Here is a 72,089-nt window from a genome sequence, read left to right on the forward strand (position 1 = left end):
TTACCGACTTGAATTACCACAATAACTCGCGGCTGTACATAACACTTTCCACGTCTCAAATTTAAAAAAATGTTTTGCTAAAGAAGATCTCACTATTCCGTTAGACAAAATCCAAATCAACGAAAAACTTCAATTCGTCGAAGAACTCATCGAAATAATGGATCGTGAGGTTAAAAGACTTAAGCAAAACAAGATACCAATTGTTAAAGTTCGATGGAATGCTCGTAGAGGACCCGAGTTCACCTGGGAACAAGAAGATCAGATGAAGAATAAATACCCGCACTTATTTCCAGAAGATACGTCAACACCTCCAACTGCTTAAAATTTCGGGACAAAATTTATTTAACGGGTAGGTACTGTAGTGACCCGAACTTTTCCATGTTTATATATATTAAATGAAATTTTTATTTACATGATTAAGTGTTTCTAACATGTTAAGCAATCAAACTTATTAAGACTTGATTAAGTGAAATAGATTTCATATAGACAATTGACCACCCAAGTTGACCGGTGATTCACGAACGTTAAAACTTGTAAAAACTATATGATGTTATATATATGGATATATATATAGTTAACATGGTATTATGAAAAGTAAACATATCATTAAGTATATTAACAATGAACTACATATGTAAAAATAAGACTACTAACTTAAGGATTTCGAAACGAGGCATATATGTAACGATTATCGTTGTAACAACATTTAATTGTATATATATCATATTAAGATATATTAATACATCATAATATCATGATAATATAATAATTTAACATCTCATTTGATATAATAAACAATAGGTTAACAACACTTAACAGGATCGTTAACCTAAAGGCTTCAAAACAACATTTACATGTAACGACTAACGATGATTTAATGACTCAGTTAAAATGTATATACATGTAGTGTTTTAATATGTATTCATACACTTTTGAAAGACTTCAAGACACTTATCAAAATACTTCTACTTAACAAAAATGCTTACAATTACATCCTCGTTCAGTTTCATCAACAATTCTACTCGTATTCACCCGTATTCGTACTCGTACAATACACAACTTTTAGATGTATGTACTATTGGTATATACACTCCAATTATCAGCTCTTAGCAGCCCATGTGAGTCACCTAACACATATAGAAACCATCATTTGGTAACTAGCATGAAATATCTCATAAAATTACAAAAATATTAGTAATCATTCATGACTTATTTACATGTAAACAAAATTACACATCCTTTATATCTAATCCATATACTAACGACCAAAAACACCTACAAACACTTTCATTCTTCAATTTTCTTCATCTAATTGATCTCTCTCAAGGTCTATCTTCAAGTTCTAAGTGTTCTTCATAAATTCTATAAGTTCTAGTTTCATAAAATCAAGAATACTTCCAAGTTTGGTAGCTTACTTCCAATCTTGTAAAGTGATCATCCAACCTCAAGAAATCTTTCTTATTTACAGTAAGATATCATTATAATACAAGGTAATACTCATATTCAAACTTTGATTCAATTTCTATAACTATAACAATCTTATTTCGAGTGAAAATCTTACTTGAACTTGTTTTCGTGTCATGATTCTGCTTCAAGAACTTTCAAGCCATCGAAGGATCCTTTGAAGCTAGATCTATTTTTCTCATTTCCAGTAGGTTTATCCACAAAACCTGAGGTAGTAATGATGTTCATAACATCATTTGATTCATATATATAAAACTACCTTATTCGAAGGTTTAAACTTGAAATCACTAGAACATAGTTTAGTTAATTCTAAACTTGTTCGCAAACAAAAATTAATCCTTATAAATTAACTTTTAAAATCAACTAAATACATGTTCTATATCTATATGATATGCTAACTTAATGATTTAAAACCGAAAAACACAAAAAACACCGTAAAACCGGATATACGCCGTCGTAGTAACACCGCGGGCTGTTTTGGGTTTGATAATTAAAGACTATGATAAACTTTGATTTAAAAGTTGTTCTTCTGGGAAAATGATTTTTCTTATGAACATGAAACTGTATCCAAAAATCATGGTTAAACTCAAAGTGGAAGTATGTTTTTCAAAATAGTCATCAAGACGTCGTTCTTTCGACTGAAATGACTACCTATTACAAAAACGACTTATAACTTATATTTCCAACTATAAACCTATACATTTTCTGTTTAGATTCATAAAATAAAGTTCAATATGAAACCATAGCAATTTGATTCACTCAAAACGGATTTAAAACGAAGAAGTTATGGGTAAAACAAGATTGGATATTTTTTTTGATTGTTGCAGCTACGGGAAATATTGTAACAAATCTATATTAATCATATCCTAGCTAACTTATATTGTATTATACATGTATTCTAATATATTATATAATCTTGGGATACCATAAACACGTATGCAAATGTTTTGACATATCATATCGACCCATCTATATATATTATTTGGAACAACCATAGACACTCTATATGCAGTAATGTTGGAGTTAGCTATAGAGGGTTGAGGTTGATTCCAAAAATATATATATTTTGAGTTGTGATCTAGCCTGAGACGTGTATACACTGGGTCGTAATGGTCAAGATAATATATATCAATTTATTTCTGTACATCTAACTATGGACAACTAGTTGTAGGTTACTAACGAGGACAGCTGACTTAATAAACTTAAAATATTAAAACGTATTAAAAATGTTGTAAATATATTTTGAACATACTTTATATATGTACATATTAGTTATAGGTTCGTGAATCGACCAGTGGCCAAGTCTTACTTCCCGACGAAGTAAAAATCTGTGAAAGTGAGTTATAGTCCCACTTTTAAAATCTAATATTTTGGGATGAGAATACATGAAATTTTATAAACGTTTTACGAAATAGACACAAGTAAATGAAACTACATTATATGGGTGAATGATCGAAGCCGAATATGCCCCTTTTTAGCTTGGTAGCCTAAGAATTTGGGAACAGACCCCCAAATTGACGCGAATTCTAAAGATAGATCTATCGGGCCCAACAAGCCCCATTCTGGAATTTGGAATGCTTTAGTACTTCGATTTTATCATGTCCGATGGGTGTCCCAGAATGATGGGGATATTCTATATGCATCTTGTTAATGTCGGTTACCAGGTGTTCACCATATGAATGATTTTTATCTCTATGTATGGGATGTATATTGAAATATGAAATCTTGTGGTATATTACTATGATTTGATAATATATAGGTTAAACCTATAACTCACCAATATTTTTGTTGACGTTTTAAGCATGTTTATTCTCAGGTGATTATTAAGAGCTTCCGCTGTTGCATACTAAAATAAGGACAAGATTTGGAGTCCATGCTTGTATGATATTATGTAAAAACTGCATTCAAGAAACTTATTTTTGATGTAATATATTCTTATTGTAAACCATTATGTAATGGTCGTGTGTAAACGGTATATTTTAGATAATCATTATTTGATAATCTACGTAATGCTTTTTAAACCTTTATCGATAAAATAAAGGTTATGGTTGTTTTAAAAATGAATGCAGTCTTTGAAAAACGTCTCATATAGAGGTTAAAATCACGCAACGAAATCAATTAATATGGAACTTTTATAATCAATATGAACGGGACATTTCATATTCATCATTATCATTATCAAACCTTTGTATCATTATCATCGTTAGCGAGCTATAAACATCATTATTTATCCTAGTCTCTCTATAATCACCCTTATTAAACATCCTAATCATCATAATAATTATGATCACGTTTAATTACCTTTATACAAATTTATCAACATCATCAAATCATCAATTTATCATCATCATCTTAATCTTTTTTATCATGGATCACCATGATCATCATCATGCTTCACGTAACATTACAAAGCATCATCATCATTCATGTTTTAAGCAGCAACTTATCAACATGAATGGCCTAAATTAAATCCTAGTACTCTGCGGCCCAACAACATATTTTTATTGGATTCAAGGTTACAGCCCAACAACAAAAGGAACTCGGCCCAATAGATAACTCACGGCCCAATGTAACAATTTAATGGTTCGGTTGTAATTGAAACAGGAATGGATACTTTAATTGGTTGAAGTCAAAGTACCAACATTAACTAAATTATTTTAATCATCATCACTAACTTCTAAACCCCACCATTATAAATTATCATCATCAAACATTTTCTTGTACCTTGACCTCAACCTCTTCTTCCATTGTTCAATTTACATAGTAGCAGCACTTTGATTAAACATAATATCAGCACTGTTGACTAAACATAGAAGTATAATCGCAGTTGCTGTAGCAAGTTAGAAGTAAGGAAAGCGTTTTAAAAGTTGATGTTGTGTTGGTTATAGGCTGTAAAGTAGTGGGTAGTGGTTGTTTTGAGTTGAAAACGAAACGAAAAACGAACGGTAATGGTAATGATCTTGGATACGAATAGGAGAGAGAGAGAGAGAGAGAGAGAGAGAGAGACGGATGGAGGGTAGCCGGAGGTTGTTTTGGTGTCTTTGTTGTTGGATTGCAACAGCAGAAAACTAGAAATATATATAGATGATGATAGTAGTGGTGGTTCAATATAATGAGACAGAAAATAAAGTGGGAATCGAAGGTGATTGTAGTTGATTGAGCAAGGTGGTATTAAGGATGATAACCTGTGGTTGTAGCAAAGATGGTTAAGGGTGGTTCTAGGATTTCGGGCTCACGGTTGTAGTTGGTGGTTCATACTTTGGTCGCCTGAACAAGAGAAGAGTAAAGAAGGAGATGGCTGTGGGTTGTTCATGGTGAAAGAGAAGGTGATTTTGGTTGGTGGTTAAGATGAGTGTGCAACGGCGGAGAAGAAGTGTGGTGATCGAAAATGGTCATGGTTGGTTTTAGAGATTAGATAATAAAAGAAGATGATAGATATCGTTCATCATACTTTTGCCTGATTATGCACATATATATAAGAGATTGATTCTGTGTGTAGTGCATATTTTATATAGATAATATCATATAGTCAAAAGAGAAAACATTATCAAATAGTAATACATATATTAAATAATGAAAAATAACGTGCACAATTTACTTAAAGTTTTCATATATGATAATATCTGCCGACAGTTTTCACGGACTGCAAAATCGTACTCCGTTGATGATTCAGTGGCGGATAAAAGTGTTCAGAAAAATCTCATATTTTTAAATTAACTATATTTATTTATTTAGGTCATTATGGTATAAAATTCGATCATTAACTATTAAATAAAAATTACATTAATTATTCACTCTCAACCCCAAGTAAAATATAAAAAATTTTAAAATTCGACAAATAGTTTCTAAATACATTTTTAATAAGCCTATAGTTTGTAAAACTCATTTTCGGATAACTGTTTAATTTAAAATCACATAAGTTCCTTCTTAACTTGTTTACTATCAAACGAATAACAATTTAGCGTTACCGTCGTTTACTAAATAACTTCGAAATCACAAAATATGTAGTTATTATATTTTATTTATATATATAGATATATTTTTAAATAAAAATTATTATAATATCCTATTTTTATTTTTATTAATATTAATAACAACAACATATAATACTTTAAATTATAATTAATATTTATATATATACACACATATCTATTTACAATCAATTGTTCGTGAATCGTCGAAAGCAGTCGAAGGTCAAATGATTTCATAACATAGTTTAAAGATTTTGAAATTCAATTTAGTAGACTTTGCTTATCATGTCGAAACCATGTAGAGATTAAGTTTAAATTTGGTCGGAAATTTCCGGGTCGTCACAGTACCTACCCGTTAAAGAAATTTCGTCCCCGAAATTTGATAGAGATTGTCATGGTTGACAATAAGTATGTTTTCATGACGAATATGAGTTGATAAATAGAGTTTTATCATCCTTGAGTAATATGAATGAAACAATTCGATTACTCGAAACGTACGAGTGAAGCTATCACAAAAGAGTGAAATGTGGAAATATAAATTTGCCATAACTTTTGACGTAGTCAAGATTGAATTCCGAAATTCAAGGGATTTAAAGAAAATCTTCGAAATCTAAAAGATTTGATTCTTCGTCAATTAGGATCTCTATAATTAAATTCGACGATCTGCCTCGATTACTCTGTATGATATTTCCATTATAAATTAAACTTTTTTCGTTCTATTATTTTCACCATTCCTATACTCTCTTTGTTAGTTCATACATCCAAAAGATTATGAAAGTGCTTAATCCCGTTCTAATCCTTGATATTTTCCTAATTATCATTTCTGTCATCCTTCTTTTCAATCTTCCATCAGAAAAATCTGTTTACTTCTACCATTACCTTGGGGTGATACTATTCTTAATTCTACCGTGTCTTTATATTGCTATTCGTATTAATATCCACAGTTTGTAACCTCCGTGTTGTTATTGGGCTTTCTATTTTCTCTTATATTTTGGAGCTCTTTGCCTTTTTATTATCTTCTCGACCTTTAGTAAAGCGAGTAATGGTCCAGAATTCGTAAGTATGGAGTTTCGAATGAAGATCATGTTCTAAACAGGAAAGAACGTATTAGCACGATTTGATTTATCAAATTACCAGAATCACTGAGGATATAACTATCAAGAATAAAATTTCTTGATATGTTCAGAAGTTAAGCAGAATGAAAGAGTTATGTAACATGGCACATGATGACGTTATGATCTGTGAATCGTCATGTCCCATTAGAAACTCATCATGACTTACTGTAATATAATCACGTTGATCAAGTTTCATTATATTATACTAATTCATGCATCAATTTCTTTACATTTCTCCAGAATTAATTCATAAATTAAACTTAAATTTTACAGAAGTTTCCAATATAATGAAACACAGGAAGCACGAAGAGGTATATAATTTCGGACGAGAATATTTATGAAAATATCTTCAGAAATATCGAAGATATTTATGATGATATTTTGGAATTTCCAAGTTTGAAGGTTGATGAAGAAGAATTTTTCGCAAGATTTTAACATGACTTCAGAGCAAGATATTCTCTAAAGATTTCAACGGATCCAGAATTACTTGGATTCTTTGAATATAGGGTATGGTCCTTGTATTAGTCCTTGGTCTCCTTCGTAGTTAGCTCAATTCGTTTTCCAGTTCCAACTTTTCTGAGCTTTTCCAACATACTATTCTTTATCATCAAACTTTTGACGATTAAGGTCGTTTATGGTTGCCTACAGTTTCTGTTGCTTCATTCAGCTTTTTCAAAGTTCAATGTATTAATTCGTAGGCTGGGCGCTTTTCAGAATTTTAGAATGCAAGATCATAATTCAAGAAATAAATGTCATATGTATACATATAATTGTTGATATAGAAACGCTGTGAGATTCAAAATACTGATTGTTGATTCCCGGTAATTGGCATGGCAATTCTCGTTACAATATGCGGATGAGTATATGAACAGGTTTTTAATGAATATAATGATTTTTTGAAAAGTCAAAGATCAATGAAGTCGTTGGTAAGTCTACTGCTAATGTGGCGGAATATAAAAGGTTTCCAGGTAATGATGATGAAGAGGTATTTGTTATAATAAGGCTTATTCTAATGAAACATTGAAGTTGATTTGCTGGAGCTGTGACAAGATTGGCTAATTTGAAAAGAAACAAAAAAAATTGCAACGTTATTTTCGGTAATAACAATGCCAAAGGAGCTAGCACAGATATGTGTTAACGTTTACTCAGGTTCCGAGTGTTTTTCAGGTGCATAACTATATGCGTCAATCTTTTCTTCCGTAGATGAAATGCGGTTGATTCATCCTCTCGATTGAGGTGTTTTCAAGATTCATGAAAGGTTTGAACGCAGATTATAATCGTCAAGATACAAATGAGGTTTAAGATTAAATCAAGTGGTAAACTTGAAGAAAGGTTTTGTTTCATATGTTATAATCAATATTTTAATTCATTTTAATTGTCCAATGTCATTAGTCCTTAGTTAGGAGTCCACAATTAGTAGTTCAACAATTCATATATAGTTTAATATATAATATTCGAATTAACTAATACATGTCGTGACCTGTTATATACATGTCTCAGACTCGATCACAACTCAAAGTATATATATTATTGTAGAATTAACCTCAACCCTGTATAGCTAACTCGATCATTACTGCATATAGTGTGACGACCCGAGAATTTTCGGCTAAATTTAAACTTAATCTTTATATGATTTCGATACGATAAGCAAAGTATGTAATGTTGAGTCTAGAAAATTTTGAAACGATGTTCATATATTCAATTGACCTTCGACTGTTCTCGACGATTCACGAATAATTAATTGTAAATAGATATGTGTGTATGTATATATAAATAATAATTCAAAATATAATTTGAAGTATTATATGTTGTTGTTATTAAAAATTAATAAAATAAAAATAGGATATTATAATAATTATTATTTAAAATATATCTCTATATATAAATAATGTATATTAAAAATAAATATTAAATAATTGTAATACTCATTTGATGTTTCGATTAATATTAAGCAAGTTAAATTCAAACTTATATGATTTTAAAATAAACGGTGATCCAAAAATGAGTTCTATAAATTTTAAGCTTATTGAAAATGTATTTAGGAACTAATTGTTGAATTTTAAAACTTTTTATATTTTACTTGGGGTTGGGAGTGAATAATTAATGTAATTTTTATTCAATATTTAATGAATGAATTTTATACCATATTTACCAAAATAAATAAATATAGTTAATTTAAAAATATGGGATTTTTCTAAAGACTTTTATCCGCCTCTGATTATCAACGCACCACAAAATGATATCCTAAATTTCATGTCGACTACTAACTTCCAAATGGCAGGCTGTTGGACTATTTGAATTTGAAACTAGCACGTTCTTTCTTCCTTCTATTATGATATATGAATATGAATATATTATATTATATATAAATATAAATATATTATATGCTATATATCTCTATCTAAATTTATACACAAGATCACTTATAGATCATATGCAATTATAAACCATTATATCTATTTCTATCTCCAGCCATTACATGAAGCCACCATCTATCGCCACCACTCCACCTCTTCACCACCACAACCAAGAACCGCCACCATAACCGACCAAACCTACTTCACACTACCACCGGATACCACCCTACACCACTATGACAACCTCCACAACCCACCATTAAACCACCTCACCCACGATCATCACCATCATCGATCACCTTCACTACCAGATAATCACCATCATTACCATTTCTTTCTTTCCCTTCCTGCTGCGGTAGTAACAACCGTTGACACTTCATCACCTACGTGAACCACAACCACCAACTCTCACCATCTCCACCTCTCTTCTCTCTCTCATCTTTTAATACGCAATTGTTGTTGCATTTTCTTCCTTCTTCTTTGTATGATATCTCTACTATCTCCATAAACAACCATCACCGTTCACAACCACCGTGACATTTGTTTTTTTTTCTTTCTCGCGACAATCACAAATAATCACCAAACTATCGCTATTTTGGATCGTGTCTTTGTTACGGTCTACAACCATTCACACCATTCTACAAACACCCATGAATACGCCATCACCATCTGCAAGTTTTTTTTTCTGTTACGACTCAGCCTTAAAAACCATCACCACCTCGTTGTATAGTGAAATTTTATATTTTCTTCTATCCGTCGTTGACCACCACCAATAACCATCGTGAACCGTCGAGTTATTTTGCTTCTGTTCATACCTGTTTATAGCCTTTTACTGCTGCTGCAAATCCTTTTATGTTTTACAAATGAAATACGAAGAAGACGATGAGTTCCTAGGGTATTCGATGAGTTCCCATTTCCGGTTCGATTGTCATGGGTAACGGTATAAGATGACCATGATTAAACAAAGATGTGCGGATGATATGTGAAGAAGAATTGAGCTATTTAATTTCTCCTGCAACCCTCACACGTTTAGTTTTCATTAGGTATAAAATTATTATTTTATTTGGAATTTTTATATATATCTATATCATTATTACGATATTTATATTTAAGATAAATAAAAATAGAATAGTTATAAAGTTGTGTTTAAAATATATATAACAGAAACGCAAGACAGCCTACTTGGTTATGAAGAGTGTTGTTAAACGAGGGGTCATGAGTTTGAATCTAGGCTGCTACAATTTATTTTTTTCAACACATAGCTGCACAGGTTAGGGCCAGGTGTGATTGAGCCTGTTGGGCCACGAATTGGTTTCCATTGGGCCGTGAGCTTAGTATTGCAATTGGGCCGTAATATTTGAGTTGTGAATTTGATTATTTGTTGGGCCGAAATGAGAAAAGGAGGTTAAGTAAATTTTGGGTATGATATATTTATGAAAGAAATAGATGGATCAATGGACTAGAGTGTTGGTGTTTGAGCAAAGTGTCTCAGGTTCGAGCCCGAGCAGTGTCGTTTTATTTTTTTAGGAGCTTGTTTCTTCAAAGGTTGTATTCTAAAATTTATTATTATTATTATTATTATTATTATTATTATTATTATTATTATTATTATTATTATTATTATTATTATTATTATTATTATAAAAATAATAAATTTTATTAATATTATTATTATTACTATCATTTTTATAGTTATTATTACCATTATTATTATTATTATTATTACTATTATTAACATTAATATATTTATTAACAAGTATTAGTATTAAGTATTATTAGTATTAAGAATTTTTATCAAAGTTAATATTTTTATTGTAAAAATAATACAACCTTTTTATTTTATTATTATTACTATCAATATTAAAAATTTTATATATTTTATTATTATTATTATTATTATCAATTTTATTATCAATATTGACATTATTATTAGTATTATCACTCTTATTATTATCATTATAAGTATTATTATTTTTAGAATCATAATTATTATTATCATCATTATTAAGTATAATTACTAATATTATTATTATAAAATAATACAACCTTATATTTATTATTAATAATATTATTTTATCAAATGATTTTTAGTTTCATAACACTATAGTTAAAACATATAATATATCTATATTAACGTTTTATAATAAATACTAATTATTTAGTTAAAGTACATAAAATAGAAATAATTAAATTACTTATTGATAAAATATATAATTTAACAATTATATTACTAATTATATGTAAATTTAGTTGTTCGGATACAAGTATATGTGTTAATATATAAAAATGATATAGGTTCGTGAATCCGAGGCCAACCCTGCATTGTTCAATGTCGTCATATGTATTTTTACTACAAAATACAGTATAGTGAGTTTCATTTGCTCCCTTTTTAAATACTTTTGCAATATATATTTTTGGGACTGAGAATACATGCGCTGCTTTTATAACTGTTTTCCGAAATAGACACAAGTAATTGAAACTACATTATATGGTTGAATGATCGAAATCGTATATTCCCCTTTTTAGTCTGGTAATCTAAGAATTAGGGAACAGACACCCTAATTGACGCGAATCCTAAAGATAGATCTATTGGGCTCAACAAGCCCCATCCAAAGTACCGGATACTTTAGTACTTCGAAATTTATCATGTCCGAAGGGAGTCCCGGAATGATGGGGATATTCTATATGCATCTTGTGAATGTCGATTACCAGGTGTTCAATCCATATGAATGATTTTTGTCTCTATGCATGGGACGTATATTTATGAGAACTGGAAATGAAATTCTTGTGGTCTATTAAAATGATGGAAATGAATGATTATGATAAACTAATGAACTCACCAACCTTTTGGTTCACACTTGAAAGCATGTTTATTCTCAGGTATGAAAGAAATCTTCCGCTTTGCATTTGCTCATATTAGAGATATTACTTGGAGTCATTCATGACATATTACAAAAGACGTTGCATTAGAGTCGTCGAGTTCATCAAGATTATTACTAAGTCAATTATAGTGGGATATATTATGAAATGGTATGCATGCCGTCAACTTTCGATGTAATAAAAGTTTGTCTTTTAAAAACAAATGCAATGTTTGTAAAATGTATCATATAGAGGTCAAGTACCTCGCGATGTAACCAAATGTAATGTATTCGTCTAGATGGATTAGGACGGGACTTTACATATAGAGTGTCTATGGTTATTCCAAATAATATATATAGATGCGTCGATATGATATGTCAAAACCTTGTATACGTGTTCCGATATTTAAAGTGCGTAAAATAAATAACAGAAATTTAATGACGATAAATGAAATTAAGAGAATTAAAATTGCGATAATTAAATTGCGATAAATAAATTGCGATAAATAAATGTAATAAGGGATTAACAGTTAGCGTGGATTCTTATCAAAATTCTTCTCATAGTTAAATTGTTTGTTTCTAACAAATTTTTTTTTTTTGGTCCAATGTTTTCTTCATTATGCCACTTGTTAGATTCTGATAGGTCAAAATCCAAATATGAAATTGAATGAAAATGGTTATTCTGCGGTGAACGGATACCTATATCTGTGGGTGTAAGTAGGATAGTAAATGACTGTTGAATTAGATTCGAAGAATGTACAGTGTAACTTATTAATGTGAAGTCTAAATATTTCTCGGGTATTACCTACCCGTTAAAATATTTTCACCACTAATCGTTTGTACAAAAGAATTTTTAATTACAATCTTTATGAAAATATACTTACATATATATTCTCTTCAGATGTAATCATGGATTTAATGAGTCAATATGATATTAAACTCATTTGATTTACCGTTAGAACAAGAATATATAATCTCTAAAACATTAGAGATTACATAATTGCCATGAAGAACGAAGATAAATGATGTAGAACGATTCGTAGAACGATGATTATGCTCGAGGTACATAATGAGATGTTGAGGCGTGGGATGTTACTGAAGCTGGTAAGTTTTGCACCATATTCTCCAAATTGATTACTCAAGCGTGAAGCTCGTTGACTTCTTCCATTACTCCAGTATGATTTTCGGTCAGAACGAGCGGATGAATAAGGTTTAGAATTGTGGATATAATATAATCGTGATGAGATACTCTGGATATGAGAGAGAAAATTGTGTCTCGAACAGGTTCGCCGATAAGCGCTTCAGGTTCATCGTCAAGAGGTGAATTCGGTTGGTGGAAGGGATCGCCTTCTTCGCGTCTCCATTGATTAAGTTGACTACAAACCCATCAGATGAATTGGTGATGATTGATTGGTTGATCCATTCCGGTCACACTGCTTTCAGAGCTCGAGTGTGTTTCCATATCGAAATAGCTGTCGGAATCCGAGGAACTTGAATTAGTGACTAGTTCCATTTCGTTCGATTGAATGAAAGATTTTTCGATAAGAAATGATTTTCGAATATTAGATGATATTCTAATTATATAGAATATATATATATATATATATATATATATATATATATATATATATATATATATATATATATATATATATATATATATATATAGTACTAAAGATTTCGTAGACTACAGAGGAATTTACGGCATATGTCAGGCAGTCTACAGTAACAGATACGCTAAAATATGGATTAGCAGATACGCTAAGATATAAATTTTGTCTATACACTATTTATACAATCAATGCAATAAGATGTGTCTAGACTAAGAATGATAAGCAGATAATTTTCGACTAGAAATGATAAGCAAAACTTTTGACATGCAGACACGGTCGAAGTCCAGACTCATTAATGCTTCCTAACAACTACTAGTTAGACACACTAATGCAAGACCTGGTTCGCTAAGACCACCGCTCTGATACCAACTTTAATACAGTTGGGACAATCGACGTCCCACCCAGTGCCTTAACTATCCGGCGACCACTGAGTGTACCTCAGATACTGATTTTAGGGCCTGCCTCTCGGCTACTGCCAACCTTCGTAAGGGATCGCAAGGAGTAAGAGCCAATGCTTCGCCACAGGTCACACTGTGAGAACCTCCTTTATAACTAACCCGACACACATGGACGCGGTTATACCAGCTCTGATACCACCTTTAATGACCCGTTCATATCGATTATAAATGATTCATAATAGTTGATTACATCGCGAGGTTCTGACCTCTATATGATACATTTTACAAACATTGCATTCATTTTTAAAAGACAAACTTTCTTTACATCGAGAGTTGACAGGCATGCATACCATTTCATAATATATCCAAACTATCAATGACTTAATAATAATCTTGTTGAACTCAACGACTCGAATGCAACATCTTTTGAAATATATCATGAATGACTCCAAGTAATATCTCTAAAATGAGCAAATGCACAGCGGAAGATTTCTTTAATACCTGAGAATAAACATGCTTTCAAGTGCCAACCAAAAGGTTGGTGAGTTCATAGGTTTATCATAAGCAATAAAATTCATCATTTTGATATACCACAAGATTTAAATAAAGTACACATATCTCGTGTACAAAACCATTTTCATAAATCTTAGTAACCGTAAACATATCTCGTGTACAAAATATCATACACATAACCTGTGTATAAAATCATTCTCTCGATACATAACATTCACTTTGCATTCATTGCTTGGCTTGGTAACTGACCTTAACATATAATGCGCATCAATAATATCCTCAAAACAGAACATCTCGTCTGTATAATATATAAACTTCAAAGTACTAAACACCACGCCTACTAGCTCTTCCGTCTAGTGAACATCCTGGGTGGGGGTGTTAAACCCGGTAGGTACCTTTAGGATTCGCGTGAATTAGGGCCATACCCGATTCTAATTATTAGGTTACCAAGCAATAATAATCAGGGGAAATATTTATAACAATTAGTAGCAATTATAACGTCCAACCAATTCAATAATAATCCACAGAACTTCTGTCTGCATAATAATTCATTCGAGGAATGTTTTGCTCGTGTCTATCTTGTCAAACATTTATAAAAGCATTTCATGTATTCGCAGTTCAAAATATATTTCAAAAGCATTTAATAAAGCAGTTATAAAAACAATACATGTATTCTCAGTCCCATAAATGTAAAGAGTAAAAGGGAATCAAATGAAATCACAATCCAATATTTTGTAGTAAAAATATTCATACGACGAAACTGAACAATGCAAGGTTGGCCTCGGATTCATGAACCTATATCATTTATATGTATATTAACACGTATAATGGTAATCGAACAAATTTAAGTATTATTATTAATTGTTATTTTATTAACTTGTACGTTTCATTAATAACTAAATTAACTATATTTATTTTTATATAGATTAAATAGATCACTAATATTTATTACAAACATATTAATATAGTGATGTTTTATGTAAATAATATATTTTTATATAGAAAATCTTTATTTGATATATTAATAATACTAATAATAATAATGATAAAAATAATAATATTAGTATTAGAAATAATAAAAATGATAATAAAAATAATAATGATAAAAATAATGATAATTCTAATAATAATAATGATAGTTCTAATAATAATAATGATAGTTCTAATAATAAAAATGATAATTTTTATATATATATAAAAAAATTAGTTTCAATAATAATACTACTTACATTAAAAATGACAATAATAATAATAATAATAAAAATAAGTAATAAGTAAACTACCTCAAAGAAGTATTCCTAAAAAAAAATGCCCAACTCCGGGTTTGAACCCGCGACATCTCGCTACACAACACATTACTAAACCCTCGAGCTGTCTGTTACTATCTGTTAACTAGGACTTTAAATCCTTTTAACCCAATTATTCCTACTGCCATCTTCTTCATATTCTTAACCATCTCCTAATTCATATTCATCATTATCATTATCAAACCTTTGTATCATTATCATCGTTAGCGAGCTATAAACATCATTATTTATCCTAGTCTCTCTATAATCACCCTTATTAAACATCCTAATCATCATAATAATTATGATCACGTTCTATTACCTTTATACAATTTTATCAACATCATCAAATCATCAATTTATCATCATCATCTTAATCTTTTTTATCATGGATCACCATGATCATCATCATGCTTCACGTAACATTACAAAGCATCATCATCATTCATGTTTTAAGCAGCAACTTATCAACATGAATGTCCTAAATTAAATCCTAGTACTCTGCGGCCCAACAACATATTTTTATTGGATTCAAGGTTACGGCCCAACAACAAAAGGAACTCGACCCAATAGATAACTCACGGCCCAATTTAACAATTTAATGGTTCGGTTGTAATTGAAACGGGAATGCATACTTTAATTGGTTGAAGTCAAAATACCAACATTAACTAAATTATTTTAATCATCATCAGTAACTTCTAAACCCCACCATTATAAATTATCATCATCAAATATTTTCTTGTATCTTGACCTCAACCTCTTCTTCCATAGTTCAATTTACATAGTAGCAGCACTTTGATTAAACATAATATCAGCACTGTCGACTAAACATAGAAGTATAATTGCAGTTGCTGTAGCAAGTTAGAAGTAAGGAAGGCGCTTTAAAAGTTGATGTTGTGTTGGTTATAGGTTGTAAAGTAGTGGGTGGTGGTTGTTTTGAGTTGAAAACGAAACGAAAAACGAACGGCAATGGTAATGATCTTGGATACGAATAGGAGAGAGAGAGAGAGACGGATGGAGGGTAGCCGGAGGTTGTTTTGGTGTCTTGGTTGTTGGATTGCAACAACAGAAAACTAGAAATATATATAGATGATGATAGTAGTGGTGGTTCAATATAATGAGACAGAAAATGAAGTGGGAATCGAAGGTGATTGTAGTTGATCAAGCAAGGTGGTATTAAGGATGATAACCGGTGGTTGTAGCAAGGACAGTTAAGGGTGGTTCTAGGATGTCGGGCTCACGGTTGTAGTTGGTGGTTCATACTTTGGTCGCCTGAATAAGAGAAGAGTAAAGAAGGAGATGGCTGTGGGTTGTTCATGGTGAAAGAGAAGGTGATTTTGGTTGGTGGTTAAGATGAGTGTGCAACGGCAGAGAAGAAGTGTGGTGATCGAAAATGTTCATGGTTGGTTTTAGAGATTAGATAATAAAAGAAGATGATAGATATCGTTCATCATTCTTTTGCCTGATTATGCACATATATAGAAGAGATTGATTCTGTGTGTAGTGCATATTTTATATAGATAATATCATATAGTCAAAAGAGAAAACAGTATCAAATAGTAATACATATATTAAATAATGAAAAACAACGTGCACAATTTACTTAAAGTTTTCATATATGATAATATCTGCCGACAGTTTTCACGGACTGTTAAATTGAACTCCGTTGATGATTCAGTGGCAGATAAAAGTGTTCAGAAAAATCTCATATTTTTAAATTAACTATATTTATTTATTTTGGTCATTATGGTATAAAATTTGATCATTAACTATTAAATAAAAATTACATTAATTATTCACTCCCAACCCCAAGTAAAATATAAAAAATTTTAAAATTCAACAAATAGTTTCTAAATACATTTTTAATAAGCCTATAGTTTGTAAAACTCATTTTCGGATCACCGTTTAATTTAAAATCACATAAGTTCCTTCTTAACTTGTTTACTATCAAACGAATAACAATTTAGCGTTACCGTCATTTACTAAACAACTTCGAAATCACAAAATATGTATTTATTATATTTTATTTATATATATAGATATATTTTTAAATAAAAATTATTATAATATCTTATTTTTATTTTTATTAATATTAATAACAACAACATATAATACTTCAAATTATAATAATTATTTATATATATATATATATATATACACATATCTATTTACAATCAATTGTTCGTGAATCGTCGGAAGCAGTCGAAGGTCAAATGATTTCATAACATAGTTCAAAGATTTTGAAATTCAATTTAGTAGACTTTGCTTATCATGTCGAAACCATGTAGAGATTAAGTTTAAATTTGGTCGGAAATTTCCGGGTCGTCACAACATCCAGCTTTAAATGTGAAACTAGGATCCGTGGATTCTTGGAAGATACATGTTATCTGCTAGTAATGTAGGTGGCAATGTTGACTCGGTCTGGTTCAAGATGAGAGAACGGATTGTTTCTCCTTGCTTCTTCCTTAACAACGTCTCGTAGCTCTTTGATAATCAGATCGATGTGGTGATCAACGGTTGCATAAATTACTAGCCTCTCTGGTGTGCTTTCGAAATTATCTCTTTCCAAGAGAGCGAAAAAGCTGTGAATATCCTCGATCATTTGCAAATTGGAGTGATAAGTCGGGCGTCCGGTGGAAAGATCCATATGCTTCTGGATGAGAGTCAGTAGTGCTCATTGGTTTCGTGAGAACAGAAGTGCAGATCTGGCTAAGGCATTATAAACCTTAGAGTAAATGATCTTCTGATCTCGACAGAATCTTGTCTCGAGAATAGTGCGAACCACTGAATTGTGCTCTCGTTGCCTTTCTTCATGATATATATGATCGTGAAGAGAATTGATGAAGTCTTGAATGCGTTCTTCTAGGATTTCAACATCATTGTCTTCTCATCGGAGATAGAGGTGGTGTTCTTCTCGGATAGCCATAATTCATTCTGTTAAGCGTAGCGAAAAATCAATGGTTAATTTTCGGATGGCTTCGAGAATGTCTTCAAATTCATCAGTATCGTTGATGAAGGTGATCATGTCTGCGTGTGTGGATATAACCGGAATTCGATCTAAAGAAGATTCCGGCTCCCTTTGATCTGGTTCGGTTGGAGAGTGTGAGTTATTCAGAATGTCGTCATATTGCTCTACCTCATCATCATCGGTGTATTGTTCTTCTGAGGATGCGTCTGATGAATGGGTTTCTTCAGTATTCTGATTCTCCACTTTGATACTTGCAGGATCAATTTCTATATCCTTTACCTCAGCCTTATCGGTCTTCTTCATGAAGCAAATGATTAAACTGTGATCTGCCGTCTCAAGCCTCATTACTTCTTCATGATGCTCAATGCTTGGAGCGGGTATTGTCGCAGTTTCTTTTACGTCTTCCATTTCTTCTTCCTCTTCAGATTCCTCCTCTTCCTCTATTTCTTCGCTGGGATTCTCTTCTTCCATTTCTGGGTCGTCTACAGACTGTGAGTCGACACCCATTTCGAAATCATCGGCTGGTGGTGAAAACTCGTCATCGGAAGTGATCCGTCTAATGGAAATAGAAAACATCTCTGCCTGTCCAGAAAGATCGGTTGGTTGGTCAATTTTGAAGGTAACGCTCTCCCCATGTGATCGTAAGATCAAGGTTTGATTGTACACATCAATGACAGTCCTAGCCGTATTCATGAAAGGTCTTCCTAACACCACTGGTGTGTGTTGGTATTCCTTAATGTCCATCACTACGAAATCCGTAGGATACAAGAATTTGTCGACTTTCACCAAGACATTCTCAACTATGCCCTTAGGATATCGAATTGTGTGATCGGTAAGTTAGATTGTCATTTTGGTTGGTGACAAGTCTCCTAACTCTAATCTCTGATAGAGAGAGTAGGGGATTAGGTTGATACTTGCTCCTAAACCTGCTAGCGCATGAATGGTTCCAGATTGGTAGATTGAACACGGGAAAATGAATCGGCCCATATCTCCTAGCTTTGGTGGTAGAGAGTTTCTGAGTAATGCGGAGCATTCTTCACTCAGTGAAATTTTGTTAGAGTCTGATATAATCTCCTTTGTAGAAAGAAGCCTTCGGATGTATCTCTTCTGGATGGGAACTTTGGACATAGTGTCCAGGAATATTCCATCAAGTTTGAAGGAATCAAGCTAAGATGGTTCTTCTTGTAGCCTTCCAGGATTAGGTACGCGAACTGGAGTTTCAGTGGTCAGCTTCTGAGTATATGTCGATTTGTTCTTGAGCCTAGTTGACCTTCTTCGTGGTTCTTCCTCTGGGATTACGAAATCCAGTGCTTTGCTTCTTTTATGTGGGGATTTTGGATAGTATTACTTGGCAATCTTCCCTACGGTCGGGTTTCAAGGCGTTGTGATAATTGTCTGAGCTGCGTTTCCAAACTTTTGAGCAGAGCCAATTGATTTCTCATTAGTATCTCCGTCTGATCTTGTCTGGTTGCCGTTCTCTGATTTAGCTGTTGTTGCCCTTGAATGAACTGAATTAACTGATCATCAGCTCCGAGAGTAGGGTTAGTTGCTTTTGTAATCTGGGTGGTATGGGAATTTTCCTCAACTGGGGGACCAATGAGTGGAAGTGGTTGATCGTAGGTTAATTGAGATTGTTGGGCTGGATAAGGTGGATAGCGATAGCGGAAAGGTTGATTGCTTCGCTGAAATTGATTAACCCTAGGTGGTTGATTGAAACCGGGAATTGGTGGAAGAGCTGGGTATTGGACGTAACAGACTGAACCGTCAGGGTTTTCATACTCAATTTGATATTCTTCAGTAGGTTGCGGGTTGGTACAATTAACATAAGCCTGAGCTTGGTTAACCTGCTGCGGCTGCATCTTCAGTTCTCTGAGTTGTTTAGCAAGAGATTCCATCTTATTCGTGAGGGATTTGATGGCCTCCGTTTGATTGTTAAGTGTAGATAGTGGGGCAGATGATGAAGTTGTTTCATCACTGTTCCAGTCATGATGATGCATTGTCATGCTCTCGAGCAATTCCCATGCTTCGTCTGCGGTTTGGTTCATTAGATTCCCTTGAGCTGCTGCATCGATCGTCATCCTATGATTTACCGTAAGAGCATTGTAGAAGGTACAGATTTGGGCTGACCGTTCTAGCTGGTGATTAGGGCATTTCTTTAGCAGGTTTTGAATCGCTCCCATGCAGTGTAAAGAGATTCATCATAACATTATTTGAAGTTAATGATGTCATTCTTCAGTTTGGTTTGTTTAGAAGGATGGAAATATTTGGTTAGGAATTTAGTAGCCATCTCCGTCCATGACGTGATGGAATATTTTTCCAGTCCTTCGAACTAAGTTTGTGCATGATGAGTGAGAGAATAGGGGAACAAGTATAGCCGGACTATATCTTGTCCTATCCCTGGCTGTTTGTAGGAGTTCGAAAGAGATATGAATTTATCAAGGTGAGAATTAGGATCGTCATTCGGTAATCCATGAAACTGACAGCTATTCTGAATGAGTTGGATGATGTGATGTTTTAACTCGAACGAGTGTCCTTGAATCTCTAGAAATCTGATTGGTCATCCTCGACCTTCAATCGAGGGTTTGGCATTTTCTGCTAAAGTAACGCGTAACGCCATTTGATTTCTGATTCGTGCTTCCTTGCGTGCTTTAGAGATTATTGCGTCTGGATCAGGTACGAATAACAACGGCCCTGGTCTAGATCGGGTTTAGGTCATACACTAGGTATACCTTTTTTTTTGTTTTTAATTTTTCGCAAATAAACTAAATTATAATAAGCTAAACTAATCTAAAGTAATCTAATCTAGGGTAATCTAATTCTAAGGTAATCTAATTTAATCTAATTTTAATCTAAGGTAATCTAATGTAATCTAATTTAATTAACTAACTATCCTACGGTGGAATATGTTTTTGGTTCTAGCTACTGATTCCCTGGTATTTCGGTAACAGAGCTCCGCACGAACTATTCAATAAACCAAGTGGCCAGGCCAAATACGGAGAGGCAGGATCCTTTTGGTCCCAATATAATTGGCGACTGCTCAGAAAATCCAATAACTAAGTCCGTGTATAATTGTATTTCTTAGACACCACTAAATGCTTGTGAATAAGTTTGATAGAGAGCAGTATTTCCTGATACCAGTTCCCCGGCAGCGGCGCCAAAAACTAGTATCCTCCCGTGATATGGCCGAAACGGATGGTTTTTTTATTCGCGCGGTGTCGTCAGGCCGCGGCTCGCCAAGATCAGCCAATCGTGGGAGGAAGGTACTGTTTTAAATTGAAAGGATCCGAAACTAATCATCCGGACGTTGTCCATATTGATTACAAACGAATTACAATAGTTGATAACATTGCGAGGTACTTGCCCTCTATATGATACATCTTACAAACGTTGCATTTATTCTTAAAAGGCAATCTATAGTTACATCCAGAATTGACATAATCGCCTGACATTTCATAATATTCAAATGACCTAAACCGCCATTTACTTAATAATAGTCTCTATGAACTTCAATGACTCGAATGCAATGCCTTATGATATAAGTCCTTAATAGCCTCAAGTAGTATCCTTAGTACGAGCTAATGCACAGCGGAAGACTTAATTCATACCTGAGAATAACATGCTTTAAAATGTCAACATAAAGTTGGTGAGATATAGGTTTAATGCCGGCAGCGATATATATATATATATATATAGACCACAAGATTTCATATATAAACATTTTCATAAAAATATTCTAAGTGGTTGAGAACTTGGTAACCATACTTAACATTCAATCACGTCGCATATTCCCTTTAATATGAAATCTTACTACACCGTACCAAGTGTAGTCACAAAACGAAGTACTGTGCAACCGTTGAATACTGGTCGTCCAGTCCGGTTGGGGTTGTCAGGCCCGATAGATCTATCAACAGGATTCGCGTTTACAATACCGCTGTAAATATTAGTTACCAAGCTACAGGGAAGTATGCCAGTGGTACAACTCAATGTAGAATATATTTTTCAGTTACTTGTGTCCATATCGTAAAACATAAAATACATGTATTCTCATCCCGAAATATTTAGAGTTTAAAAGTGGGACTATATACTCACTGTTGTCTTGAAGATATAAATATTTTGACTTGGTCTTCTGGTTGATATCACGAACCTATCCATATAATATATCAATATATTTTCATTTTTAAACAATCGTCACATATATATACTTGTTATACTTTTAATACTTTTAATAATTCCTTAGTCCGTAGTTAGCAGTCCGATGTTAGTAATTCAATTTTAATGGTTCATTTTTAGGTGTTTAATAAACCCCCAATGAAATGAATAAAACCCCCATCGTATATGTATTGGTCGAGATTAATCTTGACCCACGGTACCGGTGTTGTCAAATGACGTGTTGCGTACATAAAGTACCGGTGTTGTCAAATGACGTGTTGCGTACAATCATGGGATCTTATGATTAATTTTTTGTATTGTTTACGGGTGATCCTGAACCATATAAATTTGAATTATGAGTACATATATATAAAATATCATGTTATCTTAGAAAGATGTGATTTATTTAATTTCTCCCAATTATTTTCGTGGCTAAACTAGTCTTGGATATCCGATTTTGTTTCGGTCATAGTTTCTTCGTTACAACTCCGTTTTTGTTGATTCAACTTGCCATCTCCTTGGATCGAGTCCATCTTTAAGACTATGAACTGTAAATACCTTAGTTTGTATTCAAAATCACACTGCATAGGTGAAACTTTAGTGAAACTTATGAAGTTAAACATTTTTGTTACAATAATATCATTTAATGACCATTTTTCTAAAAATACCTATACTTTGAATTAAATCATGAAATTTTTATGTGTTAACATATTTATAGTAAAAATCATTTTTCCAGAAAATAAACCTCCAATTCAAAGTTTAAGATGGTTTTTAATTATCCAACCCAAAACAGTCCCCGGTTGCACTCCGACGTCGTAAAAACAGTTTTTAAGGTATTCTTTGAAAAACCAAGTTTTACCTTGTTAAATTAGCATATATTTAAGTTATATTACAGGTCTTGAAGTATTTTAAAAGTTAAGTTAGAAGGATCTATTTAGTTTGCAAACAAGTTTGAAAACTTTCAAACTATGTTCTTGTTGTTAAAATTTTATACCACAAAATAAGATAGCTATATATATATGAATCGAATAAGGTTATGAACATAGTTACTACCTCAAGTTCCTTGGACAAGGTTGCTGTAAAAGAGGAGTAAGAACCTAGAACCAAAAGGGTGATGGAAGTGGATGAAAGATTGGAAGTAAGTTTGTGTTCTTGGAAGGATTTCTTGAAGTGTTTTTGTATGGTTTTCTTATGGTGATTAAGTAAGGTTTTTGAAGCTAAATGATGGGGAAAATGCTTGTAGATGATAAAGTATGAAGTTAAGAGTATTTTGAGAGGGAAATGGGATTGTAAGTATGAGAAAATGGGGTGAAGAAATGGTGTGCATGCATAAAAACGTTTTTAGTATATAAAGAAAAAAAATGATACCTAACTTTGTTTTCTTGCTAAATAATTCATGCTACTTGACAAATGGTTGGTTCCACATGTTTCTTAATCATTTAAGGCTGCTAAGGAGCAGATTTTTATTGGTATATACCAATAGTAAATACATCTAGAAGCTGCGTATGATACGGGTACATATACCCTAAATATACGTGTAGAAATCTTTGAGAAAACGGAACGAGGATTCAAATATAGCTATCTTTTGTGAATATACTTATATTGTTTTATGTATTTAAGTCCTTAAAAGTGATTAAATACATTACTTATACGTTATATGTATAAACATTATAAGTCATAAGTATTTATATCAAATAACGTTATGTATGGTTATTGTTTTGAAAACTTAAGTTAGTAGTTTCAAAATATACTTATAACTTATTGTTATTAATACAAAATGAGATATTAAAACATCCATAAACCATGTTAAATATGTATATATACATATATATACACAAACGTATAATTATCATATGTTATATAGTTCGTGATATCATCGGTCAAACTAGACGGTCAAACGTTGTGTAAAACTCTTTTCGAAAACATAAGTCTCAACAATTTGGATTGCTTATCATGTTGGTAAGGTTTAATTTATGTAAATATTAATCTTATAAGTATAGAACAATCGAAAAAGTGCGGGTCAACTTTAGGGTTTTTGTTTATCGTGTCGTTACAGTACCCATCCGTTAAAGAAATTTCCGGGTCGTTACAGTACCCATCCGTTAAAGAAATTTCGTCCTCGAAATTTGGTAGAGGTTGTCATAAATAACAATAGGAATGTTTTCATGACGAATATGAGGTAATAATGAAATTTTATCATTATTGAAAGATTTAGATAAAACGATTTGGTTATGTGAGACGCACGAGCGAAGCTATCACAAAAGAGTGAAATGAGTAAATATAGAATTGTTGTAACCGATGACGTGATTATGATCGATTTTCGGGATTTAAGGGTTTTAAAGAAAATCTTATGTAATAAGATTTAGTTTTGCGGCGATCAGGATCTTCTTTGATTTAACGCGGCAATCTGTTTTGATTTCTTTGTCGAATATTTCACTATAAATTTACCTCCTTCCCTTTCTTTCTTCCCACATCTTCTATTCTTTCTCTTTTGTTCCTACTTTAAGACATTCGCTAATATGCTCCATCCCATTCTAACCCTTGTTATATTTCTAACTTTCATATCTTTCATTCTTCTTTTTCATCTATCACCAGAAGAATCTATTCTCTTTTATCCTTTCCTTGGAATTATAATGTTTTTAATTCTCCCGTGCCTTTACGTTGCAATACGTATTGATATGCACGGTTTGTAGTTTCGGGGTTGTTGTTAGATTTTATACCTTCCCTTATATTTCGATGTTCCTACTCCCGTCCCTTAAAATCATTGTCATCCACAGTTAATGCTCTCTCTTATTTGCTGTGGTTTATGTTCCTATTTCTATTCTGAGGTTTTGTCCCTTCATTTCTTCTTCCCGTCCTCGAGCCAAGCGAACAATGGTCCGAAATTCGTAGGTAGGAAATTTGGAATGAACCTAGCTATTGGTTTTAGAATGAAATTGTAATGGCACGATCTTGATTCGTTAAATTACTCGAATATTCCGAAAAAATAGAACTATCTTTGGAGACTTGATAGAAGGTAAGAGCCGTGTAACATGGCACATGATGACGGTACTGTGAATCATCACATTCCATTAGAAACTTAACATGACTTACTGTAATATAATGAAGTTGATCAAGTTTCATTATATTATACTAATTCATGCATCAGTTCCCAACACTACTTTAAAACATTCATATTTTAAACTTGGAGGTTTCAAAATTTAGAAATTGACACAGTTTCTTTTATGTTGTAATGCAGATATTACGGAGAGATAAATATTCTCAGATAAGAATAGTTGTGAAAATATCTCCAGAAATATGGAGAATATGTATAACGGAAGATATGAAGATATCTTATAATATCTAAGATAAGATGATGATGAAGAATATCATCGGGAGAGGTTTAGAATAAGGGGTAGGGTTTTTACTAATGGTTTCAGCAGGCACTGAATCGTTTGAATCCTTTGAAAGCAGATTCAGTTCTTGTTATTTATCCACAACCTCTTTCATACTTTGCTCAAACCGTTTTCCGGTTCCAACTCTTCTCTTTTTCTGAGTTTTATCGACACACTGTGCTTCATCATCAAACTTTTGACTGTTTAAAATCGTTTACAATTTTCGCTGCTTCATCAGCATTTAAAGAACTACTTCATAATTCAGGGTGTTTTTCAGAAACTTCACCTTCGGAGTATGAAATCCTTAGGAATAGACGTTATAGGTATGACTGAGAAGTTTTGCGAGATTTTTAAAATACTAATTGCGGATTCTGCCAAAAAGATGACAAGCTGCTGGTACATGATGTCGTGGAATATGAAAGGTTCTCCGGTAACAATGGTGAAAGGACAAGGTATATATATCGAGGTTATAATAAGAGTGGTCCTACTGAGAAATCAAAGTGGAGCTGTGACAAAATTGACTTATATTGAAAAGAGAAATGTAAGGTTGTTTTTGCCAATGAATGATAAGGAATTTGACGCGGATAAGTTTTAACGATAACTTCGGTTTTGAAAGTTTCAGGTGTATAACTGTATGCATAAATCTTTCTTCCGTAAACGAGGTGCGGCTGGTTCAACTTCTCGATTGAAGTGTTTTCAAGAATCATGAAAAGATTTGAACGAGGATTATAATTGTCGAAGTACAAATGAGGTTTAGGATGAAATCAAGTGGCAAACTTGAAGAATTATTTAGTTTCATATGTTATAATCAATATTTTAATTTAATTCATTTTAATTGTCCAAAGTTAGCAGTCCAATAGTCCGATGGTTCAATGATTCATATATAATTTAATATATAATATTCGAATTAAATAATACGTATCGTGACCCGTATACCGGTCTCGGTGTCGATCACAACTCAAAGTATATATATATTTTGAAATCAACTCCGACCCTGTATAGCCAACTCCCGCCTTTACATATAGAGTGTCTACGGTTGTTCCGAAATATATATATAGATGGGTCGATATGATAAGTCGAAACCTTGCATACGTGTCCCGTTATTTAAAGTGCGTAAAAGTAAATAACAGAAATTAAATGATGATAAATAAAATTGCGAGAATGTAAATTGCGATAAATTAAATGTTAATCAGTTTACTGGGAACAGTTAGCCGGAACAGTTAGCGTGAAATCCTATCACAATTTCAATTAATTAATTCGTTTGTTTCTAACACTTTTTATTTTTGTCCAATGTTTTCTTCATTATGCCACTTGTTGGATTCTGATAGATCAAAATCCAAATATGAAATTTGAATAGAAATGGTTATTCTGTGGTGAACGGATACGTATATCGGTAGTCGTAAGTAGGATAGTAAATGACCGTTGAATCAGATTTAGAGAATGTACAACGTAACTTATTAATGTGAATTCTAAATATTCCTCGGGTACTACCCACCCGTTAAAATATTTTCATCATTAACAGTTTGTACGAAAGAATTTTTAATTACAATCTTTATAAAAATATACTTGCATATATATTTTCTTCAGATGTAATCATAGATTCAATGAGTCAATGAAGTATTAAACTCATTTGATTTATCGTTAATACTAGATTACATAACTTCTAAAGCATTAGAGATTACATAATCGCCAGGTCGAACGAAGATAAATGAGGTAAAACGATACGTAAAGCGAAGATAATCGATGTAGAACGATATATAGAACGAAGATCATACTCGAAGTTCCGATGAGGTTTTTGAGGTATGTGATGTTGATATCCGAGATACAGTTTGTGATGTTGAGATTTTGGGGGTGACAAGAGTACTGTCGGCGTTGTTGATAGTGATACAGATTATGCTGCTGGTGCTGCTGCTGGTGTTTGTAACCTTAGCACCGTATTTTCTAAAGCCACTACCCGAGCGCGAAGCTCGTTGACTTCTTCTATTATACCGGGATGATTGACAGTTGGAACGAGTGAATGAACAAGATTCGAAATATGGGATAGTATGTAGTCATGACGAGATACTCTAGAAATGAGCGAGAAAATGGTGTTTCGAATAGGTTCGCCGGTAAGTGCTTCAGGTTCATCGTTAAGAGGACAATTTGGTGGATGGAATGGATCACCTTCTTCTTGCCTCCAGAAATTTAGTATATTACGAACCCATCCCCAATTCATCCAGAATAGATGATGGGAAATTGGTTGATCCATTCCGGTAACGCTGTTCTTGGAGCTCGAATGGAAATCCATATCGGCGAAGCTATCGAAGTCGGAGGAATTTGAGCTGGATGAAGAATCCATCTTGTATGGTCGGAGAAATGAATTTTTGGTTTGGAATAGATTATAGGAGTTGGGTTTGGTACTCTTCAATACATAATTTACATATGTATATATAATATCAAAATCCCATGAATTACGGAGAATCTTTGAAATACGTCAGGCAATGTCTATAGTAACAGATACGCTAGGATATGAATTTTGTCTATACACTATCGATGCACTAAATGAAGTAAGACGTGTCTAGACTTAAGAATGATAAGCAGGCAGTTCCCTAAGGATGATAAGCAGATGATTTCCGACTAGGATTGATAAGCAAAACTTTTGACAGGCATACACGGTCAAAGTCCAGACTCACTTAATGTATCCTAACAACTACTAGTTAGACACACTAATGCAAGGCCTGGTTCGCTAAGACCAACGCTCTGATACCAACTGAAAGGATCCGAAACTAATCATCCGGACGTTGTCCATATTGATTACAAACGAATTACAATAGTTGATAACATTGCGAGGTACTTGCCCTCTATATGATACATCTTACAAACGTTGCATTTATTCTTAAAAGGCAATCTATAGTTACATCCAGAATTGACATAATCGCCTGACATTTCATAATATTCAAATGACCTAAACCGCCATTTACTTAATAATAGTCTCTATGAACTTCAATGACTCGAATGCAACGCCTTATGATATAAGTCCTTAATAGCCTCAAGTAGTATCCTTAGTACGAGCTAATGCACAGCGGAAGACTTAATTCATACCTGAGAATAACATGCTTTAAAATGTCAACATAAAGTTGGTGAGATATAGGTTTAATGCCGGCAGTGATATATATATATATATATATATATATATATATATATATATATATATATATATATATATATATATATATATAGACCACAAGATTTCATATATAAACATTTTCATAAAAATATTCTAAGTGGTTGAGCACTTGGTAACCATACTTAACATTCAATCACGTCGCATATTCCCTTTAATATGAAATCTTACTACACCGTACCAAGTGTAGTCACAAAACGAAGTACTGTGCAACCGTTGAATACTGGTCGTCCAGTCCGGTTGGGGTTGTCAGGCCCGATAGATCTATCAACAGGATTCGCGTTTACAATACCGCTGTAAATATTAGTTACCAAGCTACAGGGAAGTATGCCAGTGGTACAACTCAACGTAGAATATATTTTTCAGTTACTTGTGTCCATATCGTAAAACATAAAATACATGTATTCTCATCCCGAAATATTTAGAGTTTAAAAGTGGGACTATATACTCACTGTTGTCTTGAAGATATAAATATTTTGACTTGGTCTTCCGGTTGATATCACGAACCTATCCATATAATATATCAATATATTTTCATTTTTAAACAATCGTCACATATATATACTTGTTATACTTTTAATACTTTTAATAATTCCTTAGTCCGTAGTTAGCAGTCCGATGTTAGTAATTCAATTTTAATGGTTCATTTTTAGGTGTTTAATAAACCCCCAATGAAATGAATAAAACCCCCATCGTATATGTATTGGTCGAGATTAATCTTGACCCACGGTACCGGTGTTGTCAAATGACGTGTTGCGTACATAAAGTACCGGTGTTGTCAAATGACGTGTTGCGTACAATCATGGGATCTTATGATTAATCTTTTCGTATTGTTTACGGGTGATCCTGAACCATATAAAATTGAATTATGAGTACATATATATAAAATATCATGTTATCTTAGAAAGATGTGATTTATTTAATTTCTCCCAATTATTTTCGTGGCTAAACTAGTCTTGGATATCCGATTTTGTTTCGGTCATAGTTTCTTCGTTACAACTCCGTTTTTGTTGATTCAACTTGCCATCTCCTTGGATCGAGTCCCTCTTTAAGACTATGAACTGTAAATACCTTAGTTTGTATTCAAAATCACACTGCATAGGTGAAACTTTAGTGAAACTTATGAAGTTAAACATTTTTGTTACAATAATATCATTTAATGACCATTTTTCTAAAAATACCTATACTTTGAATTAAATCATGAAATTTTTATGTGTTAACATATTTATAGTAAAAATCATTTTTCCAGAAAATAAACCTCCAATTCAAAGTTTAAGATGGTTTTTAATTATCCAACCCAAAACAGTCCCCGGTTGCACTCCGACGTCGTAAAAACAGTTTTTAAGGTATTCTTTGAAAAACCAAGTTTTACCTTGTTAAATTAGCATATATTTAAGTTATATTACAGGTCTTGAAGTATTTTAAAAGTTAAGTTAGAAGGATCTATTTAGTTTGCAAACAAGTTTGAAAACTTTCAAACTATGTTCTTGTTGTTAAAATTTTATACCACAAAATAAGATAGCTATATATATATGAATCGAATAAGGTTATGAACATAGTTACTACCTCAAGTTCCTTGGACAAGGTTGCTGTAAAAGAGGAGTAAGAACCTAGAACCAAAAGGGTGATGGAAGTGGATGAAAGATTGGAAGTAAGTTTGTGTTCTTGGAAGGATTTCTTGAAGTGTTTTTGTATGGTTTTCTTATGGTGATTAAGTAAGGTTTTTGAAGCTAAATGATGGGGAAAATGCTTGTAGATGATAAAGTATGAAGTTAAGAGTATTTTGAGAGGGAAATGGGATTGTAAGTATGAGAAAATGGGGTGAAGAAATGGTGTGCATGCATAAAAACGTTTTTAGTATATAAAGAAAAAAAATGATACCTAACTTTGTTTTCTTGCTAAATAATTCATGCTACTTGACAAATGGTTGGTTCCACATGTTTCTTAATCATTTAAGGCTGCTAAGGAGCAGATTTTTATTGGTATATACCAATAGTAAATACATCTAGAAGCTGCGTATGATACGGGTACATATACCCTAAATATACGTGTAGAAATCTTTGAGAAAACGGAACGAGGATTCAAATATAGCTATCTTTTGTGAATATACTTATATTGTTTTATGTATTTAAGTCCTTAAAAGTAATTAAATACATTACTTATACGTTATATGTATAAACATTATAAGTCATAAGTATTTATATCAAATAACGTTATGTATGGTTATTGTTTTGAAAACTTAAGTTAGTAGTTTCAAAATATACTTATAACTTATTGTTATTAATACAAAATGAGATATTAAAACATCCATAAACCATGTTAAATATGTATATATACATATATATACACAAACGTATAATTATCATATGTTATATAGTTCGTGATATCATCGGTCAAACTAGACGGTCAAACGTTGTGTAAAACTCTTTTCGAAAACATAAGTCTCAACAATTTGGATTGCTTATCATGTTGGTAAGGTTTAATTTATGTAAATATTAATCTTATAAGTATAGAACAATCGAAAAAGTGCGGGTCAACTTTAGGGTTTTTGCTTATCGTGTCGGAACCATATAGAGATTAGAGTTTAAATTTGGTCGGAAATTTCCGGGTCGTTACATAAATTTATATTTTGCTGGGCCTAAATCTTACTACTCCTTATAAGTAAGGGAAGTATGACCTAGAGTCGTATTTTTGAGATATCAGTAGAATCGAACCTATATTTAAGCCTAAGATAGTTAGGGAGTAGTGAATATTTATTTTGGGGTTTTTCTAGTTTATAAGACAGATAAAGTAAATGCGATAAAATTCGTAATTCAGATAAGGTTAAAGTGAGTGCATACTATGACTTCATCAGTTATTCTGCCGAGATTATGGAATGCTGGCTCATGAATAGGCAGAGGCCTTGCATTCATTACACTGGTCCTAAATGCCCCTGTCATAAGACCTGTCACTGGGTACTGCGTTAGGCTTGAAGATTCTGAATAGACAGCAATGTCCCTTACCCCCGACACCCATGCAGTCTGACTACATGCATACACGTTCAGGCGGCTCATCCAATTGAGCGACTCGGTTGGGTGACGTATTAACATTCCGAGATGGTCTAAACTTTCTTAAGCATAATAGAATCCATGGTTTACCATATCCGAGAGACGTGATTCATTTCAATGCTTTCGTTAATGATTGGTAAAAGATAGTTAGGCCCTTAAAAAGAGATCAACCATAAAGAACACCATGGCCAAGTCAAGCTGACTTCCATGGACACGTTCGGTTATCCTAACGGTCCAATCCTTTATGTGTCTAAACAAACAGTTCCTTAATTAACTAAGAATCCCTCAAGCGGGGTGCAATGCTTGAGACCGTGTTATGGTGCAGTGTACTGGTCAACACTAACCGGGTTCCATGGCCTTACTTAGCAGAGGTACAGCTTACAACAACCGCTGTGCTTCAGCGTGCACGTACAAAGTTTATATGCTTGGTGACTACACTAGCATGGTCTAGGACCGACAATGTACTAAGGGTCTAGTCAGATGTTTCACTACGAAAGAGTCCTCAGTCGAAATCCAAAGCTCGATAGACTTACTACAACTGGTGTGCCTCGGTCCATCTTACGTTGTATCCGATAGACTTCTCTTACCAAGGGGTGACACAGATAGTGTACTCTGAATCGGGGTTCGCGACTTCCCAATAACAGAGCCTATAAATACGTTCTATTAGTTGGAAAAGCGATTGAGTTTAAAGCATAATCGGAAAGCATTTCAATAGCATACACAGACCATAATATTATTTCGGCATTATAACTGCTTACATCATAGCATACATTAAAGATAACTACTCGCTAATCATGGCAACAATATCATAAAACATTATATAAGATAAAGGATTGAAGTACCAGTAGATTAAACGAGTTCTGAATACAAAAGTGACAACTTCAAGACTCCAGACCGCTCCTAATACAACTTCAAGACTCCAGACCGCTCCTAATACAAAAGTGACTAATATTGTACAAGAGAGAGAAAGAAGTGAATTGAACTGTGTGTTGGAATGAATGACAAAGCCCCTTTAAATAGACTAGGAATTTTCCAAAATACGGCTGGCGGGCCGTATGGCAGGCCGTTTAGTGGCCCGTATTTGGCAGGCCGTTTTCCTGGCAGCCCGTATGGTAGGCCGCTTGGTGAGCCGTATTTGGCAGGACGTTTACATACTGGCAGGCCGTTTACATACTGGCAGGCCGTATGGCAGGCCATTTGGCAGGCCATTTTTGATGCTTGTCAGCCTTGATTTACTGGATCGTAACTTGATTTCTTGTCTTTCACCGTTTTGGCTCTAGAATCTTCGTTTTAGCTCCGATTCTCTTGATTTTTTTTGCACCGCCTCCGTAACTACTTGTTCTTCAATTCTAACCTATGAAGTGGGTATTTTGCCGATAAAGTTCGAATCTTTGTTGTTTTTGGGCCTTAATACCGGGGTGAAAACGTGACTTTTTAGCCGACATCAATAACAACGTAATAATAATGATGATATTAATTATACTAATAATAATGATCATAAAATGATAATATATATATATATATATATATATATATATATATATATATATATATATATATATATATATATATAATAATTCGATACTTTTAATAAATATTCTAATATTAGCAATCATATAAATTATCTTAATAATAATTATTATTAATAACAATAATAATAATTATCATAATAAGAATAATAATACAAATATTTTATAAAATAATAATTCTATCAAAATGATAATTTTTAAGAATAATATTCCTAATATGATAATAATAATAATATTTTATAATAAAATGATATTTCTGTTAGAAATGATAATTTTAATAAAAGTGATAATTTTAATATTAATGATACTTTTAATAATAATAAAATAAAATGATAAAAAAATAAAAAAAATAATAGTTTTGATAAAAAAATGTTAACTTTTAATAATAATGATAATTTCAATAATAATATCAATGATAATAATTATAATAATTATTTTTAATAGTAATACTAAAATTAATGACAATTCTAATAACGATAATGATAGTCATGATACTAATATTAGCTTTAATGATAATGATATTAATAATAATAACAATTTTAATGATAATACTTATAACGATAATGTTAATAATAATAATAATAATTAGATAATAATAATGATAACGATAACAATAACAACGATAGTAATAATAATAATAATAATAATAATAATAATAAAAGTGACGAGAGTTATACCATCCTAATCTCATCGCCATCGACTCGATATCATCACTATACCCATGACCTCCTTAAGTAACCCATTAATCCATAGCTATAACCCGTAATTCCAAAGCTTAAACCCGTTTTAAAAACCCGTTTGAGATCACTCGAACAGCACTCCATCGTAGTATTTTATGTATAATACTAATAATAATAATACTAATACTACTAATAATATATTTGGATTAATAATAATAATAATTAATATAAATATTAAAATAAATACGGAGTAATATGAAGATCAGAGATATAGATGGTTGGTTTGATGAAATGAATTTGAGCAGAACACGATCGCACTTTATAGTGTGATTTTGGAACCCCACCACTCCGCGATCGCGGAGGGTTTGAGGGTGTTTTTGCCGCGATCGCGGCACAGCAGCCTCCAGCTCATTTTTGTTTAACGTTTTTCTGCCGACAGTTTTTATTAATATAAAATATATATTTAATTTATATAATTATATATATTATATTATATTTAAATGCATAGTTGACTTGAAATTTTTGTTCCGATGACTGGTACGTTTAAGTTCGACTTATGTCTCGGTTCCGGTTTTTCGAACGTTACTTCGTACGCTAATATAATTTGCATTCTATGTTTCGTGACTCTTATCCTTGTCAAAATATATAGTTAATTCATAAATAAACTATATCACTTGGGGTGTTACTTGAATGTTCGAGTGTTTTGGTCATTTGCTTCTTTAATTCAACTACTTCTCGTTATTTATATATATGATAATATTAATTTAAATCAAAACGTTTTGTAACTAAGTTAATATTATATTTTATTGTATTGTAAAAAATATATATATATTTTCCTTTAAAGATATAAATTTGTATATTGAAATATTTATTTAATAATATTTGGTTTTTCAAAAACTAATTATATTTCAAAGTTTAATATATTTTAAAATCGTTTAAATAATAGAAATTATTAAATCATATAACGTTTATATTTTAAAACTTATAATTCATTTATGTATCAACGTTTACAAAAATATTTTAATAAACAAATTATATTATATCGAAAATGTTTTCATACGTTTGAAACTTAATCAAATAAATATTATAATTTTTTTTTCCAAAACTAAATATATTTAAGAATCATTTTGTTAAAAGGTTAACAATTTTGGAAATCGTTATATCATAAAACGTTTTAGAAAAGTAAGATCATATAATACTCATAACAGGTTTCAAGTTTTTAAATCACCGTTTGTTGGTGAAGCGTAGGATAAAGTTCAATGGTTAATTAAATGTATGAAATCATTTTAATGTAAAACGTCGATTTACTTAACTTGTCGATATCCAGCATCTAAGTTATTTACACACCACGTTCTTACTTTCAAAATAAATAATATTAGAGCTTAAATAATTATCTTATCAAAAGTCACGAGAAAACTATTGTAAAGCATGAATTGGAAATCAAACAGGAATCTCCACTAACTTTTGTCTAACCCTCGATAAATGACACTTTGTTCCTACTTGCAGGTCACTTTACCGTTTATTCCGAATATTGTTGAAAAGAAAAGATTTCTTAAATCACAGTGGACCTCATGATAGAGACCCGTAATCATAACACAATGTATCTGATAATTTAATCATTTGATATTATCTTTTAGTTCCGTCAATAAATATATTAAACATATATTGAAATAAATACGTTCATGTAAAGTATTATACATCTAATACTTTGTTAACGTTTTTACTTAATATAACTATATATTATATATACATATCTATATACACATAAATGTTCGTAAATCGTTGAGCACAGTCAAAGGGTAATTGATTACATGAATATAGTTACAAAATATATGAGACTTAACATTACAAACTTTGCTTATCATGTCGAAATCATATAAAGAGTAAGTTTAAGTTTGGTTGGAAATTTCCGGGTCGTCACAGTACCTACCCGTTAAAGAAATTTCGTCCCAAAATTTGATTGGGATCATCATGGCTGAAAATAAGTATGTTTTCATGATGCATACGAGTTGGAAATTAGAGTTTTATCATCAATGAGTAATATGGATAAAACAATTTCATTTTTGTGAAGAGTACGAGTGAAACTGCCGTAAAAGAGTGAAATGAAGAAAATAGGGATTCATCTTATCTTTTGACATCATCATGGTTGATCTCTGGATTAAAGAAAATCTTTGCAATCTATATAAGATTTGATTCTTCGGTGATTAAAGAAATTATGATCCTCTTCGATTTAATGCAGCAATCTGTTTCGATTGTTCTGTTTGATATTTCACTATAAATCAACCTCCTTCATTTCTTTATTTCCACATCTCCCATTTTCTATACATTCTTCCTTAATTCATACTTCCAAAACTTTCATCAATATGCTCCATCCAGTTTTAATTCTTGATATATTCTTGACTATCACATCTGTCATTCTTCTTTTTCATCTACCACCGGAGGAATCTGTTTACTTCTACTATACTCTTGGATTCGTAGTATTTTTAGTTCTCCCATGTCTTTATATTGCTATACCCATTGATATACACGGTTTGTAATCTATGTGTTGTTGTCGTGTTTATATTTTCCCTTATATTTTGGAACTCCATGCTTCTGTATCATCATTTACGGTTAATGCTCTCTCCCATTTGCTGCGATTTATACTCGTATATATAAATCGAAGTTCTATGCTTTTGTTTTCTCTTCTCGACTTTAAGTAAAGCGAGTAATGGTCCAGAATTCGTAGATATGAATTTTGGAATGAGCATAGCTAATGTTCTAAGAGGGAAATTGTGATAGTAAGATTTGATTGGTCAAATTACCAGAAGTCACGGGAAAAGATAGAACTATCAAGAAAATAAGTTCTTGATATATTTAGAATTTAAGTAAAATGTAAGAGTCGTGTAACATGGCACATGATGACGGCATGGTCTGTGAATCATCATATTCCATTAAAAACTCAGCATGACTTACTGTAATATAATCACGTTGATCAAGTGTCATTATATTATACTAAATCATGCTTCAATTCCCAACACTACTTCAAAAATATTCATATTTTAAATTCGAATTTTTCAGAATTTAGAAACTAAAACAGTTTCCTTTATGATGTAACACAGATAGCACTAAGAGGTAGTTAATTTCGGATAAGAATAGTCATGAAGATATCTTCAGAAATATCGAGGATATTTATGATGAAAGATACGATGATATCTTAGAATTTTTAAATATCTAAAATCAAAGGATGATGAAGAAATTTGTCTGCAAGGGTTTAGAGTAAGGAGCAAGGTATTCGCTAAAGACTTCAGCAGACACTGAGTCATTTAGATTATTTAAAAGCAGATTTAGTCTGTGTGATTTGTCCACATCCTCCTTCATGGTTTGCTCAATCCGTTTTTCAGTACCAAATTTTCTTTTGAGCTTTTCCAACCTACCATTCTTTATCATCAAACTTTTGGTTGTTAATGCTGTCTACAGTCCTTGCTGCTTCATCAGCTTTTTCAAAACTTCATAACTGATTCGTAGGCTGAAGTACTATTCCGAATTTTAGAATTATAATTCCAGGAGATAACGTTATATGTATATATATAATTGTTATCATAGAAGTGCTGCGAGATTCGAGAATAATTATTGATACTTCCCGGTATTTGGTATGGCAATTATCGTTACCAGATGTAGATGAGTATATGATAGGATTTAATGAATATATATAGATATTTTTCGGAGTGACTAAGCCAAAGAGTGATGAAGTTGCTGGTACGTTTACTGCTAATGTGATGGGATATAAAAGGTTCCCCGATAACAATGGTGGAAAGGGTAATCGTATATATCAGGGTTATAATAAGGCTACTCCGGGTGAAAATTCGAAGTTGTCTTGCTGGAACTGTGACAAAATTTGCTACTTTTAAAAGGGATCATAAAGTTATTTTTGGTAATAAATGCCAAAGCATCTGACACAGATACGTGTTAAACTTTTACTTAGGTTCCGAGTATTCTCCAGATGCATAACTATATGCATAAATTCTTCTTTTCATAGATAGCATGTGGTTGGTTCATCTTCTCGATTGTTCAATAGTTGAGGTGTCTTCAGGAATTTTGAAGGGTTTAAACGCAGGTTATCATAATCAATATCCGTATGATGAAATCGTCGTGAATCTTGAATGATACAAATATCTTTATGAGTTTTGTGAATAAAGATAACGTCCTAGCACAGTTTTGAATTCAAAGTATGTTTTGAAAGATGTGGGAATCTAAGAGTGATGTCTTCTGTTAAATATTGACTTGGATTCTGATCTGTCAAAAATCAGAATATGTAATTGGATTTGTATGAAAATGGTTGTTCTAATTTTTATGAAAGAATGTACACTGTTGTGAGAGTAGTGAGTATACTTAATGATTATTGAATTAGAATTTAAGAATGTACAATGTAACATATTGATTGTGAACTTTAACATTCCTCGGATATTACCTACCCGTTAAAATTTCACAAGTAATACTTTATACAAGAGAATTTTTATTACAGTTTTGATGAAGATATATATATGTATATTTTCTGCAGATGTAACATAGATTTAATGAGTTAATATAATATTAAACTCATTTGATTTTCGGTTGGAGCTAGAAATGAATAATCCCTAAAACTTTAGAGATTACATAATTTTTGCAGATTATTTCTTCAACGTAAATGAAATTATGAATCAATACTTCATTATTCATATCTATTGATATTTCTTCGGTGAATGATTTTGGTGTTTGTGGAATTCTTGTGAACTTCGCAAGACACTAATGATGATTTCTAGAAATTTTCGAGTATATCGAAAATGAAAGTGTAATATCAAACATGTATTTGAACAGTACACTTGGTTTATTATGAAATGGAATTTATTGAGCTGAAGTAGAGATTATAGTTAACGATTGTTAAGTCATTAACGAAGGTTGTACATAATAGCGTATCAGTAACATGAATTAACCGAATAGTACCTACTAGTTAAGATTCACACGTAATAGCTTAGTATGAAATGATTTATTATGGTTTCAAAATTTATATATATATAAGATATACATATAAATTCTTTAGTGGAAATGAGTTAATACTTCATAACTCGTTGATATGACATACTTGTTATTGATTCGTGATGATGTTCGCTGTGATTATGGAACTGACAGAGCTTGTGATGTTATAGGTGCTACCGGTGCTGACGATGCTAACGGTACTTATGGTGTTGTTTTGTATAACAAGTCTAGATTGTAAATCACGCACCATTCCTGTCAAGGTTTCTATTCTTCCCTCTATCATCTCTATCCATCCACTCATCTTGATTTACGGTTATGATTAGAATAATCTCTAAAACTTTAGAGATTACATAATCACCGTAGAATATTTCTCCGATGAAGCTATGAATCAATACTTCATCGTTTGTTGTTGTTGGTATTCCTTGGTATCTACAGGGCGTATGACGTTGATGCTCGTGGGACAGATTGTGATGTTGAGGCTTGCGATGCGGATGTTGTTGGTGGTGGTAATGATACTGTTGGTGTTGATGCGGGTGGTGCAGTTGGTGTTTGTGGGGTTTATGATGCTTGTAAGTTCTGCATCATATTCTCCAAAGTCACCACTCTAGCGCGAAGCTCGTTAACTTCTTCTAGTACACCGGGATGATTGGCGATTGGAACGAGCGGATGAATAAGATCTAGAAGTTTAGATAATATATAATCGTTGCGGGATACTCTGGAAATGAGGGTGAAAATGGTGTTTCGGACTGGTTCGCCGGTAAGTGCCTCAGGTTCTTCGCCGAGAGGGAATTTTGGTGGATGAAAGGGATCGCCTTCTTCTTGTCTCCAATGATTAAGTAGGCTACGAACCCATCCCCAATTCATCTAGAATTGATGATGGCTGATTGGTTGATCCATTCCGGTTACACTGCTTTCGGAGCTCGAGTGGAAATCCATATCGGAATCCGAGGAACTTGAACTAGTTGCAGAATTCATCTTACACGGTTAGATAAAGGATTTTCAATATGAAATGATTTTCAGATATCGGATGATATTCTAATTACATAGAATACCTATATATAGTACAGAAGATCCCGTAGATTACGGAGGAACTTTCGGAAGCTGTTAGGCAAAGTTTATAGTAATAGATACGCTAAGATACGAATTTTATCTATACACTATCTATGCAATGAGTGCAGTATGACGTGTCTAGACTAGAAATGATGAGTAGGTACTTCCTAAAAGAAATGATAAGCAAAACTTTTTGACATGCAGACACGATCAAAGTCCAGACTCACTAATGCATCTTAACAACTATCAGTTACACACACTAATACAAGACCTGGTTCGCTAAGTCCACCGCTATGATACCACATGAAATGGCCCGTCCAAATCCATATGGACGAATACAATAACATTTGGTTTCATTGCGAGGTATTGACCTCTATATGATACGTTTTACAAACATTTCATTCGTTTTAAAAGACAAATTGTGACGCCCCGTACAAAATCAACGTGTACGGATCATCAACAACAGGTTCATTACACGGTATAATATTATATGCTGTTTTAAAACAAGTTTTGCATTCATGAAAAGGTAACGTTTTTACCAACGTCAAATGTTTTACAAAAGATAACCTGCTTCTACGAATAGAATGCATTAACATAAGTATGTGACACAAAGGTAATTACAAAGCCATTGTTCAAATGTAACATAAGTAGTGAATGCAAAATAAAAGTTCCATGATTGAGACATCTCTAAACAATGCAGCGGAAGTCTAACACAGCGAGTCTATAACAGCAATTCTAACAGCGGAAGCCACAACGTCTAAGCACCTGAGAAATAACATGCTTTAAAATGTCAACACGAATGTTGGTGAGCTATAGTTTTTTATAAAAAACGATATAATGTAGACCACAAGATTTCGTATTCAAAACAGTATGAAAAGTATATGTTTGTCCGTGGGCACCCGGTAACTAACTTAACTTAAAATAAATATCACCCCCTAAAAGTACACTTGGCGAGTGCGTATGTTCTCGAAGTATTAAACACCCGTTAAATTCTAGCGCGACTAGCCCGAGTGGGGATGTCAAACCCGATGGATCCGTATCTAATATTCGCGTTCACCGGTTCAAAACCAATGACTAAACGTTACCGTGCTAAGGGGAATCTTTGTGCCGTTATATCACCCACACATATATAAAGTTAAGTAATCGTGTCTAGTATGTAAAACATAAAAAGCGCATGTATTCTCAGTCCCAAAAATAGTTAAAGTAAAAAGGGAGCAATAACTTACAGTGAACAATGCGGTAAAAGTCGATATGAAAAGTATGCAAGTAGTAAGTCGGTCCGAAAGGTCCTCAACCTAAGTCAAAGGTTACTAAGTCAGTAAATTGTCCCCAAAAGTTTAAAAGTAAATAAGTTAAGTCTTAAGTATCATCATCATCATTATCATCATCATCATCATCATCATCATCATTCGTAAAAGATAAAGTAAGTTTTCAACAAGAATAGAGATCGAAACAAAAGGGCTGACTTTGGACAGCTGCTATGACCTTTATACAAACTGAAAAGATGCGTGGTCAGCGGCCAAGGCTCCGTATGTGAGTCCTCGTACCGCTGTCAAATTTTCAGATCCTAACTCGATGTCGTTTGACCGTGGCGACGGTTCAAGCGCGAGTAGGTCAGAATTTTAAGCACGTCGTTACAAAGGCGTAGTGATTTTCGGAAGGCTATAAATCCTAAAGTGTATATCGGATTTTGGCGAGTCTTAAACAAAAAGTCATCTACTCGAACCGAACTATCTGGAAATCAACTTTCCAGAAGTCCCAGGTGAAATGTCCTGTTCTTATTGATTAAAAACGTTCCATATTAATTGATTTCGTTGCGAGGTTTTGACCTCTATATGAGACGTTTTTCAAAGACTGCATTCATTTTTAAAACAAATCATAACCTTTATTTCATAGATAAAGGTTTTAAAAAGCTTTACGTAGATTATCAAATAATGATAATCTAAAATATCCTGTTTACACACGACCATTACATAATGGTTTACAATACAAATATGTTACAACAAAATAAGTTTCTTGAATGCAGTTTTTACACAATATCATACAAGCATGGACTCCAAATCTCGTCCTTATTTAAGTATGCGACAGCGGAAGCTCTTAATAATCACCTGAGAATAAACATGCTTAAAACGTCAACAAAAATGTTGGTGAGTTATAGGTTTAACCTATATATATCAAATCATAATAATAGACCACAAGATTTCATATTTCAATACACATCCCATACATAGAGATAAAAATCATTCATATGGTGAACACCTGGTAACCGACATTAACAAGATGCATATATAAGAATATCCCCATCATTCCGGGACACCCTTCGGATATGATATAAATTTCGAAGTACTAAAGCATCCGGTACTTTGGATGGGGTTTGTTAGGCCCAATAGATCTATCTTTAGGATTCGCGTCAATTAGGGTGTCTGTTCCCTAATTCTTAGATTACCAGACTTAATAAAAAGGGGCATATTCGATTTCGATAATTCAACCATAGAATGTAGTTTCACGTACTTGTGTCTATTTTGTAAATCATTTATAAAACCTGCATGTATTCTCATCCCAAAAATATTAGATTTTAAAAGTGCGACTATAACTCACTTTCACAGATTTTTACTTCGTCGGGAAGTAAGACTTGGCCACTGGTTGATTCACGAACCTATAACAATATATATATATATATATATATATATATATATATATATATATATATATATATATATATATATATATCAAAGTATGTTCAAAATATATTTACAACACTTTTAATATATTTTGATGTTTTAAGTTTATTAAGTCAGCTGTCCTCGTTAGTAACCTACAACTAGTTGTCCACAGTTAGATGTACAGAAATAAATCGATAAATATTATCTTGAATCAATCCACGACCCAGTGTATACGTATTTTAGTATTGATCACAACTCAAACTATATATATTTTGGAATCAACCTCAACCCTGTATAGCTAACTCCAACATTCACATATAGAGTGTCTATGGTTGTTCCGAAATATATATAGATGTGTCGACATGATAGGTCGAAACATTGTATACATGTCTATGGTATCTCAAGATTACATAATATACAATACAAGTTGATTAAGTTATGGTTGGAATAGATTTGTTACCAATTTTCACGTAGCTAAAATGAGAAAAATTATCCAATCTTGTTTTACCCATAACTTCTTCATTTTAAATCCGTTTTGAGTGAATCAAATTTCTATGGTTTCATATTGAACTCTATTTTATGAATCTAAACAGAAAAAGTATAGGTTTATAGTCAGAAAAATAAGTTACAAGTCGTTTTTGTAAAGGTAGTCATTTCAGTCGAAAGAACGACGTCTAGATGACCATTTTAGAAAACAAACTTCCACTTTGAGTTTAACCATAATTTTTGGATATAGTTTCATGTTCATAATAAAAATCATTTTCTCAGAATAACAACTTTTAAATCAAAGTTTATCATAGTTTTTAATTAACTAACCCAAAACAGCCCGCGGTGTTACTACGACGGCGTAAATCCGGTTTTACGGTGTTTTTCGTGTTTCCAGGTTTTAAATCATTAAGTTAGCATATCATATAGATATAGAACATGTGTTTAGTTGATTTTAAAAGTCAAGTTAGAAGGATTAACTTTTGTTTGCGAACAAGTTTAGAATTAACTAAACTATGTTCCAGTGATTACAAGTTTAAAACTTCGAATAAGATAGCTTTATATGTATGAATCGAATGATGTTATGAACATCATTACTACCTTAAGTTCCTTGGATAAACCTACTGGAAAAGAGAAAAATGGATCTAGCTTCAACGGATCCTTGGATGGCTCGAAGTTCTTGAAGCAGAATCATGACACGAAAACAAGTTCAAGTAAGATCATCACTTGAAATACGATTGTTATAGTTATAGAAATTGAACCAAAGTTTGAATATGATTATTACCTTGTATTAGAATGATAACCTACTGTAAGAAATAAAGATTTCTTGAGGTTGGATGATCACCTTACAAGATTGGAAGTGAGCTAGCAAACTTGAAAGTATTCTTGCTTTTATGTAACTAGAACTTGTAGAATATATGAAGAACACTTAGAACTTGAAGATAGAACTTGAGAGAGATCAATTAGATGAAGAAAATTGAAGAATGAAAGTGTTTTTAGGTGTTTTTGGTCGTTGGTGTATGGATTAGATATAAAGGATATGTAATTTTGTTTTCATGTAAATAAGTCATGAATGATTACTGATATTTTTGTAATTTTATGAGATATTTCATGCTAGTTGCCAAATGATGGTTCCCACATGTGTTAGGTGACTCACATGGGCTGCTAAGAGCTAATCATTGAAGTGTATATACCAATAGTACATACATCTAAAAGCTGTGTATTGTACGAGTACGAATACGGGTGCATACGAGTAGAATTGTTAATGAAACTGAACGAGGATGTAATTGTAAGCATTTTTGTTAAGTAGAAGTAGTTTGATAAGTGTCTTGAAGTCTTTCAAAAGTGTATGAATACATATTAAAACACTACATGTATATACATTTTAACTGAGTCGTTAAGTCATCGTTAGTCGTTACATGTAAATGTTGTTTTGAAACCTTTAGGTTAACGATCTTGTTGAATGTTGTTAACCCATTGTTTATTATAACAAATGAGATGTTAAATTGTTATATTATCATGATATTATGATATATAATATATCTTAGTATGATGTATATACAGTTAAATGTCGTTACAACGATAATCGTTACATATATGTCTCGTTTCGAAATCATTAAGTTAGTAGTCTTATTTTTACATATGTATTTCATTGTTAATACACTTAATAATATATTTACATATCATTTAACATAATTAACCAAGTGTATCAATATCTTAATATGATTCATATGTACCTAGTAAGACGTTGTTATAACGATAATCGTTATATATATCGTTTTCGAGTTTCTTAAATTAATAGTCTCATTTTTATGTATATAACTCATTGTTAAAATACCTAATGAGATACATACTTATAATAAAAACATGTTAACTATATATATAACCATATATATGTCATCGTATAGTTTTTACAAGTTTTAACATTCGTGAATCACCGGTCAACTTGGGTGGTCAATTGTCTATATGAAACATATTTCAATTAATCAAGTCTTAACAAGTTTGATTGCTTAACATGTTGGAAACATTTAATCATGTAAATATCAATCTCAATTAATATATATAAACATGGAAAAGTTCGGGTCACTACAGTACCTACCCGTTAAATAAATTTCGTCCCGAAATTTTAAGCTGTTGAAGGTGTTGACGAATCTTCTGGAAATAGATGCGGGTATTTCTTCTTCATCTGATCTTCACGCTCCCAGGTAAACTCGGGTCCTCTACGAGCATTCCATCGAACCTTAACAATTGGTATCTTGTTTTGCTTAAGTCTTTTAACCTCACGATCCATTATTTCGACGGGTTCTTCGATGAATTGAAGTTTTTCGTTGATTTGGATTCCATCTAACGGAATAGTGAGATCTTCTTTAGCAAAATATTTCTTCAAATTTGAGACGTGGAAAGTGTTATGTACAGCCGCGAGTTGTTGAGGTAACTCAAGTCAGTAAGCTACTGGTCCGACACGATCAATAATCTTGAATGGTCCAATATACCTTGGATTTAATTTCCCTCGTTTACCAAATCGAACAACGCCTTTCCAAGGTGCAACTTTAAGCATGACCATCTCTCCAATTTCAAATTCTATATCTTTTCTTTTAATGTCAGCGTAGCTATTTTGTCGACTTTGGGCGGTTTTCAACCGTTGTTGAATTTGGATGATCTTATCGGTAGTTTCTTGTATAATCTCCGGACCCGTAATCTGTCTATCCCCCACTTCACTCCAACAAATCGGAGACCTGCACTTTCTACCATAAAGTGCTTCAAACGGCGCCATCTCAATGCTTGAATGGTAGCTGTTGTTGTAGGAAAATTCTGCTAACGGTAGATGTCGATCCCAACTGTTTCCGAAATCAATAACACATGCTCGTAGCATGTCTTCAAGAGTTTGTATCATCCTTTCACTCTGCCAATCAGTTTGTGGATGATAGGCAGTACTCATGTCTAGACGAGTTCCTAATGCTTGCTGTAATGTCTGCCAGAATCTTGAAATAAATCTACCATCCCTATCAGAGATAATAGAGATTGGTATTCCATGTCTGGAGACGACTTCCTTCAAATACAGTCGTGCTAACTTATCCATCTTGTCATCTTCTCTTATTGGCAGGAAGTGTGCTGATTTGGTGAGATGATCAACTATTACCCAAATAGTATCAAAACCACTTGCAGTCCTTGGCAATTTAGTGATGAAATCCATGGTAATGTTTTCCCATTTCCATTCCGGGATTTCGGGTTGTTGAAGTAGACCTGATGGTTTCTGATGCTCAGCTTTGACCTTAGAACACGTCAAACATTCTCCTACGTATTTAGCAACATCGGCTTTCATACCCGGCCACCAAAAATGTTTCTTGAGATCCTTGTACATCTTCCCCGTTCCAGGATGTATTGAGTATCTGGTTTTATGAGCTTCTCTAAGTACCATTTCTCTCATATCTCCAAATTTTGGTACCCAAATTCTTTCAGCCCTATACCGGGTTCCGTCTTCCCGAATATTAAGATGCTTCTCCGATCCTTTGGGTATTTCATCCTTTAAATTTCCCTCTTTTAAAACTCCTTGTTGCGCCTCCTTTATTTGAGTAGTAAGGTTATTATGAATCATTATATTCATAGATTTTACTCGAATGGGTTCTCTGTCCTTCCTGCTCAAGGCATCGGCTACCACATTTGCCTTCCCTGGGTGGTAACGAATCTCAAAGTCGTAATCATTCAACAATTCAATCCACCTACACTGCCTCATATTCAGTTGTTTCTGATTAAATATGTGTCGAAGACTTTTGTGGTCAGTATATATAATACTTTTGACCCCATATAAGTAGTGCCTCCAAGTCTTTAATGCAAAAACAACCACGCCTAATTCCAAATCATGCGTCGTATAATTTTGCTCGTGAATCTTCAATTGTCTAGACGCATAAGCAATCACCTTCGTTCGTTGCATTAATACACAACCGAGACCTTGCTTTGATGCGTCACAATAAATCACAAAATCATCATTCCCTTCAGGCAATGACAATATAGGTGCCGTAGTTAGCTTTTTCTTCAATAAGTGAAACGCTTTCTCTTGTTCATCCTTCCATTCAAATTTCTTCCCTTTATGCGTTAATGCAGTCAAGGGTTTTGCTATTCTGGAAAAGTCTTGGATGAACCTTCTGTAGTAACCAGCTAGTCCTAAAAACTGGCGTATGTATTTCGGAGTTTTCGGGGTTTCCCACTTTTCAACAGTTTCTATCTTTGCTGGATCCACCTTAATACCTTCTTTGTTCACTATGTGACCGAGGAATTGAACTTCTTCCAACCAAAATGCACACTTTGAAAACTTAGCGTACAATTCTTCCTTCCTCAATACTTCTAACACCTTTCTCAAATGTTCACCGTGTTCTTGGTCATTCTTTGAGTAAATAAGTATGTCATCAATGAAAACAATGACAAACTTGTCAAGGTATGGTCCACACACTCGGTTCATAAGGTCCATGAACACAGCTGGTGCATTAGTTAAACCAAACGGCATGACCATAAACTTGTAATGACCGTAACGTGTTCTGAAAGCAGTCTTTGGAATATCATCTTCTTTCACCCACATTTGATGATACCCGGAACGTAAGTCAATCTTTGAATAAACAGACGAGCCTTGTAGTTGATCAAATAAGTCATCGATTCTCGGTAGTGGGTAGCAGTTCTTGATGGTAAGTTTGTTCAACTCTCGGTAGTCGATACACAACCTGAATGTACCATCTTTCTTCTTGACAAACAAAACAGGAGCTCCTCACGGTGATGTGCTTGGTCGAATGAAACCACGCTCTAAAAGTTCTTGTAATTGGCTTTGCAGTTCTTTCATCTCACTGGGTGCGAGTCTGTAAGGAGCACGAGCTATTGGTGCAGCTCCTGGTACAAGATCTATTTGAAATTCAACGGATCGATGTGGGGGTATTCCCGGTAATTCTTTCGGAAATACATCGGGAAATTCTTTTGCGACGGGATCATTGATGCTCTTTTCTTCAGTTTGTACTTTCTCGACGTGTGCTAGAACAGCATAGCAACCTTTTCTTATTAGTTTTTGTGCCTTCAAATTACTAATAAGATGTAGCTTCGTGTTGCCCTTTTCTCCGTACACCATTAAGGGTTTTCCTTTTTCTCGTATAATGCGAATTGCATTTTTGTAACAAACAATCTCTGCTTTCACTTCTTTCAACTAGTCCATACTGATTATCACATCAAAACTCCCTAACTCTACTGGTATCAAGTCAATCTTAAATGTTTCGCTAACCAGTTTAATTTCTCGATTTCGACATATATTATCTGCTGAAATTAATTTACCATTTGCTAATTCGAGTAAAAATTTACTATCCAAAGGCGTCAATGGACAACTTAATTTAGCACAAAAATCTCTACTCATATAGCTTCTATCCGCACCCGAATCAAATAAAACGTAAGCAGATTTATTGTCAATAAGAAACGTACCCGTAACAAGCTCCGGGTCTTCCTGTGCCTCTGCCGCATTAATATTGAAAACTCTTCCGCGGCCTTGTCCGTTCGTGTTCTCCTGGTTCGGGCAATTTCTAATAATGTGGCCCGGTTTTCCACATTTATAACAAACTACATTGGCATAACTTGCTCCGACACTACTTGCTCCGCCATTACTCGTTCCGACACCATTTGTTCCTTTCGTTCTATTAACCCCTGGTCCATAGACCTCACACTTCGCCGCGCTATGACCATTTCTTTTACACTTGTTGCAAAATTTGGTGCAGAACCCCGAGTGATACTTTTCACACCTTTGGCATAGCTGCTTCTGATTGTTGTTGTTGTTGCGGTTATTATTGTTGTTGGGATGATTGTTGTAGTTGCTGTTGTTGTTGTTGTTGTTGTTGTTGTTGTTGTTGTTGTTGTTGGGCTGTTTGTTGTAGTTGCGATTGATGTTGCGAGTGTTGGGATAATTGTTGCGATTATTGTTGTTGTTGTATTGGTGATTCTTATCACCGTTTTCCTCCCACTTTCTTTTGACTTGCTTCACATTGGCCTCTTCAGCAGTCTGTTCTTTAATTCTTTCTTCAATCTGGTTCACTAGTTTGTGAGCCATTCTACATGCCTGTTGTATGGAGGCGGGCTCGTGTGAACTTATATCTTCTTGGATTCTTTCTGGTAATCCTTTCACAAACGCGTCGATCTTCTCTTCCTCATCTTCGAACGCTCCCGGACACAATAGGCACAATTCTGTGAATCGTCTTTCGTACGTGGTAATATCAAATCCTTGGGTTTGTAACCCTCTAAGTTCTGTCTTGAGCTTATTGACCTCGGTTCTGGGACGGTACTTCTCGTTCATCAAGTGCTTGAATGCTGACCACGGTAGTGCGTACGCATCGTCTTGTCCCACTTGCTCTAGATAGGTATTCCACCATGTTAACGCAGAACCTGTGAAGGTATGCGTAGCGTACTTCACTTTGTCCTCTTCAGTACACTTACTTATGGCAAACACCGATTCGACCTTCTCGGTCCACCATTTCAATCCGATCGGTCCTTCGGTTCCATCAAATTCCAAAGGTTTGCAGGCAGTGAATTCTTTGTAGGTGCATCCTACACGATTTCCTGTACTGCTAGATCCAAGGTTATTGTTGGTATGTTGCGCAGCCTGTACTGCGGTTATGTTTGAAGCTAGAAAAGTACGGAATTCCTCTTCATTCATATTCACGGTGTGTCGAGTAGTCGGTGCCATTTCCTTCAAAATAGTCAAATGGAACAAGTTAATCATACAGAATATTAAGAGTAGTTAATAGTATTTCGTAGCATAATATGAACTCATTTATAAAAGCTTTTTCTTCATATTAGCGTTTTATAAGTTTAAATTCGAGTAGTACCTACCCGTTAAGTTCATACTTAGTAGCTAATATACAATTCAACTACTACAATTCTATATGAAAAACTGATTGTAATAATATTTCGCGTTCAAACTTTTATACAATATTTTACAAACTTACAATACCGCTTATTTTACATAAAGCATGAAATATAGCACACAATAACTTTGATACAAGAGAGTTGTTGATGATGTAGCGTGAGGGTACGAAATAGTATTATTTTTAATACAAAATACTACAAAATATGACACAAGTTTTATTAATTTACGGATGGGATATACCTAAACCTTGCTACAACACTATAGGCAGTGTACCTAATCGTAGAGTAGTGTAGTTTTTAGTAAGTCCGGTTCGTTCCACAGGGAGCTGGTGATACTTACTATATTTTTAACTATATTTATACAAAATATATATAATTATATAAGTAGTAATATTATTATAAAAGGGGGGTTTTACCGTTTAATGACCGGTTTGTCGATTCTATATTTTAAGCGTAAAGATAAATGACGATAATTAAAGTGCGTAAAATAATGACAATAAATAAAATGACAGTAAATAAAATTGCGAGTAATAAAATGACAGTAAATAAAGATACGATGAGAAATATAATAAAAGAATTATGCTTATTTAAACTTCCGTAATCATGATGTTTGACGTGTTGATTTTAATTTATTACCATGGGTTAATTGTCCTTTGTCCTGGTTTATTTGATACATCTATCTGGTTTTTGTCCATAATAGTCCATCGGTCATAAATATAAAGTGCGAGTATCCTCGTCAAATTACCCTTATACCCGAAGTCAAATATTCCAACTGATTAAGGATTTAAACTGTGACGCAGTTATCACTTCTGTCAACAATTACACCAGTTATCACTGTATGTAATCCACCCCTGTTTTAATAAGTTTATGAATATTAATTCATCCACTTGATCAGAATGAATAATCAATTACCCAACCCAATTGATTAATTAAATGATTATAACAGATTCCATATGAACGTCACTAAATAGGACAACCATAATCATTATTAATTATTAGGTTAATTAATTTGAAGATAGGTTCGACAGACTCCAATGAGTTGTCACTCAATTAGACAATACCCCCCATCTATTAATAGTCAATAGTTCAATTTCCACAAGTGTCGGTCTTTTGCCCAAACCTTAATTATGGTCCAAAGTTCAATAACCCCTTCTTAATATTTTAGCCCAACATCACGATTACTTCGGCTCAAATAAGCATAATAATAACTTAGTTACGATACATTAATTTAAAAAGGAAGAACATTGCTTACAGTGGTGATTAATCGCGTAGCGTTACACGGGCAGAGTTTCGACTTTAAAACCCGTAAAATATTTCTTACAATAACCCAATTATTATTAAACTTAAATTAAACTTAATATTATAAATATAAATATATATATTCTTACAGAGGGAAAGAAAGAAAAATGAAGTGAAGGTGTATTTTTTCATTACTCCGTGAATTCCATTTTATAGGCAATTGGTGATTTGAAATTTTCACTTATGACCCCTTAACTATGCTCAATTAACAACTTTTTATTATTTATTATTATTCTTATTATGAATTATTTAAATATTATATTATATTCTTGAGCATAGTTAACTTGTAATTTTAGCTCCGTTGCGTCGAGCGTTGAAAGTTGGTTCATGTCTCGGTTCCGGATTTTCGAACGTCCTTGCGTACAATTTAATATCTTGTACTTTGCGTTTTGTAACTTGTACTCTTGTCATTTTTAGACGTTTCTCATCAATAATTTGAACCACTTGGATTGTATCTTGTACATTTGAGCTTTTTGGACGTTTGCGTCTTCAAATCTTCGTTTTCGCCTTTTGTCTTCGCACTTATTTATTTAAACAATTACAATGAAAATATAATACAATTACATATGAAAACCTATTATTTAGAAGGGATATTGCTATGAAATATATGTTCCTTTTTAGCCTTATCAGTTGTGAAGATAATTCTAGCTAGTACACAAGTCGTTCAGCAAAGGAAATAAAGACACGTAATTCATACATCCAGAAACAAGTCATGCATTCTGGTTTTACTAGGACTACTTCCCATCCTTGGTCTTGTGGAACATAACCGTTATGGCCGTTGATAAGACAGCGTGTTGTAACGTCATCAAAGGGACGAGGGTTATGTAATGTCCAACAGTCCCGTAACAATCTAAAAACCTCATTTCTTACCCCAATTACCGACTCCGTCACTTGTGGAAACGTTTTGTTTAATAGTTGTAGCCCGATGTTCTTGTTCTCACTTTGGTGATAAGTGAACATTACTAATCCGTAAGCATAACATGCTTCTTTATGTTGCATGTTAGCCGCTTTTTCTAAATCACGAAGTCCAATATTCGGATATATTGAGTCAAAATAATTTCTTAACCCGTTGCGTAAAATAGCATTTGGGTTCCCTGCAATATATGCGTCAAAGTAAACACATCGTAACTTATGGGTTTCCCAATGTGGTATCCCCCATCTTTCAAACGAAAGTCTCTTATAAACCAAGACATTCTTGGAACGTTCTTCGAATGTCTTACAAACTGATCTCGCCTTAAATAGTTGTGCCGAGGAATTCTGACCGACTCTAGACAAGATTTCATCAATCATGTCTCCGGGTAGGTCTCTTAAAATATTGGGTTGTCTATCCATTTTGTGTTTTTAAACTGTAAAATAGACAAGAGTTAGATTCATAAAAAAAATACTTATTAATACAAGCAATTTTTACATATATCATAAAGCATAAGCACACTATATTACATATATTACACCACACGAATATAACTATCTTATTCCGACTCGCTCGTTTCTTCTTCTTTGGTTTTGGTTCGTTTTGCCAAGTTTCTAGGGATATATGATGTTCCCCTAATACGAGCCGTCGTTGTCCACATTGGTTTAGAAAAACCTGGTGGTTTAGAGGTTCCCGGGTCATTGTTACAACTTAAGGACTTCGGGGGTTGACGATACATATAAAGTTCATCGGGGTTGGAATTAGATTTCTCTATTTTTATGCCCTTTCCCTTATTATTTTCTTTTGCCTTTTTAAATTCAGTTGGGGTAATTTCTATAACATCATCGGAATTCTCGTCAGAATCCGATTCATCGGAGAATTGGTAATCCTCCCAATATTTTGCTTCCTTGACGGAAACACCATTGACCATAATTAACCTTGGTCGGTTGGTTGAGGATTCTCTTTTACTTAACCGTTTTATTATTTCCCCCACTGGTTCTATTTCTTCTTTCGGTTCCGATTCTTCTTTCGGTTCCGATTCTTCTTCCGGTTCCGACTCTTCTTCCGGTTCCTCTTCGGGAACTTGTGAATCAGTCCACGAATCATTCCAATTTACATTTGACTCTTCATTATTATTAGGTAAGTCAATGGGACTTGTTCTAGAGGTAGACATCTATCACATAATATCAAACGCATTAAGAGATTAATATATCACATAATATTCACATGTTAAAAATATATAGTTTCAACAAAATTTGTTAAGCAATCATTTTTCAAGTAAACATGGTCGAAGTCTAGACTCACTAATGCATCCTAACAAACTCGATAAGACACACTAATGCAAAATCCTGGTTCTCCAAGACCAATGCTCGGATACCAACTGAAATGTCCCGTTCTTATTGATTAAAAACTTTCCATATTAATTGATTTCGTTGCGAGGTTTTGACCTCTATATGAGACGTTTTTCAAAGACTGCATTCATTTTTAAAACAAACCATAACCTTTATTTCATAGATAAAGGTTTTAAACAACTTTACGTAGATTATCAAATAATGATAATCTAAAATATCCTGTTTACACACGACCATTACATAATGGTTTACAATACAAATATGTTACAACAAAATAAGTTTCTTGAATGCAGTTTTTACACAATATCATACAAGCATGGACTCCAAATCTCGTTCTTATTTAAGTATGCGACAGCGGAAGCTCTTAATAATCACCTGAGAATAAACATGCTTAAAACGTCAACAAAAATGTTGGTGAGTTATAGGTTTAACCTATATATATCAAATCATAATAATAGACCACAAGATTTCATATTTCAATACACATCCCATACATAGAGATAAAAATCATTCATATGGTGAACACCTGGTAACCGACATTAACAAGATGCATATATAAGAATATCCCCATCATTCCGGGACACCCTTCGGATATGATATAAATTTCGAAGTACTAAAGCATCCGGTACATTGGATGGGGTGTGTTAGGCCCAATAGATCTATCTTTAGGATTCGCGTCAATTAGGGTGTCTGTTCCCTAATTCTTAGATTACCAGACTTAATAAAAAGGGGCATATTCGATTTCGATAATTCAACCATAGAATGTAGTTTCACGTACTTGTGTCTATTTTGTAAATCATTTATAAAACCTGCATGTATTCTCATCCCAAAAATATTAGATTTTAAAAGTGGGACTATAACTCACTTTCACAGATTTTTACTTCGTCGGGAAGTAAGACTTGGACACTGATTGATTCACGAACCTATAACAATATATATATATATATATATATATATATATATATATATATATATATATATATATATATATATATATATATATATATATATATATATCAAAGTATGTTCAAAATATATTTACAACACTTTTAATATATTTTGATGTTTTAAGTTTATTAAGTCAGCTGTCCTCGTTAGTAACCTACAACTAGTTGTCCACAGTTAGATGTACAGAAATAAATCGATAAATATTATCTTGAATCAATCCACGACCCAGTGTATACGTATTTCAGTATTGATCACAACTCAAACTATATATATTTTGGAATCAACCTCAACCCTGTATAGCTAACTCCAACATTCACATATAGAGTGTCTATGGTTGTTCCGAAATATATATAGATGTGTCGACATGATAGGTCAAAACATTGTATACGTGTCTATGGTATCTCAAGATTACATAATATACAATACAAGTTGATTAAGTTATGGTTGGAATAGATTTATTACCAATTTTCACGTAGCTAAAATGAGAAAAATTATCCAATCTTGTTTTACCCATAACTTCTTCATTGTAAATCCGTTTTGAGTGAATCAAATTTCTATGGTTTCATATTGAACTCTATTTTATGAATCAAAACAGAAAAAGTATAGGTTTATTGTCGGAAAAATAAGTTACAAGTCGTTTTTGTAAAGGTAGTCATTTCAGTCGAAAGAACGACGTCTAGATGACCATTTTAGAAAACATACTTCCACTTTGAGTTTAACCATAATTTTTGGATATAGTTTCATGTTCATAATAAAAATCATTTTCTCAGAATAACAACTTTTAAATCAAAGTTTATCATAGTTTTTAATTAACTAACCCAAAACAGCCCGCGGTGTTACTACGACGGCGTAAATCCGGTTTTACGGTGTTTTTCGTGTTTCCAGGTTTTAAATCATTAAGTTAGCATATCATATAGATATAGAACATGTGTTTAGTTGATTTTAAAAGTCAAGTTAGAAGGATTAACTTTTGTTTGCGAACAAGTTTAGAATTAACTAAACTATGTTCTAGTGATTACAAGTTTAAAACTTCGAATAAGATAGCTTTATATGTATGGATTGAATGATGTTATGAACATCATTACTACCTTAAGTTCCTTGGATAAACCTCCTGGAAAAGAGAAAAATGGATCTAGCTTCAACGGATCCTTGGATGGCTCGAAGTTCTTGAAGCAGAATCATGACACGAAAACAAGTTCAAGTAAGATCATCACTTGAAATAAGATTGTTATAGTTATAGAAATTGAACCAAAGTTTGAATATGATTATTACCTTGTATTAGAATGATAACCTACTGTAAGAAACAAAGATTTCTTGAGGTTGAATGATCACCTTACAAGATTGGAAGTGAGCTAGCAAACTTGAAAGTATTCTTGCTTTTATGTAACTAGAACTTGTAGAATATATGAAGAACACTTAGAACTTGAAGATAGAACTTGAGAGAGATCAATTAGATGAAGAAAATTGAAGAATGAAAGTGTTTGTAGGTGTTTTTGGTCGTTGGTGTATGGATTAGATATAAAGGATATGTAATTTTGTTTTCATGTAAATAAGTCATGAATGATTACTCATATTTTTGTAATTTTATGAGATATTTCATGCTAGTTGCCAAATGATGGTTCCCACATGTGTTAGGTGACTCACATGGGCTGCTAAGAGCTGATCATTGAAGTGTATATATCAATAGTACATACATCTAAAAGTTGTGTATTGTACGAGTACGAATACGGGTGCATACGAGTAGAATTGTTGATGAAACTGAACGAGGATGTAATTGTAAGCATTTTTGTTAAGTAGAAGTAGTTTGATAAGTGTCTTGAAGTCTTTCAAAAGTGTATGAATACATATTAAAACACTACATGTAAATATATTTTAACTGAGTCGTTAAGTCATCGTTAGTCGTTACATGTAAATGTTGTTTTGAAACTTTTAGGTTAACGATCTTGTTGAATGTTGTTAACCCATTGTTTATTATAACAAATGAGATGTTAAATTGTTATATTATCATGATATTATGATATATAATATATCTTAGTATGATGTATATATAGTTAAATGTCGTTACAACGATAATCGTTACATATATGTCTCGTTTCGAAATCATTAAGTTAGTAGTCTTATTTTTACATATGTATTTCATTGTTAATACACTTAATAATATATTTACTTATCATTTAACATAATTAACCAAGTGTATCAATATCTTAATATGATTCATATGTACCTAGTAAGACGTTGTTATAACGATAATCGTTATATATATCGTTTTCGAGTTTCTTAAATTAATAGTCTCATTTTTATGTATATAACTCATTGTTAAAATACCTAATGAGATACATACTTATAATAAAAACATGTTAACTATATATATAACCATATATATGTCATCGTATAGTTTTTACAAGTTTTAACATTCGTGAATCACCGGTCAACTTGGGTGGTCAATTGTCTATATGAAACATATTTCAATTAATCAAGTCTTAACAAGTTTGATTGCTTAACATGTTGGAAACATTTAATCATGTAAATATCAATCTCAATTAATATATATAAACATGGAAAAGTTCGGGTCACTACACCAGGAGTCTGATCAGACCCCGAAAAACAGAAAATAAGTGCTCCAGTGAGTTTGTTGGTGCTTGATGCTCATCACGGTTCTCATCCTTGATGTGTATGAGCCTCAAATGTACAACTTTTGATGTTTTAGCATCACTTTGACCAAGTTTCAACCATCAACACACAATGTCAAGACTAAGAAGAAATATAACTCACTTAAGAGTTTTAGAAGGATGATAAACCAAGGTTACATCATGTTCTTAGTCTTAACAGAAATACAAGTTCTATTCAAGATTAAAGCTACAAACTTTAATTCAAATCAAGAAAGACCTTAAGTCACATAACTTAGATCAAACAAGGTAATGAAACCCTAAGCTAGAAAGCTTGGATCCCTTAACAATAATTATGAGATTTCAAAGCTAGAAAGCTTGAATCTTTTATGTCCTTGAAGATCTTTAAAGCAACAAGCTAGATCTTCAAGTTTCATGAAGATCATAAACACAAGTTTTGATCTTTTAGCAAGAACAAAGTGATCTTAAGCTATAAAGCTTAGATCCATCAAAGTAATGAAGATCCAAAGCTAGAAAGCTTGAATCTTTTATGTTCTTGAAGATCTTTAAAGCAAAAGGTTAGATCTTCAAGTTTCATGAAGATCATAAACATAAGTTTTGATCTTTTAACAAAAATAAAGAGATCATAAGCTAGAAAACTTAGATCCAACAAAGTAATTAAGATTCAAAGCTAGAAAGCTTGAATCTTTCATGTTCTTGAAGGATTCAAATCAAAGTTTGAATCTACAAGATTTAACAAGATCAAAAAGCTAAAAAGCTTGATCTTATGATGATGATGATGTCATGATTAAGAAGAGAAGAAGAAGAAAAAGAAGAAAATTTAAAAACTTACAATTTTAGTGTGAGAAAGACTAGAGAGAAAATTAGAGAGCAAGTGTGTGTAAAATGAGAATGAAATCAAGTTTGAAATAAAGAATGAAGTGTGATATTTATAGTGGTGGTGGTGGGTTGGCCGACAGCCTAGGGAGGGACAGGGGGGGACAAACTTTGCTTTTTGCATGGTGGTGGTCTAAAGGTTGTGCTTGTTGTTGGGATCCCATGCAACATGTGTAGCAATGGTTAACAAAAATGCTAGTATGTTGGCTCATATTAATGGGTTTTTGTCCTACATCTTAATAGATCATAAATCCATTAAAGTTGGGCTAATTCAATGGTCCATTAACTAGAGTAGGATGGGCTTAAGTCCATTAAGGTAAAAAGTCCAACAAGACTAACTAGTGTGAATTAGTAAATTACTAAGCGTAATTAAGCAACCAATAAGCCAAGTAATTGTCATTAGAAAATAACAATTAGTTTTACATAGTCATAATATTCCAATTATGACAAAAGTTAAACGTGTACCAAGTACGTAGCTCGCTTTAAACGACAAGTGACACTAACGGTCATAAAAGCATTCGGGGATCAAGTTAAGTAATTAAGTACTTACTAACATGTTTTAAAATATAAAACATGAATTAAGATCCCAGAATATAATATAGCTCCGTATACACAATTACGCAATTTCGTGAAAATATAAAGCACCAATGTAAGTCGAAAAAGTCGGGTCGTTACATTACCCACCTGTTAAAGAAAATTTTGTCCCAAAATTTTAAGCTTAGGTAGACGGTAGAGTTGTGAAGAGGTGAGGATACTTCTGCTTCATCTGATCCTCTTGCTCCCAAGTAAACTCGGGTCCTCGTTTAGCATTCCAACTGACTCGAACGATTGGAATCTTGTTGTGTTTCAAGGTTTTGACCTCACGGTTCATGATCTCAACAGGTTCTTCCACGAAGTAGAGTTTGTCATTAATCGTAAGCTCATCAAGAGGTATGACAAGTTCTAGTTTAGCAAGGCACTTCTTTAGATTTGATACGTGGAAAGTGGGATGAACTGAGCTCAATTGAGTCGGAAGATCCAAACGGTAAGCAACGGGTCCAACACGCTCCAAGATTTCAAAAGGACCAATATATCACGGATTTAGCTTCCCACGCTTTCCGAAATGGATTACACCTTTCCAAGGTACGACTTTCAACATCACGCAGTCACCTACTTGGAATTCGAGATCTTTACGTTTAAGGTCGGCATAGCTCTTCTGACGATCACTGGCCGTCTTGAGCCTTGCTTGGATTTGGACAATCTTCTCGGTTGTTTCATGGACGAGTTCGGGTCCGGTGATTTGATTTTCACCTACTTCGGCCCAACAAATAGGAGAACGGCATTTGCGGCCATATAAAGCTTCAAAAGGTGCAGCATTAATGCTCGAATGGTAACTATTATTGTAAAAGAATTATGCCAGAGGCAAATGCTTTTCTCAAGCTTTTCCAAAATCAATAACATAAGCTCGTAACATGTCCTCTAAGGTTTGAATCATGCGTTTGGTTTGTTCTTCGGTTTGCGAGTGATATGCGGTACTCATGTCTAAATGTGTTTCCAAAGCTTCTTGCAAGGAACACCAAAATCTAGAAGCGAAACGGGCATATCGGTCTGAAATAAACGATAAGGGTACACCGTGATGAGATACAATTTCCTTTATGTATAGCTGTGCGAGTTTGTCCATCGTATCAGTTTCCTTCATGGCTAAGAAGTGAGTAGATTTGGTAAGACGGTCAATAATAATCCAGATGGCATCATATCCGCCAACCGTCTTTGGTAGTTTTGTGATGAAGTCCATCGTTATTCCTTCCCACTTCCATTGCGGGATTTCGGGTTGCTGAAGTAATCTGGATGGCCTCTGATGTTCGGCTTTGATCTTGGAACAAGTTAAACACTTTCCAACATAAGTAGCAACATCCCTTTTAAGTTTTGGCCACCAATATTGTTCCTTGAGATCGTGGTACATCTTACCAGCTCCTGGATGAATCGAATACCTTGACTTGTGGGCTTCGTCAAGAATACGGCTCCGTAAATTCCCGTAACTAGGAACCCAAATTCTTCCGGCGAAATATCGGAGTCCAGTCTCTTTAACCTCGAATCAAGAGACGAGAATGTTCAAACGTACTTGAGAAATATTCTCATCCTTGAGAGCCTCCTCTTGGGCTACACGGATCTGACTATTGAGATTCGTGTGGATGGTGATATTTAAGGCTCGGACACGAAGAGGTACCATTCTTTCCTTTCGGCTCAAGGCATCAGCTACAACATTTGCCTTGCCAGGATGGTAACGAAGTTCACAATCATAATCGTTCAACGTCTCGATCCACCGTTGCTGTCTCATGTTCAGTTGCTTCTGATCGAAAATGTGTTGGAGGCTTTTCTGGTTGGTGAAGATAGTACTCTTGGTTCCGTAAAGATAGTGTCTCCACAATTTGAGTACAAAGACAACAGCTCCAAGTTCGAGATCGTGAATCATGTAATTTCGCTCGTGAATCTTCAATTGTCGAGAGGCGTAAGTAATAACTTTCTTCTGTTGCATCAATACACACCCAAAACCATGTTTCAAGGCATTGCAATATACAACGAAGTCATCACTACCTTCGGGAAGGAATAAGATAGGTGCGGTGGTTAACTTCTGCTTCAGGGTTTGAAATGCCGACTCTTGCTCGGTTGTCCAAACGAACTTCTTTACCTTGTGAGTTAACGCGGTCAAAGGACGTGCAATCAGAGAGAAACCTTCTATGAATCTACGGTAATAACCGGCGAGGCCTAAAAATTGGCGGATATGAGTAGGAGTAGTGGGGGTTTCCCACTTGCTAATGGCTTCGATTTTCGTGAGATCGACTTTGATACCTTGGCTACAAACAACGTGGCCAAGAAATTGAACTTCCTTCAACCAAAATTCACACTTGGAGAATTTGGCATAGAGTTTCTCTTGTCTCAAGAGTTCAAGCACGAGTCGAAGATGTTGCTCATATTCTTCTTCGCTTTTGGAATAGATCAAGATATCATCTATGAAGACGATAACGAATTTTTCTAGGTATGGCTTGCATACGCGATTCATAAGATCCATAAACACGGCAGGTGCGTTAGTTAAACCGAATGGCATCACCAGAAACTCAAAGTGACCATAACGAGTTCAGAACACCGTCTTAAGTACATCGCTCTCCTTCACCCTCAACTGTGGATAACCTGATCGCAAATCGATCTTGGAGTAAATGTTTGATCCTTGAAGCTGATCGAATAGATCGTCAATCCTGGGAAGGGGATACTGATTCTTGATCATCAACCTGTTCAGTTCACGATAATCGATACACATGCGGAAAGATCCGTCCTTCTTCTTTATGAACAAAACAGGTGCGCCCCAAGGCGATGAACTCGATCGAATAAATCCACGGTCTAGAAATTCTTGTAGTTGACTCTGCAACTCTTGCAGTTCGGAAGGCGTAAGTCGATAAGGTGCGCTAGCTACAGGTGCAGCTCCTAGCACTAGATCGATCTGAAACTCCACTGATCGTGGTGGGGATAATCCCGGTAATTCTTCTGGAAAGACTTCGGGAAATTCGTTCACAATCGGTACATCATTCATGATCTTCTCCTTAGTTTCTGACTTCTTCACATGCACCAAAATAGCAAAACGCCCTTTTCTCCTGACCTTTTGTGCCTTCATACAACTAATAAGGTTCAGCTTTGGGCCACATCTCTCTCTGTAAACAATTAGTGGCACACGTCTTCGCGAGGTATACGAAGAATCTTCTCTCCACAGATGACTTCTGCTTTTACCTTGAATAGCCAGTCCATTCCAACTATCACATCAAAGCTCCCCAACTTAATGGGTATCAAATCAATCTCAAAATCTACACCAGCTAAGTTTATTATACCTCCTCGGACAATTTGGTCAACTTTCTCAAGTTTTCCATTGGCTACCTCAACAAGATGACTCTTCTCCAAAGGAACTAATGACCAATCTATCTTAAAGCAAAAGTGTCTACATACATAACTCCTATCGGCACCAGTATCAAAAAAGACAGAAGCTAATAGTTTATTGATAGTGAATGTACCTGTAACCAAGTTTGGATCCTCAAGGGCATCTCTAAGGTTCATGTTGAAGACTCTTCCACGTGCTGGCCCGCTATCCTTCTTCTTGTTAGGACATTCATTCTCGAAGTGGCCCTGCTGACTACACTCAAAACACTCCCTTGGCCCATTCGGATTTGTCCTCACAAGTGGGGTGTTGATCTTACAATCTCTGCCGATGTGTCCAGTCCTTTTACACTTCTCACACACTATGTTACAGTACCCAGTATGATGCTTATAACATCTCTTGCACTGAGAAAGGCTACCTTTATAGTTAGGGTTAGGGTTAGGGTTAGGGTTCCTCCAGTCGTTATTTCCCTTGAAGTCCGCATGCCTCTTGGCTGGGTTTTGATCAAAACCTTTACCCTTACTTCTGTCCCACTTACGTTTCTCATTACTAGCTCCTGATTCGGATTTCGCTTTCTCTGGCTCTTAGCAGGTAATTTGATTCATCAGGGTGTGCGCCATGCACATAGCTTCTGGGACATTTGCTGGTTTCGAAGAAGTGACATTTCCCTGAATGACCTTGGGGAGTCCCCATAGATACCGTTCCATTCGTTTGAACTCAGGGGTAACCATTGTGGGGCACATCAAGGCTAACTCCAAGTACCTCCGGTTATAGCAATCAAGGTCAGTTCCTACGACTTTCAGTTCCCAAAACTCCGCTTCCATTTTCTAAATTTTAGTTCTGGGGCAGTATTCCTCGATCATAGCCCTCTTAAACTCCTCCCAGGGTGTTGCATAAGCTTCGTCAATTCCCTAAACCTGGGCGAACGTATTCCACCAACTCAAAGTGCCATCCGACAGTGTGCAGGATGCGAACTTGGTCTTATTCACTTCGGAGCAGTTACTCACACGGAACACAGATTCCAACTTTTCAAACCATCTCGTCAGCCCAACTGGCCCTTCCGTTCCACTGAAATTGTGGGGCTTGCAACTCTGAAATTCCTTATAAGTGCACCCATTCTGAATGTTCTGGTTAGTCGATGGAGCTTGTGGGTTGGCATTTGCCATAGCTGCGGCTACTTGATCAGCTATCATTTACTCCTGGAAGAACGGTAACATTGTAGTGGTAACACTTCTTTGGCGAGGTAGAAGGTGGCGGTACAGGCTCCTCCTCGGATTCCTCCTCAGAATCCTCCTCGATGGTCTCGTCAGATGATGAACTGTCTGAGTCATCTGAAGGTGGTGCAGGTGCATCACGTACGGGAGAATAAGTCCGGCTGGTGGTCATGATCCGATGTCTGCCAGGTGGAATCGGCACAACCCGTCCGTCAGCGGTGCGTCTGACCCAATGCCCGCGTTCATTACGAAATGGACTGCCCCCGTTTACTCCAGGGATCACGGTACCATTGGAATGATATTGTGGCCCCGGGAGGCTAGGGCTGGGTGGAGCTGGGATCTCCTCGGGATCTTCGTCACTGTCAGAGATGACCATCAGGTCAGGTGAGTGACTACTATCCCCAGAAGACGAATCGCCAGAGTGGTCGGAGGGTAGCGGTGAGTCAGCAACAATAGTAGGCGAAGTAGCAGTCGTATCTGAATCAATCTCGAAGTCAATGGTCATGGGCGGCATGTCCGACATCTGAACAAGGAAAAATAACTTTTTCCATGTCAATAAGACATATAGCAAGCACGTAATCAGGCACAATAACTACAGCAGCCCAGATCATCTACAATAGTACATAGCATGGCAATAATAACAGTATCATACCGAAGTAACATGCAATCAAAAGCAGATTGTAGCATGTAGTTGCAAGAATAAGTAATAGCATACAGCAAGTTTATATAGCAGTAAAAGTAAGTAGTAGCATGCAGCAGTTCCGCATAAACAAGTAAACGAGCAAGTTGTAGATTAGTCCTACTAGTGAATCCTACTCGACTCAGTCAAAACACACTAATGCAGCCTAATTCCCTACAACCGATGCTCTGATACCAAATGTGACGCCCCGTACAAAATCAACGTGTACGGATCATCAACAACAGGTCCATTACACAGTATAATACTATATGCTATTTTAAAACAAGTTTTGCATTCATGAAAAGGTAACGTTATTATCAATGTCAAATGTTTTACAAAAGATAAAGTGCTTCTACGAATAGAAAGCATTAACATAAGTACGTGACACAAAGGTCATTACAAAGCCATTTTTCAAATATTAATTAAGTTGTGAATGCAAAATAAAAGTTCCATGATTGAGACATCTCTAAACAATGCAGCGGAAGTGTAACGCAGCGAGTCTACAACAGCAAGTCTAACAGCGGAAGCCACAACGTCTAAGTACCTGAGAAATAACATGCTTTAAAATATCAACACGAATGTTGGTGAGCTATAGTTTTTATAAACAACTATATAATGTAGACCACGAGATTTCGTATTCAAAACGGTATAAAAAGTATATGCTTGTACGTGGGCACCCGGTAACTAACTTAACGTAAAATAAATATCAGCCCCTAAAAGTACACTTGGCGAGTGCGTATGTTCTCGAAGTATTAAACACCTGTTAAATGCTAGCGTGACTAGCCCGAGTGGGGATGTCAAACCCTATGGATCCATATCTAAGATTCACGTTCACCGGTTCAAAACCAATGACTAAACGTTACCGTGCTAAGGGGAATCTTTGTGCTGTTATATCACCCACACATATATAAAGTTAATGTTGAGTCCCCAAAATAATTAAGGATTTAATTATGACAAAACTGTAATTTATTTGCACTAAAATGTTATGTGCAGTCAGCACAAGTTTGTTTATGCCTAGACAGCAGATATTGTTGTGTCGAGTGTTTAGTTTACTGCTCAGTCTACCAGAACAAGGTAGACAGTGTTCTTCAATCAGCACAGGATGTGTACTCAGCAAATCAAGAATATGAAGTGGCTCAGCAATGAAGAACCAGCACAGCAGAAATGCAGCTTACTACACAAGACAGCTATGCTCCATTATAAGCATAGTAGTTTCCCGAGTGGTCTACATAAATGGTACTATTCAACAGAATTCAAAGACAAAGTTGAACAGAAAAGGACACGCGTCGACGGCTGACAAGTAACCTTACAAGACCACGTGGGAATGCAGAAGGTTAACGCATGTGCAGACATGGGTTATACCTTATCAACACCAAGGGAACACAACATTCTATTTTTTTAATCAAATAGTGGTGCCAAACCGAATTGGGGTGTTCCTGCAAATAGCTACCAAAGAGGAAAGATGAGAGCATGCTCTCTGATGTAGTTGTCCCCACAAGTACAGACATCATATGTACTAGTGGACAATAGAACCATTACACGGTTAATAGGACTACTATAAATTGTTGTATCTACTATTGTAACAACTAGTGGTGTGGGTTTATTTTTATAGAGTCAAAACGTGTAATAGCTTTAGTTTACCTCTTATCTATAATCTAGGTAATCTGTATCAACCAACTATCATTCCGCCAAGGATAGTTGTAATTCTTTGTGATTCAATCAATAAAGAATAACTGTTGAAAATTACCTGTGACTCAATTTATTTGCATGCTTGAATACTAATCGTGTTTAACTGTTAAGTTATTTTAAAAGAAATTGTATTCACCCCCCTCTACAATACTCCTGTTGTTATCAAGGGACCAACAACTGGTATCAGAGCATCAGTCTTGATAATCAATATCTTGGATCTGAATTCTCTCATGGCTGCATATTCAAATACAGCTTACCTTGAAAATGGCTCATCCAATAGACCACCCAAATTTGATGAAGATGAGTATGAAACTTGGAAGGCAAGATTCATGCTTCACCTTGAGTCTATTGACCCACTCATACCTGGTATTGCCACAAATGGTCCATTTATACCCACTGAGACTATTGGTAGTGCTCCAGCTACAGTTGACACTCCTGCTATTCCTGGCAGAGAGGTTATTCTCACCCCTTCTAGATGGGTTGCTGAGGACAAACGTCGTGTTGGACTTGACCCTAAAATCAGAACCTTGTTAGCTATAACTTTGCCTAACCCACTGTTCAAACTGATTAAGGGAAAAGAAAATGCCAAGCTTATGTTGGACTATCTAGATGTTACCTATGAGGGTATGGGAGAAGTAAGGCAGAACATAATGATTGCTTTAAAAAGAGAATATGAAATGTTCTTTGCCTACAAGAATGAAACCCTTAAGCAAACCTTCATTAGGTTTAACTCCTTGATTGCTGACCTGATCACTTTGAATGTCACCTATACTGAGTTTGAACAAGTAAACAAATTCATAGATTCACTGCCTACTAAATGGAAATCTGTTACTGACCCTTTAAGAACAACCAAGACCCTAAAGAACTTTAACATGCCTTCTCTCTACAGTTCACTTTGGAACCATGAGAAGGCAGAGGCTAAATTTGAACTTAACTTGAAAGAAAACTTTAGGTCTGCCCCCACCACTTCAAAATCTTCTAAGACAGATGATACTGCTCTTATTGCTGCTGCTAAAAAGAAAGCTCAAAAGGCTTTACTGGTTCAAAAGTGGTTGGCAGAAGAAGAGACAGCTGAGAGTGAAGTGGATAGTGGTACTGGGTCTGAAGAAATCAGTGATGGTGAAAGTGATGGAGAAGGGTTTGCTAAAGGTATGGTTCTGCTAGCTAAGCAGTTCAAAAGGTTCAATCGTAAGAGAACCAGCAAGTCATACAAAGGGAGTAAGAAACCGAGTGCTAGGTATAGCAGCAAGTCAGTCAAAGGTCCTAAATCTGAGTGTTATAATTATGGGAAGGTTGGACATTTTGCTGCTGAATGCATGTCCAGGAAACCTTCAACTTCACATGCTAACTCTTTCTCAAAAGCTGACAAGTACAAGAATAAGTACAAATCTATGAAAGCTCAGATGAAGGAAAGTGCTAAGACTGATAAGAAGGGTAAAACGCCAGAAAAGGTTCTAGTTGCTGAGCATCATGATTGGGATGAAACCAGCTCGTCGTCTTCCTCTGATAGTGATACTGATGATGATGGTACTGGTTATGATCCTGAAAAGAAGCTGTGTTTAATGGCCAAGGAGGTCAAGGAGTCTGATGAGGATGATAATGGTAGCAAGTTTTTGGCTGATATGAGGGAAGCTGATCAGAAAAGAGATTCCCCTCAATGAAAACTGAATTGATTAATAAGGTTGATAATTTTCGAACTTATACTGATGATGAAAAAGCCGAAATGTTTGACTACCTAAGAGTTGACTTATGTAGAGGCAGCAAACGTGAAGAAGTTTTGAAAACTGACAACAAATCTTTAAATGAGAAACTTAAGTGCAAAAATGATGAAACTAAAATCCTGAAAGATGATATTTCCAAACTTGAAAAACAAAACTTTGCTTTAAGGTCTCTTCACGCTGAGGCAGCAGAAGTCAAGAACCAGCTGGATAATCTTAAAAAGGTTGTTGCTTCATGGTGTACATCTGCTCAATGCACAGCAAAGTGTGTTAACGAGCAGGTGTCTGCCCAAGTTGAAGCTTTCTTTGCTGGTAACTATGCTGCTGCTGCTGCTATTGCAGAAGTTACTTTCATGGACCCAATTCTTGAAACTGATCCTGAAGCTGTCTTGCCAAATACTTTTGCCAAGATAGTTAAGGGTAAAAAGGTCTTGACAAATAAGTGTGTTAGACCTACTGTGTCCCCACCACCTGCCATGAAAGAGATTTTGGAGGATGAAGTTAGATCAAGAGAAGCCAGTACCTCAATTGATGAGACTACTAACCCCTCAAGCATCTACTACATGACTCCAAAAGAAAGATGTATCAAAAGGGAAATCACTGAAAATTATCTTAGAAAAATTAAACCAACTGATTCCCCTTCGCGTTCGAGTTCCAATTGTGTTGAGCCAACTGATGACAAACTTACTGGTCAACCAGTAGCTGTAGACAAGCCAGCCAAACTTAATACTAGCAAGTCCAAGGCAGCAGGAAAAACTTCATCTAGCTCATCAGCTTCAGTAGACAAGCCAGTAACTTCCCACACTGGCTCGTCAAATGATAAAGGCAAAGCAATACATCATGACTATGGTACTGGTTTCAAGAACAAAGCTGCCCTTAAGGGAAAAGCAAAAGTGGACTCGAATGATGAGCTGTCTATCACTGAGATTATGACAGTCAAACTTAACCAGCTAATTGAGGCAGTAACCAAAAATTGACCCGATCTTAATGCACCCCTTTAATCAGTGTATGACCTGTCACTGATACCAAATGTGAGAAAATGCTACAAATGTGGCAGCAAGTTTCACTTAGCCAACCGGTGTCCTTTTACCCCAACCCCATCTACTGCTGCTTCTTCATGCAAACCAGCAGACAGGAAGAGATCATCAAAGATGACCCTTCCAGAACCCATCCTTGGATGGTTTCCCAAAAAGAACTAATCTCTTAGATACTATGTAGGGCATTCAAAATAAGCAAATCGGGTATCTCGATAGTGGTTGTTCGAGACATATGACCGGATGTAAGTCCCTGCTGATGGACTATCAAGAAAAAGATGGTCCAGTTGTTTCGTATGGAGATAATTCGTTGGGTTACACAAAGGGTTTTGGTACTTTGACTAATGGGAATGTCACGTTCTCAAATGTTGCATATGTCATTGGGCTCAAACATAATTTACTCAGCATAAGCCAACTGACAAGTAAGAATAAGATAGTCTAATTCAGAAGGAAAATTAGCACTATTTTTGATAAGATAGGGAAGCCACTACTGACTGCAAAACGTCATGAAAACATGTATCAAATTGACATGAACACAGCAGTCACAACAACTGATACTTGTTTCTATTCAAAGGCAGCAGACAACCTGAAGTGGTTATGGCACAAGAGACTCTCACATCTCAACTTCAAAGATATTCACAAATTATCCAGTAGAAGTTTGGTGTCTGGGCTACCTACCATGTCTTATGTAAAGGACAGATTGTGTCCTGGTTGTGAAAAATGAAAACATTACCATGCCTCATTCAAATCAAAGCAAATCTCATCTGTTGAGAAACCATTTCATTTACTTCATATGGATATTTTTGGTCCTGTTAATATGGCCAGCTGTAGTGGGAAGAAGTATACACTGGTTATTGTTGATGAATATTCCAGATACACCTGGGTATTCTTTTTGAAGCAAAAGAGTGAAGCTTCTGATGGAATTATCAATTTTATCAAAAGAATGGAGCTTTTAAATGGGCAACTGGTGAAACAGCTAAGAAGTGATCATGGTACAGAATTTAGAAATGCTACATTAGAAGAATTTTGTGCTGATAAAGGTATTTCACAGAACTTTAATGCTGTGTGAACACCTTAACAAAATGGTGTTGCAGAAAGAAGAAACAGAACTCTCATTGAAGCATCAAGATCTATGTTAGCTGAGTCTGGGCTGAAAAATTCATATTGGACAGAAGCTGTGAACACTGCATGTCTTACCTAGAATAGATCTTTAATAGTGAAAAGACATCAGAAAACTGCTTATGAAGTTCTCAAAGGAAGAAAACCCTCAATCTCATTTCTTCATGTATTTGGCACTCCCCGTTTCATTCTAAACAATAGGGATCAGCTGGGCAAGTTTGATGCTAAGGCTGATGAAGGTATATTCTTGGGATATTCCAACATGTCAAAGGCATATAGGGTTTTCAATAAAAGAAGGGGTTGTTTTGAAGAATCAATTAATGCTACATTTGATGAAACTGCCCCAGCCTCATCTCCCAGTCAAGAAGATGATGAGTTATTGTTTGAATAGCCTACTCAGCAAGCTCTTGATGATGAAGAAGAACCAACTGCAAATCCCTCACCAATCCATATTGCTGGGTTCTCTGATGATGAGATGGAACACTCTGTTCCATCTGTGTCTAAACCAAGTGGACCTACTGGCTCTACTGAAGTCCTACAACTTGAGCACAGGTCTACTGGTTCTGAAGGATCACAAGCTGGTACTGGTCACATTAATACTGAACAGCTGTCTCCAACTGCTGCTCATACCTTTGAACCAGCTGATGATCAAGATGCTGTGTGTTCCACGACAAGCTCACCTGTTCATAACACTAGATGGACAAAAGAGAATCTAATTGAGCAAGTTATTGGTAATCTGGCTAGTGGTGTTAAAACAAGAAGGCATGCAACCAGCAATTTTTGTATGCATGTAAATTTTGTGTCTACCATTGAACCTAAATGTCCTGATGAAGCATTCAAAGATCCAAGCTGGGCAGGAGCTATGCAAGAAGAGATCTCCCAGTTTGATAGGAATAAGGTTTGGACATTGGTACCTAAACCTGATGATGAAACTAAGAAAATCATTGGTATCAAGTGGGTTTTCAAGAACAAGATGGATGAAGATGGGATTGTGATCAGAAACAAAGCTAGGTTGGTAGCTTAAGGATTCAAACAGGAAGAAGGATTGGATTATGGAGAGACTTATGCTCCAGTGGCTAGGATGGAAGCTATCGGATTTTTCTTAGCATATGCTGCTAAGATGAACTTTAGGGTATTCCAAATGGATGTTAAATCTGCATTTCTAAATGGGAAGCTGCAAGAAGAAGTTTATGTCAAACAGCCTCCTGGTTTTGTAAGCAGTAAATATCCAGACCATGTCTACAAGCTAGACAAAGCTCTTTATGGCCTCAAACAGGCTCCAAGAGCATGGTATGAGACACTTCATGTGTATCTCACTGGTATAGGTTTTAAAGTTAGAACAATTGATACCACTCTATTCTCAAAAGAGACAGATGGCGATCTCTTGCTGGTACAGATATATATGGATGATATTATTTATGGATATAAAAATGAGAAACATTGTCAAGATTTTTCAAAACTTATGTCAAAGACATATGAAATGAGCTTACAAAGAGATTTGCAATACTTTTTGGGATTGCAAATTAAACAACTTGATGATGGAATTTTTATAAGTCAGGATAAATATATCAAGGATATGTTAAAGAAATTTGATCTGACCTGTTTAAAAGATATTGGGACCCCAATGGCAGCATCTATTAAAATAGATGCTGATCCCAATGGTGAACCAGTCAATATCACTGAATATAGAGGTATGATTGGATCCCTACTTTATCTCACAGTCAGCAGACTAGATATTATGTTTGTCACATGTCTATGTGCCAGATATCAAGCTGATCCTAAAGAGTTACACTTGCTAGCAGTAAAAAGGATATTTAGGTATCTGAAAGCTACTGCTAAACGTGGTCTTTAGTACCCCAAAGACCAGGATTTTGAGCTAATTGGGTATTCAGATGCTGACTTTGCAGGGTGTAAAATAGACAGGAAAATTACTACTGGTGGTTACCAGTTACTGGGTGGTAGGCTAGTCAGCTGGACGAGCAAAAAGCAAAATACTGTGTCCACATCTACTGCTGAGGCAGAATACGTTTCTGCTGGTAGTTGTACTGCTCAAGTACTATGGATGCAAAGCCAGCTGAAAGACTATGGTGTTCATGTTACAAAGACCCCAATCTACTGTGACAACACAAGTGCAATCGCTATCACCAGCAATCCTGTGATGC

Source organism: Rutidosis leptorrhynchoides, chromosome 5 (genome assembly GCF_046630445.1).
Source record: "Rutidosis leptorrhynchoides isolate AG116_Rl617_1_P2 chromosome 5, CSIRO_AGI_Rlap_v1, whole genome shotgun sequence".
In the NCBI taxonomy this organism is placed as follows: Eukaryota; Viridiplantae; Streptophyta; class Magnoliopsida; order Asterales; family Asteraceae; genus Rutidosis; species Rutidosis leptorrhynchoides.